Source organism: Rattus norvegicus, chromosome 1, assembly GCF_036323735.1.
Source record: "Rattus norvegicus strain BN/NHsdMcwi chromosome 1, GRCr8, whole genome shotgun sequence".
NCBI classification, from domain to species: domain Eukaryota; kingdom Metazoa; phylum Chordata; class Mammalia; order Rodentia; family Muridae; genus Rattus; species Rattus norvegicus.
Window position 1 is genome coordinate 144,485,764 of NC_086019.1, and position 51,329 is coordinate 144,537,092.

Below are 51,329 nucleotides of genomic sequence, written 5' to 3' on the forward strand. Positions count from 1 at the left end.
CTGCTTTCGGGCGTGTAGTTTTTCCTCTCTACAGGTCTTCAGCTGTTCCTGTGGGCCTGTGTCTTGAGTTCACCAGGCAGGTTTCTTGCAGGGGAAAAATTGGTCCTACCTGTGGTTCCAAGGCTCAAGTTTGCTCGTGGGGTACTGCCTAAGTCCTCTCCGCGGCGGCAGCAACCGGGAAGATCTGCGCCGCTCTTTCCGGGAGCCTCCGTGCACCAGGGTTCCAGATGGCGTTTGGTGTTTTCCTCTGGCGCCTGGATGTGCACAGAGTGCAGTCTCTTCTGGTTTCCCAGGCGTGTCCGCCTCTCTGAAGGTTCAGCTCTCCCTCCCACGGGATTTGGGTGCAGAGAACTGTTTATCCGGTCTGTTTCCTTCAGGTTCCGGCAGTGTCTCAGGCGCAGGGGTCCTGCCGCTCCCGGGCCCTCCCCTACGGGAACCCAGAGGCCTTATACAGTTGCCTCTTGGGCCAGGGATGTGGGCAGGGGTGGGCAGTGTTGGTGGTCTCCTCCGCTCTGCAGCCTCAGGAGTGCCCACCTGATCAGGCGGTGGGGTCTCTCTCCCACGGGGTTTGGGAGCAGAGAGCTGCTGCGGTCCGGGATCCGCCGGTGTGGGACTTCCGATAAACACAGGAAGTGCCCGGCCTTAGAGGAATTTTGCCTCTGTGTGTCCTGAGTTCACCAGGCAGGTTTCTTGCAAGGGAAAAGTTGGTCCTACCTGCAGTTCCAAGGCTCAAGTTTGCTCGTGGGGTACTGCCTAAGTCCTTTCCGCTGTGGCAGCAACCGGGAAGATCTGCGCCGCTCTTTCCGGGAGCCTCCGTGCACCAGGGTTCCAGATGGCGTTTGGTGTTTTCCTCTGGCGCCTGGATGTGCACAGAGTGCAGTCTCTTCTGGTTTCCCAGGCGTGTCCGCCTCTCTGAAGGTTCAGCTCTCCCTCCCTCGGGATTTGGGTGCAGAGAACTGTTTATCCGGTCTGTTTCCTTCAGGTTCCGGCAGTGTCTCAGGCGCAGGGGTCCTGCCGCTCCCGGGCCCTCCCCTACGGGAACCCAGAGGCCTTATACAGTTGCCTCTTGGGCCAGGGATGTGGGCAGGGGTGGGCAGTGTTGGTGGTCTCCTCCGCTCTGCAGCCTCAGGAGTGCCCACCTGATCAGGCGGTGGGGTCTCTCTCCCACGGGGTTTGGGAGCAGAGAGCTGCTGCGGTCCGGGATCCGCCGGTGTGGGACTTCCCATGTCTTAATTTGGTTGTTGCCGTTTGGCTTTTTTTTTTCAAGACAGGGTTTCTCTGTGTAACCTTGGCAGTCCTAGAACTCGCTCTGCAGACCAGCTGGCCTAGAACTCAGAGATCTGCCTGCTTCTGCCTCCCGAGTGCTGGGATTTAAAGGTGTCTGCTCCTGGCTCATTTTTTTTTAACATAAAAAGTTTTTTTTTTTTTAAAGCACATTAATCGAGTCTGCAGCACATCAGTCAACTTCTCTCGTAGGAAGCAAGGTGAGGGGCTAAGTAAGATCGTTTCTGTGAGTATAACTAACAAATCCTTCCACAAGTACAACGCTCTCAGCTAATAAGGTAATAGACACCAACATTAACAGCCGCCTCACCTCCTCTCACGCTTGCCAGTGATGGAAGGAAACTGGCGCATTCCAAAGGAAGATGTAGCCTTGGCCCCAAAATCCATGATACCCAGGCGCCCCATCCGGGAACCCGAAGACTGGCTCTCGAGAAGGTTGATCTTGGTTTTCAGAATATCTTGAAAGCAGACTAAAGAGGAAACACCTTAGTTACCTCACTGTGTGGAGAGTATCAAGATAGAGCCAAGCCAGATGAAAAGTAAGACCCGATCAAGAAGCGGCCATTCCAAAGTTCCAGCCAATTAGAGATTGACAAACAGTGACCTCTAGACTGAGTCAAATTCTCCCTGGCTGACGGCCTGAACTCTGCAGGGCGTGGGACCAGGTATCCCTCCTCTAACCAACCCCACACTGTGACTGAGGTCGGTGAGTGGCAGACCAGTTCCTTCCCTTTGGACTGTGGCCATGAGTATGTCAAGTAAGAAGAAGGGCTCTTTGGCTATGTGCAGTGGTGAATTGGTTAATCCGATTTGGCTCCAGGTGGGTTGTGTGTACCTTGCACTGGCCACACACACACACACACACACACACGCACACGCACACGCACACACACACACCACACACACATACACACACCACACACACATACACACACACCACACACATATACACACACACACACACACGCACGCACATGCACACACCACACACACACACACACACTCCAGCTAATTTTGATATGCCTTGACTAGCTCAATGGCTGTGCACTTCTAAACCTCCGTAGCTAGCACACACTCCCCTCTGGTATTCCTGAGTTAACATCTTTTGAAATCTTTATTTCATCTCTGTTAACCCAGACCCAATCGGGGGAGTGGCTCCTAGGGCCACTTTCCCTGGTTCTTACATGGTGCTGGGCCTTTAAGTCTGCTCTCCTTCCCATCATGGCAATTCTGCCTGTTCTTCTGTCCTTGTCCCTTGCCTGCACAAGCAAAAAGTCCCGCCTCCATCTCCCTGCCCAGCCATTGGCTGTAAGGCGATTCTTGATTACTAATTGAAGCCAGCCTGGGGCAGGGACCCTCAGCATCTGGAAGTGGGGCTTGTGGGAGCTGAATTATTACAAAGCATTAGAACCAATTCCCAACAGCTAAGTCTTTTCCTGAAATGGGAGGTGACTCCTAAACTAAGGTGCTACCTCCAAGGAGCAGCACGGGGCTGGGGCTGGGGTTTGGTGCACCAGCAGCTTCTTTGAGGCCGTTTTGATCTCTGGGAGATCACATGTGTAGTCATATGATTTTCTCCAGTGTTCCATGATCCAGCACCCTGCTTTCTCATGCTTATGCCTCCCTCAGAGGCTTGCCAGGGTAAGTGGGACCTCAGAGAACCATTGCCTCAGGAAACAGACAGCAGTGGAGGGGCTAGTGAGGCTTTAAGGCAGAGAGGCAGAAGCAGGACACACACCCAACCTCTGCACCCAACCTCCGGCTCTCTGTCCTTCCCTGCTGTCTGCATCCCAATCCCTCAGTTTACCAAGTCTCTGTGCCTCAGAGGAATCTGACTTCCTCAGAGGGATTTGACTTCCCTCAGTCTCTGTGCCTCTGTGCCTCAGAGGGATTTGACTTCCTGGGCGAGATCCCTGGTGGCCACCCCAACACGGAAGGGAACAGCCTGGGAAGGGCACAGGGCAACTTGGGCAATAAGCAGGATGCCAAGACAGTCCAGGATGGACCTAGGACAGCAAAGGCAACTGAAAGCCTGACAGGGCTGGGCTCCCTGCCAAGCACTTGGTTTAATCCTCAGTTTGTTCCCACTCGCAGCAGTTCACAGATTAGGGAATAACTCAATTTAAGAGTCCAGGGCGAATCTAGATCTTTGGGCTCCCAGCTCAAGGTTCATCCTGTGACATGTGTAACACTAAATCCTTGTTTAGAAGGCCAGAGCCCCTGAAGCTGCAGCAGAAGGTAGACTGTAAAACAGCCTGCTCACTCAGTGTACCTCTGCCTGCTCCTGGCCACCGAGAGGAAAAAAGGGCAGTGTGTGTGTGGTATGCACGAGAGGAGCCTCTGAGGACAGAGGCATCAAAGCAGATAAGATCCTTTCCCTTCATTGAGGCCGAGGGGGGGCTTCTTCAGTATCTGATTGGGCCCCATCCCAGTCTTGCTCAAGGTAAACATTTATTCTATGATCAAGGGGACCCAGTGGCCTGTCAGTGGGTACTGTATCTCTAGATACAGTGTATGCATGTGTATGTGTGTGTGTACTGAAAACCCTGAAATTGTATGATTTCCTATAGGAAAACGAATAATAGAAATGGTATATAGCTAAGGGGAGACGGGAAAGATTACTGTGCTCTGTACATTTCTATAACACCTTCATGTTTCATTCTGCACGACGGAAGGCCTGGTGTGGAGACGCACACTTGTCGTCACAGTACTTGAGGCGCAGAGGCCGGAGGATTGACTGGATAGCCATCTTCAGCTTTGCAGCAGGTTCAAAGCCAGGCTGGGTTAGATGAGATGCTGTTCTCCCAACCCCAATAGAAAAAGATGCTTTCTAGGGAGCAGGGTTACCACTGTGCCTGGTCTCTTCTTCCCCCTTTCCCAAAACAGCCAGCGTAAGCCTCTCTGTGAAGAGTAACTTTTGTATCATACAAGATCACTAAGTATTAAATCGTGTGCATCATACTTATTAAATCCTGTCAGCTAAGTTTAAGTTTGAGGACTGAGGATGAAAGGGTTGTCCCTCAACTTTGCAGTGTAACTCGGGTGTCACTTTAGGAAGAAAGGAGAGAAGGAAACGGTGTGATTTTAGCTTGTTTTTGAGACTGTGTGATGCTTAGCCCTGAGCCACCCCCATGTTTGTGACAGAGACAGCATTTTCTGTATCTTCTAGTTCTGGAAAATGAGTTGCTGATGCTGTGAGAAAAGGACACTGAGCTGCAACATGAAGATGAGTTTCCAGGATGCTGACAGAAAGAGGAGGAGGGTAAGAATAACCAAGGTGGCTTCCTAGAGGAGGCTGCCTGGAGCAAGGCCAGGAAGAGGTTGGTTTGGGAAAGGGTGGCAGACAGAGGGCAGGACCACAGAGGACCTGGTTTGAGTGAGTCAGGTTACCCCATCACATTTTTTCTGGAACAGGGCTGGGGTCCCCGCCCTCACGATGGCCCAGAGCTCTGGGGAAGCCCAACCTACTTCAGTTTTGGACTCTGCCCAGGAATTTCCACAGAAGTGAACAGGCCAAAGCCCAAGCAGGTTGGACCCAGCCCTCCCTACAGTAACCTGCGCTTCAGTCAGTCCGTCCTGACGCTGCCTTCTCACTGCAGATAAGTGAGTAGTACAGGACCCTCTCCCCTCTCTATGCAGCCCTGTGTCTGTGAGTGCCCAGGGAGCAGGCATTTACCAGGTCTGGTGGCTGCGTGTTCCACACGTCCTCATGAGGGTATGTGTCTGGGAAGGTCTGCTTAGCCAGCTGCTCTTTGGATAGAGTAGGAAATGCCTAAGGTGTGGGCAAAAGAGGCACCACAGTGAGGAAACGGGAGTCTGGGCTCTGTTTTACAGGTGAGCTGACATCTAAACGCAGCTTCACTGAGAAAGACGAATTTTGGGTTTTGAATGGAACAGCCCAGGGTAGCACTGACTTCAGATATGTTTGGACCCAGGGACTGGAGCCAAGTTTTCAAGATGGATGACATGAATGCTCCCCCTACCCCCGCAATAATTTTCACCTGTTGTAGGAAGTAAAGAATACTGGGACCTCTTTTCTGAGCAGTGCCCACACGGGGCACCTATACAATTCCCTCTTTCCCTTCCTGGTGACTGATGACTAAGGGACAGCTTACTGTTGGACCTTACAAAGACTTGCCTATTCCAAGATCAGAAGTGAGGGTAGAAAGGGTCTCTCCCTCTCCCTCCTCTTTCCTCTCCTCCCTCCCCCTCCCCCTCTCCCTCTCCCTCTCTTTCTCTTTCTCTCTGGTTCCTCTTCTCTCACCTGGCCCTCTCTTCTGCTTTGGACATCCATGACTCCTTTGTCTTTCAGCTGAAGAGCCAAGCACATGGCAGACAACACACAGAGGCAAAGAGAGTCCATTTCCCTCACGCCTATGGCCCACGGCCTGGAGAACATGGGGGCAGAATTCCTGGAAAGCATGGTCTGTCTCCTTCCCCTAGAGCACCTCAGTTGACTGGCAACTGGGGTGGGGGGCAGGGCTCAGCTTGACTGGCAGCTCATGGTGGGAGGGCCCCTCAGTTTTACTGGCATCTCATGGAGGTGGGGGTGGGGTGGGAGGGGGCTCAGCTTGACTGGCATCTCAGAGGGGAGGGGAGGTCTGTGTGTTTGCCTCACTCTGTCTCCTCAGCTCTGCTTGCATAGCGCCTCCCCAGCACAAAGCAGCCTCCCTTATTTCACCCCTTAAACGTGTCCTCAGTCCCCATTGTGTGCTGTACCCACTGTGTGCTGTCAGCAAAGGTCCCAGGAGGGAAGAACATCTATCTGGTCTACAAGATGAGAGGAGAAGCAGATGGTGGGGTGGGGTGTCTGAGGAAGACTCAGCTTTCAAAGAACTTGTCTTGGCTCCTCAAAGGCCCAGCTGAGAACTGTAAAGCATAGCATACTTCTCCTTCTCTCCCTTCCCCAGCAAGGCTCCCTCTCTTTCACTAAATGCACCCCCAGCTTCCCCAGATAACTACTTGGATAGAGAGGGAAGAGGTGCCCTGAGTCATGAGGTGGGGAAGGCCTGCCTAGGACCTTCCTTAGGGGTTTCCTTCTGGTCTCCAGGAAGCCACAGTGGAATTCTGGGGCAGGATGTGTCTGTACATGGTACATACTCAATGCATGCATTGAAGACTCTAATTAAGTATGCAGAAGTCCAGTCTTTACCTCAGTCTTCTCATGAGGTGTCCGTATGTGCGTGGGGCTGCCAGGGTCTTTCCTCTCTCCATGCTCCTCAGGCATAGCGGTCTCTTGGTGGGAAGGCTGGCCCTGACTGCTCCCTGTTGGCTTTAGGAGGAAGGCCGACTCCCTCACAGTCACTCAAGCCTGCCGGAGGGTGAAGGTGGCCTGAACAAAGCAGAGCGGAAGGCCTTCTCCCGATGGTAGGTGATCTCTGTGAGGGTAGAGGAAGAGAAGATGGAAGTCGGACTCAGGGAAGACAAGGGGCCAGTGAGCTTAGCAGGCCTTGGGGCAAGCCAGGCCAGGTGATTGAAACCAGCCAGGATGTAATCCCATTGCATACACAGGGCTTCTCAGGCCCCAATTGGCTAGGCCTCCCCACCTCCCTCGTGTGCCTACTGCCCCATTCAGTTGTTGAGCCACTTTGGGAATTCTGAGGTCCAGTTTGTGACACTCCTGGACCCAGCCAGACTTCCCACTTTTTTTTTCCCCCCGGAGCTAGGGACTGAACCCAGGGCCTTGCGCTTGCTAGGCAAGAGCTCTACCACTGAGCTAAATCCCCAACCCCCAGACTTCCCACTTTACACAGAGGTGAAGGGACCAGCCCACAGGGTCTGGTGTGAGCCTTGAGGGTCCTGGCTAGCCAAATTCTGCTCTGTCCCCTCCAAGGACAGGGTGTGGTGGTGGTGGTGGGACCTCTAACTGCTTGAGGGGACTTGAGAAGATGTATCCCCCCACCCCCCAAGGGGAGCCCCTGTAGCAGTAACAGAGGATTGAACTTCGTGAGCAGTGTGCAGCTATCAGTTGCTTGGCCAACGGAACTTCGAGATTTGGGTAGCAAACAAGTGACAAATAAGGGACAGACAAGTGACCCTGGACACCGGAGGCAGTGGGAACGGTCAACTGCATACTTTTACATGTCCTTTCAGGCACTGAGGACTCAGATAATAAATGTTCCTATCCAAGGGGAACAATACCGAGTTGAGACCCTCTTGGTCTTGCTCAGTGGTCAGGTCAAAGCAAGGAGGAGGTTGGTCAGTCCGGAATCTGTCTTTCTGAATGGCCATAACCTCTACCTATGATTCAGTTCCTTCCCTCACCCAAGATCAGAGGTGGCGCTGTTCAGGGGCCTCAAGCTTCAACATCTTCAACATGTAAGAACCACGGCCTGTGTCTTCACACTGCAGTTCTTTTCAGCCGTGTAAGGTAGCAAGAGCAGCCCTGACTTATTCCATTACCACACTGAGAATATAGCTGAGTAGCTTCCACCTGCAGGTTTTGGGGCTCCCCATTGGGGTGGAAGTTGGGGTAGATACTTATGAACCCTGGCGGTCCTCTCCTCAGGAGGAGTCTGCAGCCGACTGTGCAAGCGAGAAGCTTCTGCAGGGAGCACCGGCAGCTGTTTGGATGGATCTGCAAAGGCCTGCTCTCTACTGGTAAGCATGGCTCATCTTGGCTCATTCCCCATTCGGGAGGCAGTCACTGCCCCTCTAGTACCCGTATCATGAAGCAGGCTCATTCGCTCACCCAGTCAACCAAGTAAGTCTGTTCAGCACCAACTCAGCCAGCTCAAGATAGGAGCTCAGGTTTGTCAAGCCAAACTCGATCCCATTCCCAAGTCTTTCCCCCGGAGTAAGGGAAATATGCTCACACGAAACAAGCCTCCTGGGAGGGAAGATGGTAACTTTCAGAGTTCATGGTGTTGGGCCACCTGGATAGGGGGGAGGGCAATGAGGGTTGAGACCATTCCATACCCCAGCCCTCAAAGCACAAAGGTCAGGGAGCAAAGGTGAAGACAAGTAGGGTGTGGGCTTTGATAGTCTAGTGTAGCTGGGGCTAGGTTCCTGAAGGGTGCCCAGCCTGAGTCTCCTGAGTCTGGAGGACTCTGAAAGGCCTGGTAATCAGGAGTGAGGGAGGCAGTTGATAAATTCAGGAACTTGGATTTGACTCAGAAGTCCAGAGATATGCATGGAAGGATTTAAACTGAGAAGCGTCTATATTGGCATCACACTGCGAGATCAAACATGGCTGCAGGAGAGACAGAGAAGACAGTGAGGCCCCAGTGTGTGTGAGGATCAAGTAAAGGACGCACTGGCTGCTCTGAGAATGGAGGGAGCGATCAGTGCTTGCTGACCCTGGGAAGTGACCGAGTGCACAGGATGGAAGAGGTCTCAGGTTAAGGCTGGTCCAGCTTCCTGCTTGGATGATGGAGAAACAATGGTGCTTTCTACAGAGCACAGACGAAGGAGATGGTCTCCACCAGGAGGGAGAGATGGGAACCATTTGCTAAGCCATGAGCAGATGAAGTTGTTTCCAAAGGATATCTGCAGAATGAATTGAGAAACGAGTCAGGGACAGAAAGTCTTGGACCAGCTACATGTAAAGAACTTGCAAGGCCAATGACTTCAGGAAGGGAAGGGTAGGGACGGGAAGGGAAGGGAAAGGAAGGGAAGGGAAGGAAAGGGAAGGGAAGGGAAGGGAAGGGGAAGGGAAGGGAAGGGAAGGGAAGGGAAGGGAAGGGAAGGGAAGGGATAAGGACTGAGCAGTGTCCATTGATTTAGGGGCAGGAATGTCCCTTATCTAATGCTCAGAAAGCAGAGACAGGCTGATCTCTGAGTTCTAAGCCAGCTAGAGCTACTTAGTGGGGCCCTGAACTTAAAAAAGAAAAAGAAAAGGAAAAGGAAATGGACAGCCAGGCCTACAAAGAGAAACCCTGTCTCAAAAAAAAAAACAAAATCCCGAAGAAGAGGAAGGGGGTGGGAGAGGAAGAGAAGGAGGAAGAGAAAGAATGGTTGTTTGTTTTTAAGAGTCTTACTTTGTAGCTTAGGCTGGCCTAAAGTTCACTGTATAGCACAGGTTAGCCTCAAACTCATGGCAGTCCACCTGCCTTAGCCTCCTAAGTGCTGAGATTTAGGCATGAGCTGCCAATCCCTGTTGAGAGATTTTTATTCATTTGTTTTTTTATGAGAACAAGAAGGGACTCCTAGGGGTCAGTGTGTGACAGAGGCTGAAGATGCCAGGTGCTCTTTTTTAAAAAAAATAAAATAAAATAATATATATATGATTTATTTATTTATTTATAAGTACATTGTAGCTGTCTTCAGACACACCAGAAGAGGGCATCAGATCCCCTTACAGATGGTTGTGAGTCACCATGTGGTTGCTGGGATTTGAACTCAGGACCTCTGGATCAGTCAGTGTTCTTAACCACTGAGCCATCTCTCCAGCCTGCCAGGTGCTCTCAATGGGAGACAGTGAACATGTCTTTGAACTGAGGGTACTTTTCAGAAAGAAGATGAAGAAATGGCCCACTGGTGCCTGGAAGAGCAGAAGGAAAGACTAGCCTCATCTAGATAGTGAATTGGAGGCCAGCCTGGGTTACATTAGACCTTGTACCCAAAACCAGCTTGGTCAGGGAGATGATGATTCAGTGACTAAAATTGTTTGTCACATAAACTGATGACTTGAGTTCTGTCTGCAACCCCCAGGTAGGTGTGGAAGGAAGGCACAGGCTCCTAAAAGTTGTCCTCTGGGCTTTGCACCTGCATGCCACCCTCACGATAAATTACAATTTTCTTTTTAAAGGACTGGGGTTGTAGCTCAGCTGGTAGAGTTCTCGCCTAGTGTGCACAGAGCTCTGTGCTCACTCCCAGCACTGCACAAAACTGGGAATCATGGCATGTCCTGTATCCCAGCCCTCGGGAGATGGAGGAGGCTAGATCAGAATTCAAGGTCGTCATCAGCTACATGGTGAATTTTTTGCGCTTATGGTGTGAGATTTTGGGTTTGTTGATGTTGTTCAGTTGGTTTTATGGTTATAATTCAAGGTTTTCTTGGCTGTGGGAGGGAGAGAAGAAGGGAGGGAGAAAGGGAGGGAAGGAAGAGAGAAGGAGGGAAGGAGACCTTACTGCTGGAAGGGGTAAAGAAAGTCCTGCTCTGCGGGAGCTCCTAGTGAGAGAAAGGGAACTTTATTTCTTCAACTTGACACAAGCTTCAATTTCGTCATCCCTTGAGTGACGGGAACCTGATTTCTGTCACTATGGACTATCCCTTCAGAACCCTTTCTCCAGCAGGTCGTAACCACTGTCCCTCAGTATCTACTGACCTGTCTACTTCTGCAACTGTCCTAGCTTCTCTCTGGGCAGCTGACTCTGATGTCCCTTTTCTCCACTGGCCCTGGGCCCCCACGTCTCCCCACACCCCTATGTGGGAACGGGGTCTCTTCCAGAGCTTCTGTGCTTGCTGTGGGTGTGCAGAGCTCAGGAGTTTTCCAACCTACAGGCCGCACACAACGTTCCTCTCTGAAGGCCTGTGCCCTGTTGGAACTCCTCTCAGGAAGGAAGGCCTGGGTTCCTCAGCTTGCCCTGCCACAAAAGCCCTGGGTTAGACCTGTTCGTGAGGGTCAAGCTTCAATTTTCCCCAGCTCCAGGAAGATTGTTGTTCTAAGTAATATGCTAATGAGTGGCAGGTGAGGTGAGATCATATTTCTATGAACTGCTTCCCCATTGTTCTTTGGTTGGCTAAGCCCTTTCCACTCTCTGAGGCCCTGGATTCTGAAACTCAAAAGCCAGGGAGAAGCATCTTCCCTCGCTGCTGCCATGCTCCTTTTGTGAGGCAAAAGCTCATACTGGCTCAGGGAACTCTAGGAAGAAAAACTGTCATTGTCGAGGGTGGGAGATGGCTCCATCAGTGAAGGGCTTAACACACAAGCACAGGTCTCCAATACCCATGTAAGAATTCTGTCATGAGTCTGATTGTCATTTTGGGTAGGAGCTGTATTAACAGTGTTGTGGGGTATCCATCAGCGAAGACTACTCCGACCCAGGTTCAAGCCAATACAAAAGTTTTGCTAGCTAGCTGGGGTCTACGCTGAGCATTTCGGGATCCCGGTATAGACCTGGGCTTTTCTCGGGGTGAGTGGTTCAGCACAAAAATTTTGTTCTGAACTGACATACTTCAGTTAACAAGAACAGTTAGCCAACAGCAGAGCTACAGAAGCTAAAAGGCAAGGCTAGTCCACTTAGAGGCTTCCCCAGAACTGCAGACTTTGATGGGTTAGGCCTGTTTTCATTTTGGCAAGTGCTGCTGTCTGCGCGGAGTTTTCAGCCTGGATGGTGCTCCATCATGGAGTCATGTTAAAGCCTAGGGGCCTGCTCAGGTCTGGAGCCCACTTACAGTAGAGTTCTCAACTCCATGGGCAGGCAGCATGGGAGGGACTGTATGAGTTCCCATCCAGGAGAGAGAGTCAAGTTCCCCTTCTTAGATGTTTCAGAGAGAGAGGAGGACAGTCATGTGCCATATAGTTAATGAGTAGTTCACAGCATGTGCTTGTAGTCAGGTTGCCTGGGCAGCAGTCCTCCTCAGTGACTGTGGGGTCACAGCAGTGGGTCTTATCAAGTTCCCTGAGTCCAGTAACCTGAGCTTGCTGAACTCCTAGAGGTGAGGATTACAGACCCACAGACATAGTAGGGCGCCTGCCATCTCTTTTATAGCAGCAGCGAGAGTAGAGAGAAAAAGAGTCTGTCGTAGTGTGGCCTGACCCAAACCTAGTAATGCTGTGCACACGCATGTGCCCACAGATACATAAACATACAACACACACACATATACATACACATACACACATACACACATACACACACACATACACACACATACACACACGCATACACGCACACACACATACACACACATACACACACACGCACACACACACACACACACACACACACACACACACACACATATACACACACTGGGGCATCATTGACTGACAGATAGGATAGAGGACAACCTGGAGTCATACAGAGTCATTGACTTACCCAGCCCCGTCCTCTGTAGATTTAGCATGGCTCTGCCAGGTGCTCAGTGAATGCTGTTAAATTATTTCGTTTCTCAGTCTCTGCCACCGCTTTATAATGTGCAGAGGTCTTTTTTACCCTTTTGTCAGGAACTCAGGCAGGCTGGGCAAGCCTCAAGCACTGAGCGGCATCCTCAGCCCCCTTATGCCCTTCTGACCCAGTAGGGACAGGTGCTCACTTCTAGGTTAGGAAAGCAAGGCTGCGAGGAACTGAGTTTCCTACCCTTAACACTCTGGGTGGATGAGGGGAGCCAGGGGACTGGGCTGCAGGGTTTAAGAACAATATGTTCTCCTGCCAAGCCTGCTGACCACTCCTCCTGCAGCATGTCTTGGCTTCTTGATGGTCGCCTGCCTCCTGGACCTCCAGAGGGCCCTAGCACTGTTGATCATCACCTGTGTGGTTCTCGTCTTTCTGGCCTATGATCTGCTAAAGAGGCTTCTGGGGTCCAAGCTGAGGAGGTGTGTGAAGTTTCAAGGCCATTCTTGCCTGAGCCTCTGGCTGAAAAGGTGAGTACACCCTTAGCCTCAGAATGGGCTCTGCCCTGCTTGTCCTCTGGGGCCCTGGGCAGAGGTGCTGGGTGGTTTCAAAAGCACTGGTCAGCTCTGTTTCATCGTTTTTTTTTTTTTGTTTTTTGTTTTTGTTTTGTTTTGTTTGTTTGTTTGTTTGTTTTTGTTTTGTTTTGTTTTGTTAGTTTCTTTGTTTTGATTGTTGCAATGGGTAACTGAGGGCTAAAGCCAGACTTGTGAGAGTTTCCTATATTCAGAGAGTCTGGCCACCAAGCACACAGGCCTTTCCTAGATGTCTTATTAGGCAGACCCCCTGGGGCCAGCTTAAATCCCAGCTACAGAGACCACGGATACCTAGGGACACCCCTGGAGCCCAGCTCAACAGGCTAGGTTGGGCCGAGTGCCAACACTTTAAATTAGCCCCCAGGGCATTCTGATGTAATTAGCCATGGTTCTGATGGTTCTGAAAAATAGTTTTGTGTTTGATCCCTAGAGGCCATGGTGGAAGGCAAAAACAGACTCCCAGAAGTTTTTCTTTGACCTCCACACACATGTGTATACACACACACACACACACACACACACACACACACACACACACACACCACAACCAGTAATAAAAATTTTTTTAGTAAACCATTCTTTTAATAGTCCTAGAGTATAAGAAATGGCTTGGTGGTTAACAAAACTACCACTCTTGCAGAGGACTCTTGTTTAGTTCCAAGCACCCACAATGGATGGGTTACAGCTGCCTATAATTCCAGAAAATTCTCAGGCCTCAGTGGGCACCTGCACTTACATACCCACTCTCCCACATACATACATAACTAAAAATATAATAAATCTTAAAAAAAAATGGCTCTGGAAACCATAAACCACAGAGATACCATAGAGAGGAAAGGAAGGCTAGAGTGTCAGACCCCTGCCATTCTTTTCTGTTGCTATAACTGAGCACCACAGACAGAACAACTTATAAAGAACAGAGTTTTGCTTTGGCCCGTGATTCTGGAGTCTGAGAAGTCCAAGAGCTCTGGTTGGCATCTGGCCTTACACTTCAGCTCATGGTAGCAGAAGGGCAAGCAAGGACCCATGGAAGGAATAAAATAGAAGAGGCCACTTGATTTATACTACCTGCCTGCTATCCACAGCAGCTAATCCAGACTCACGTGGAGCGAGCATTCCATTCCCTAGGGTCCCCTATGATTAACCTGTTTCTTCAAGGGAGAAACAAGAGATAATCTAATTATCTTTTAAAGGCCTCTCCTTAAAGTCCTCTTAAAGTGACAGTTAAATTTCACCATGAAAAATCTGACATGGTGGTGAGCACCTATAATCCCAGTGCTTTGGAGATAGAAACAGGAGCTTGAAGCCAGCTCGGGCAACATGAGACTCTATCTCAAAACAACAACGTGGGAAAAAAACCACACCTAAGCCATAGCATACCCACCCTTGACCCAACTCCCTGATTGTCACACACACAACATGGCTTCCCATACAAATTGTTCAGAGTCTCTACCTGGCCAGACATCAACAGGAGAGTTCAGAGTCCAAAGTCTCACCTGATGGCCAGGGCAAACTCCTCTTAGCTATGAGTCTATACACGAAAACAAGTGCTCACTTCTAAAACAAAGCAGATGGGTAGGACACAGTCCAAAAGGGTGAGAGAGATAAGAAGATGGACCCAAGCAGGTGCGAAGTTCAAGAACACAAGACTATTAATTTAAAAAATACTATTATTATTATTAGTGTGTGTGTGTGTGTGTGTGTGTGTGTGTGTGTGTGTGTGTACCTGGTAGATGGAGTGGGTGTGAATGTCAGAAGACAACTTTTGGGAGTCTGTTCCCTCTTTTCACCATAGGGGGTTGAATTCAGATCGTCAGATTTACCTGCTGAGCCATCTTGCCAGCTCAAGACCTTGAATCTTCAGACTCCAGAATCATTTTTCACTCCAGGTGCTATGTCTTGGGCACCCTAGACAACTCAGCCTTGTGGCTTTGCTGGGCTCAGTCTACAGACATGTTCCCATGGGTTGGAATTGTACACTGATGCCTGTGGCTTTCCTAGGCCAATGTTGCCCAATCCCCATAGATCTACTGTTATGGGGTCTCCAGGGTAGTCTTAGTTCTGCTATATACTTCTACACCCACATTCCCAAGGCTGTTCCCAACATCCTTTGCAGTCTCTTGGAGGAAGCCAGCCCCACAGTTCTTGCATCCTGTGTCTCTGCAGAAGCAGCCCCAGGGAGATAGCAGGGATTCAGCCAAGGGTTATTACCTGTGCCTTCTACAGCGGTGGCATATTGAACTAGAAATGAGGCTAAGAGAGAAATTCCAGAGAGCTGAGGATTTCTCTGGCACACACAGCTGAGCTCTGGTTGGGTAAATACCTCTGAGAAAACTATACCAAAGAACCACCCAAAAGAATGGGAGGGAATTGGGCTTGGTGCATCCAACACTCAGAGTAAAGAACCTATAACCCACAGGGCATTGGGTAGAATCCCTGGACTACTAAGTATGTGTGTGTGTGTGTGTATGTGTGTGTGTGTGTGTGTGTGTCTGTATGCATGTGTGTGTCTATGTGCATGTGTGTATGTGTATGTGTGTGTGTGTGTGTGTGTGTGTGTATGTGAGAGAGAGACAGACAGAGACAGAGACAGAGATGTTAAGGTTTATGACTTTGCATCTCTCTTCTTTCTCTCCTATAGAGGTCTAGCCCTTGCTGCTGGTGTGGGCCTGATCTTGTGGCTATCTCTGGACACCGCCCAGCGGCCTGAACAGCTGGTGTCCTTTGCAGGGATCTGTGTGTTCCTTGTCCTTCTCTTTGCTGGCTCAAAGCATCACCGTGCGGTGAGTGTTCAGCTGGCTACCCAGGCTGGAAGCCAGTGGATGCTCCCTGTGGGCTGGGGCGGGAGTAAGATGTATGCTCCTGCTGGGAGATGTATGTTCAGCTGGAGAAGAGCAACACGCACTGGGCTAAGTTCCCTGTGCAGCTGTTGAGGGACATTTCGAGACTGGAGACCTAAGTGGGAAGTTATCTGTTAAGAAGAAGCCTTTGAATTCTCCAGAGGACAGGGGCTTTCTCGGGAGGACTGCTGATATATCTCCAAACTCACAGGCTGCTGGAGTTATTTATGTCCTTGGTGATATGTTCCTTAGCTTAGGTCCCTGGGCTCAGGAACCACCTTACCCCAGAAAAGAGAACCGGAGATTCTGGTTCCATTAGGGGAGCCAAGGGTATCCTGAAATCATTAGCTTAAAATAGTGGTTCTTAAGGTCCGCTTCCCTAACCAGGGCTCACAATATCTCCTTGGAACATACTGGAAACACTAACTCTTGGGCATGACTCCTCACATATGGAGTTAGAAATTCTGGACCGAGGCTGGCCCAGCAAGCTTCCAGGTAACTGATATATACAATGTCCTGCCCACCAGGGAAGGCCCTGCTGTATTGGATGGATGGGCTCCTCTCATTGTCTCCATGGCAACCATAGAGCAACCATGCCCCAGGATCAGGACCCTGGTGTGCTTCTGAGCATGGTTGCATGGGTGTCTACACTCGAGATGCTGTCCTGTGAGGGAGAGGAGGTCAAGGATTCATTCTGTGCTGCTTGAGAAATGCAGCCTTAGGGCCTGGGCTCTTCTGTCACACAGGTCATCAAGAAACCTGAAATCTGGGTTGCTGAGACTCAGAGAGGACAGACAGACAGTAAGGGTCCAGACAGACAGATATTGTATACTGAGCTAGAGAGGAGCTGGACTGGGCAACCTCTGCTTATATCCTAAGGCCATGGTCTGAGAACCGAATGCCATGTCATGCTGGAGACCAGGCAGGCTGCATGCCAGCCCGCAGAATACTGTACTGTTCACTGCTTCACCTGCCAAGAGCCTGGCCTAGTCTGAATTCCGTGTAACTGTCGGCAGCAGGCCTAGTGCTAGGCTAGACCGAGACTGCTACAGGCAGGACAAAGCTCATTGTGTCCTTCCTGCGCCCCACTCCCCCATTCCATACCTTGCAGTGGACCTGTGGATCCCCCCAAGCTGCTAAACTCACTAGGACCTTTCTGTTGGCTGGCAGGTGTCATGGCGAGCTGTGTCCTGGGGCCTTGGGCTGCAGTTTGTGCTTGGGCTCTTCGTCATCAGAACAGAACCAGGGTTCATTGCATTCCAGTGGCTAGGGGATCAGATCCAGGTGTGTATGTTGGGCCCTGCTTCTGGGGAATTGGGGAGAGGCCACTTGATTCAGGGAAGGTAGACGTGGAGGTCACAGAGATGGTTTGGGGCCAGAGAGACTAGGGCCCCATATCTGGGGTGAGAATAGGGGCCTGGCCAGGGGCTTGCTGGGGCCACAAGCCCATGGAACACTCCCACCTCCACCCCTACTCCCATCACTCTTGTCCTTTCAGAGGCTGGGTCTGGTGATGGAGTGGGTTCCTAGATGGTGAGGTTCTTAGGTATGCAGATGCCAGGTCATGTGACCTGCTGTGCTTTCCAGTGGCTTGGGATGTAAATGAGTTTAAATTGCTAACAACAGAAACCTCCAAAAATTATCCACTTGGCATGTGAATTTAGAAACATTTATTGAAGTCATACTTGAGTCTGTTTCTTCCTTCTCTTTTTCAGCTGCTTATTTTTCAGACAGGCTCTTTGTGGGGTTGTGAGGTCCCCTGTCCACTCCGCCACAGGGCTCAGCCCCTTGGGGAGCCAGGACTAGGGAAATTTGACCATGCTTACTCTGGGTAGGTGTTGAGCTGTAGGGAAGTCACGGGATATGGCTCCAGGGATGGGGAAGTGCAGTCTGAGGTCCTGAGGACACAGCTGGAACTGGCTCCAGGGTGCCCTGGGCCTGCAAGGAGGCTGGGGCCATCTGGTTCTCAGGCTCTTGGGCATCCAGGTACCACTGGGAACCATGGAAGGGCTGAGAATGGAGTGGGGCCCCTTGGGCTGGATCTAGCCCAAAGGGGAAAAGAGTGGGGCTCCAGCTGGTCCTGCGGGGATAGTCCTTGGCTTGACCGTGGCAGGCTGACCTTGGTTTGGCTTGGCTGCTGTGGCTGGGAGCTCAGGGAGGCCTTCTACAGGAGATTAGGGCGGCTCTGTAGGCAAAGGCCTTCTTCATGGCTCCCCATGGCAGATCCTGAAGAAAAGAGGCAGTCCATGGTTTTAAGGCATTTATTGTCATGGCAGAAAGTGGATGTGTAAAACCATACTCCACTTCTCAGGGTGGGCCTGAGATTAAATACCTTTTGCAGGGAGGAGTGTCTGGGAAGGGGTGTTCATTGGCTAAGCCCCCAGGCCTTTAGGCACCTTATTATAATGGAGATCTGTCTTGAGCCTACATGACCTGTGGTCACTTCCTCTAACCTGTGGAGGGGCCTAGGGCATTGCCCTTATGTGACTGATGACCACAAATCTATGGAGGGCTGCAGTTAGTGACAGGCCTGGTTCCCCGGGAGTCATGCGGAACACCTACTGTCCCTTCAGGGTCACCAGGCTGTCTAGTCTTAGCTCAAACAGGAACCAGGCTGCCTTTCACGGTCCCAAGGCTCTCATTATGTATCCATTGCTGGTCTGGATCTCATTATGTAGACCAGGTTGGCCTCAAATTCACAAAGATCTGCCTGCCTCTGCCTTCCAAGCACTGGGATTAAAAGCACGTGCTGTCGTGCCTGGCTTACGTCATCTTGTTTTTATCATTCTGTGTCATTCCACTCAAAAACTCTGGGAGTCGGCCTGGCTTAGATTGGGTGCACATGTGCATGCTCATATATGTTTTCATGGCGTGTATGTATCTCATGTATACATGTACATAAAGGTCAGAAGATAATCTTAGGCATTCTTCATCAAGCATCGTCCACTTTCTTTTCATCGTCTCTCACTGGCCTAGAGCTTGCCGAGTTGGATGGCTGACCAGAGATCCTGGGGGATCCACCTGTGTCACCTCCCCAGCACTGGGGTTATAAGCACCTGCCACCACACCAGGCTTTTTTTTTTTTTTTAAAGCTATAGATTTTGCCTTGAACACCTGGCAATCCCCCTGTCTCAGTCTCCCAACTGAGATTACAGGCATGAGCTGCTACTCCTAGCTCTTTAAGTTATACGTCTGGTTTTTGTTTGCTTGTTTTGTTGTTGTTGTTTTGTTTTGTTTTTTGATAGTATCTGGTGTAGTTCAGGTTAGCACAAACTCACTATGATAAAGATACCATTTTGACTTTTTGTCTCGTTAACTTCATGCACACAGGTTGGAGGGTGCACACAGGGACCATGTTTCTGAGGTACCTCTTGAGACAGGAAGACCTGCAGCCTTGGCATCCTTCTCCCGCCGGTGCTGGGCTGAAGCTCTTACTCACCCCAGCCTGGGTTTCTGGCCATGGCTCCCATCCTCTTCCCTAGCCCCTGTATCTGTGTTCCCTCCAGGTCTTCCTGAGTTACACCGAGGCAGGCTCCAGCTTCGTCTTCGGAGAGGCTCTGGTGAAGGATGTCTTTGCCTTTCAGGTCAGTTGCTCCAGCAAGGCTTGGCACTTGCTGCTCAGGTCCCAGCTGTGGGAGCCGGCTGAGCGGGGAGGAGGTGAGCTCAGGTGTGAGGGCGCCTGTGGGCACTGACTCCTCCCTAGGATGCTAATGAAGTCACAGCTTGGGGCCAGGAAAGACCCAGCAGCCTGTTTGTTGGATGGTGTTTGGTAAAATGTGGGGAAATTCGCTGTTTCTGAATTATTTTTCTTATGGATGAGTCACCATGTGACACAGCTGCTAGAAGACTGAGAGCAAGAAGTGACGGGAGTAAGGGGTGCTGAGAGACAGCCCCTGAGGAGGCCTTAGCTCCTAACTGCAGCAGAGACACTGGATCCATAAATACCGTTTCCTATCAGGCTCCCTCTTTACACAGTCAACCTCCACAGACTCTAACTCTGGTGCGTCTTTCCTCTTTCCTCTCCTCTTTCTTCTCCCTCTCTCCCTCTGCTTGCTCAACACTACATCAACAGTCATGTAAATATAGGAGACATTAAGGGTAAAGCCGCCGTTCTGTTTGAAAGACTCCGTAGAGCCCAGCCAGAGTTTAAAACAGAGCCGTTTATCTGGAGATGCTGCTGATGTGTCCCACCGCCCCCTGCCTCTTTGGCTGTTCTGGATGGAGCTATGATTATTTTTCTTCTCCCTCCGGTAACCTGGTCAAGCCTCTGAAATACCGTGGTAGGTAAGGACTTTAGTACTTTAGTTCCCCCTTTAGTGTAGCCAGCTTTGCGGCCTGTTTAGAGACCCGGAAGCGCACTCCAGACCTAACTGCATTTCTGAAAGCCAGGCAGAGAGAGTGGCAGCCTGACTTCAGTGTTTTGCCTCTGGTGCCAAAGTAACAAGGAGATGAATCATGGTTCCGGTCTAGACCACTAAAGCCTGGGGGTGCTGCACAGGCAATGTTGGTAGGTTCTGGAGTTTCTTTAATTCTTTTTTTTTTTTTCTTTTTTTTCCCGGAGCTGGGGCCTTACACTTCCTAGGTAAGCGCTCTACCACTGAGCTAAATCCCCAGCCCTGAGTTTCTTTAATTCTTACTCTGGTCACTGTCCCCAGAGCCTTTCAACTCAGCTGGGGATAATGGACCCAGGGGGCTTCCAGCTTCTGTCATAGACTTCTGGGCTCCCTTAGAGTCAAGTGAAGTCCAGCCCATGCTTCTGGCATGAACTCTGACCTCTTACCAGTTTTTCTTAGAGCTCAGTGCCAATTGTGGCAGCGACCCCTTGAAGATCTGGCCTGTCCAAAGTTTTCGTTTTTTAGTTTCTGTGCCCCTACATTAGAGCCCTTTTCTTAGGCAGCAAGAGGCTCTGGGTCTCAGATCATTTGTTTTCCTTCTGGCTTATAAGAGGTTATATTCTTTGGGACAGTTGAGAATGGCAGAAACTCACTTGCACCTAGTGCAGGGAGGAGGGGACTTCTTGGCTCATACACTAGAGGTCAGGTGGAGCCGGCAAAGGCCAGAAACAGGCCCCAGACCAGCTGCAGCCTCATATCCCCTTGCTTAGCCTTCAGGGTCAGCTTTCTCCCTCACACCATGTTTACCCCATCAACACCAGATGTTCATGCTTACAGTGTCGGCTAGCATGGGACAACTCTCTTTTGTAGTCAGACAAGTCCTGGCAGAGTTCTGATTGGGCTGCATTAGATAATATGACCATGCTCGAGCCAGTCACCCTGCATCCAACAACGGGAGCAACCGAGCTCTTGTCTGATGTGAAAGTTGGGGCCATGGGGATGAATTATTGATTGAATGGAAGCAACCCTTAGAAATATATCCATTAGCAGGACAGCAGTGGTGATGCAAATCTCTGATCCCAGAGATCGATAGGGAAGCAGAAGCAGGGAGATCTCAGAGTGTAAGCCAATGGCAGCCTTAGCAAGGCACATAAACACACACTCACACACACACATACACACACACACACACACATACCATACACATCAAACACTGCACACACACTATATACACATGCACTGCACACACCACACACACACACTCACACACTCATACATACACTCACCCACACATCATATACATCACACACTGCACACACCACACACACACACCACACACTACATACACACTACATATACACATACCGCACACACATTTACACACACTCACACATACATACACACACCACACTCACACACACATCACACATTACACACACACACCACATACACATTGCATATGCACACTATACACACACCATATACACACACACACACATACCACATACACACACAGTACACACACACCACATACACACACTGCATATACACACTACACACTACACACACACACACACACACACACACACACGCACACGCACACGCGCGCGCACCTCTCTTTCAATACTGAGACTTGCCTCAAAGTAGGGTGGCTCTGTTGGGTACTGAGTTGAACTTAAGGCTCTTCCGGTGTCTCTCAGACTCTAGCACTAGTCTCTGGCCAGTGTCCATGCTAGGAAGTTTTCCCTGAGCTCCCGCAGATTTTTAGAACCTAGGCTGTCTCCTGCTGGGACCCAGTCCAAATGATCTTTTCTCCAGGAAGTAGAATCACCCTGGGACGTTTTTAGTCCTCTGCTTCTCCTTGGCCCAGAGCTCTGCACAGTCCATGTGGTGTCCGCCTCCTCCTGGCTGTAACTGGTTGCTTAGTCACTCTCCCACCCATCCCCACCCCTGCTTTGGCTCCATCTCACTTCTAGTAACTTTCCACCCGACCCCCCTGTACCCCCATCCTCCTACCCCTAGCTCCTGCTTTCTTGCTGGGGCTGGCTAACCCTAGATCACACTCCCTCCGCCTCTCACAGCGAATGACTCCAGCCTCTGGCACAGGCCCCACCTACTCAGCTAAGCAGTGCTCAACTGCTCCCCGTGAGGAGCCCCAAAGGTGAAAAAAAACCTTTTATCTCCAGAGAGTTTGGGGATACCTGCCTCAGGCAGACCTTAATCCCCTCAGGTAAACAGTTCTCTTTTCAGAGGTGGGGTGAGAAAGAGCAGAGACTGAGAGGGAAGGCCGGGAGGAAGGACTGGGGTGGCTGAGGAGAGAGAGCCAGTTTGGATAGGTCTGACTTCCAGGCAGGATGAAGTAGTTCCAGGGTGCAGTGGAGACTCTGGGGCCCTCAGAGTCTGGGATGCTGTGATTAAAAACTATAGGCATGCTGGCTCACATACATCAGGAACCCACTCCTTAATGTTCTAGAAGCTGGGAGGGAAACCAGAGTGCCCCATGGTCATCTTCTGATGAGGACAGAGGGAGCTCTCCGGGCCTCTTGTATAAGGGGAACTGACCCCATTCATGAGGGCTTCACCTCCTTAGTCTGCCATCGGGCTTTGGTTTTATCGTGTGAATCTGGAAGATTCAGCCCATAGCAGGGACACCCATGTGCTGCCCTGAATGCAGAGACTCAAGCTTTCTCCAGGGCACCTGCCTCAGCCATACAGAACGTTGGCAACCCTCCTGGCATCTGAGGAGCCTCTGCTCATTCTCAGCTATGTGGCTTTGGATGGGTGGCCCACACCTCAGAGCCTCAGTGTACCCATTAGTTAAGGGGAGATAGTTACAGCCACCTCAGTTGCCTTGAGGATCAATGAGCCACCACATATCAATGAGTATCTGGCACACAGTAGGACTTCCTTCCAGGCACCTAATAGGAGTTAACAGTCCTTCCTCAGTAACATGGTCCTGAGTTCCACATGCTGCTTGTCTACCATCCAAGGCACTGGAGGTCCTAAGGTAGTTCCTGGGCTTCGAGATCAGACAGGGACGTTATTACACACCCCACCTTAGAAAACTGGAGCCTGCCTGCCTCCCCCCTCCCCCTCTTCCTCTCTCTTCTTCTTATTTTCCTTTGTGCTTTTCTTCTCTTCTGTAGGGTTCTGTGACTCTGGGCCTCACGTGCTAGGCAAATGCTTTAGCACTGAGTCATCAAGAGACCCCCTCCCTTCTCTTCTGTTTCCCTTTCCCCTGTCACCACTCACTACTTCACACCAAATGCAGCTTCCCTCTCACCAACAGCCTCCACCTATAGTTAGAACAGTCTTCTGATGCCCACTCTGGCACCCTGGCCATGTCTTCCTAGCCTCAACCTGGGGCGGTAGCCAGCCCGTGCCCCAGAGTCCCTCATATAGTCAACCGCACCAGCTGACGGGACTCACATCTGGCTTCTGGGAGAGCAGAATGATGTCACCACCTGTGGCTGGGAGTAGTTCCAGCTACAAACATTAGCAAGGAGTTATAAGGCAGGAATGGAGTTTCTGGATCCCGTACCTGTGTTTCCTGTCATGAATGTCCCCAGCAGCAGGCAAGCCACAGCAATAGGTGTGAAGTGGAACAAGTCTAGAGAAGGCCTGTGTGTTGGTTGGGAAGGGGAACCCAGCCACACCCTTCTCTTTCTCATCCCCGCAGGTGGGCCATGGGAGCAGATTTTGTTCTGAGAGATTGTGCGAGACTCCCTTTTCAAAACACAAATAACCAGCTCCTGCCCTTTGGCTCTCCCTGCCAGCTCGGCCTCCCGGAAGTGCTGCCTGTCTGTGCCATCTCTGGGTCTCTCTTTTTTTTTTTTTTTCCTTTTTCTTTTTTTTCCGGAGCTGGGGCCCGAACCCAGGGCCTTGTGCTTCCTAGGCAAGCGCTCTACCACTGAGCTAAATCCCCAACCCCCATCTCTGGGTCTCTTGCTCCCTCTCAATGTTACTTGGCTTCTGGTCGGCAGCCACGACCCTCCTCTGACACTGATCTTATCTAGCTAGGTTTCTTTCTGAGGGTCATAGTCTGTCTCAAGACTTTTCTTGCCAAAATGCTGAGGCTCCCGCATGGATAGATGACTTGCTGTGCCTGACTGGTCTCTGTCCCTCTCCTTTTGGCTGTTCTGACTGGTGAGCTGAGTCTCCTAGACCTTATTCTCCTGTCTCTGTGAGTAGTGTTTGCTCCATTCCTTCAGCTGGACCTCATCATCTTTTTTTTCTTTTAATTAGTTTATTTACTGGGTATATGTTGGGAGGTACGATGTGTGTGACACAGTGTATATGTCGAAGTGAGAGGACAACTTGTGAGAGCTGCTTCTGTCCTACTCTGTGGGTCTCTCAAGGGTCGATCTCGGGTCATCAGGCTTGGTAGCAAGCCTTTACCTGCTGAGCTATCTCAAAGGCCTCAACTGCATTTCTTGGTTTGTTGTTGTTTTTTTTTTTTTTTTTTCCGGAGCTGGGGACCGAACCCAGGGCCTTGTGCTTGCTAGGCAAGCGCTCTACCACTGAGCTAGATCCCCAACCCCTTCAACTGCATTTCTTACGGACCAAGTTCCAAATCCAGTCACCATCCAGAGTTCCCTCTGAGCCCTGGACCCTCTTATCCAGTGGGGCATTCCACTTGGAGATTCCGTGGTCCTCCCATACCCACCAAGTTCAAAACTAAATACATGATTCCAAGGCTCGCCCCTGCTTTGCTCCCTCCTTGAGAAATGTTACGGGAACGGGGGACACAGACTGTGTGTGTAGTGGGTGTGTGCAGAACATGCATAAAGATCTGGGGCGGATCCTCAGCACACACAAAATAAAAAGAAAGAAAAAGTAGGGGAACTGACGGGAAAGTCGGAAATTAAGAAAAGGAAAGAAGGAAGGAAGGAAGGAAGGAAGGAAGGAAGGAAGGAAGGAAGGAAGGAAGAGAGAAAACCAGATTCCCCACAGCTCTGGCACACAGGGTATAAGTGTTTGGGAGTAATGCCTTCTGTTCCGTTTTACAAAGATGAATTCAGTGTCTGTGTGTCTGTGTAAGTGTGAGAGTGCAGGCACAACATGATAGCACCAGTGTTAAAGTCAGAAAACAATGAGTTCATTCCCTCTTCTACCTTGTGGGTCCCAGGGATGAAACTCAGGTGGCCAGGTTGGTGGCAAGCACTCCTATAGGCTGAGCCATCAAGCTAGCTCCCTTTCCTGATGTTTTAATATCCCAGCTTTCCCCGATTTTTGGGTTGTTTGTTTGGTTGGTTTTTTTCCAGACAGGGTTTCTCAGACCTGGCTGGCCTCAAACTCACAGAGATCTGCCTACCTCTGCCTCCTAAGTGCTGGGATTAAAGGTGTGCACCACCACCACCTGGCCCAACTTTCACACTTAAAAAAAAAAGGTTTATTTATTTATTTGTTTATTTATTTTTGTTTAATGTGAGCCCACTGTAGCTGACTTCAGACAACCAGAAGAGGGCATTGAATCCCATTACAGATGGTTGTGAGCCACCATGTGGTTGCTGGGAATTGAACTCAGGACCTCTGGAAGAGCAGTTGGTGCTCTTAACCACTGAGCTGTCCTTCCAGCCCATCCTTCCTACTTTTTTTTTTTTCTTTTCTTTTTTTTGGAGCTGGGGATTGAACCCAGGGCCTTGCACTTGCTAGGCAAGCGCTCTACCGCTGAGCTAAATCCCCAGCCCCACCTTCCCACTTTTTAATGAAAGAGAATTCCCATAGTCTTAGCAATCCTTCCAGACTTTTGAACTATTCCAAAAGAACTACACAGGCAGGATAAACACTCCAATGGGAAGAAGAACCTAAGAGGCACAAATCCCCCACACCCTGGCCCTCAGTCACTCACTTCAGATGCCTGCTGTCACTGGTCACTCGCAAGCCCTTCGAATGATGGCCACACAAACTTCCCGCCTTTCCCTCACATAATAACACAGACCATGCCCTTGACCGGGCTCTCCCTTCTCACCTGACAGCCTGTTTCTCATGTCCCCACAGGGAGCACCTTCCTCCTTTTCTATTTCCTATTTTTATTTTCAGCACGAGCAGGGAGGAGCGAGAAGGGCTCAGGAAAGCACCATACACTCAAGACGTGGGTGCAAGCTTCTCAAGAGACTCCAAGAGCTGTCTTGTTTTCCTTTCCTGACATTTAGCTCACCATGGGTGGCCATGCTGTGGGCTACTCAACCAGCCCTCAGTCAAAAGACATGCAAGTTCTGCTACCACAAATGAGCTGCAGTTGGGGCAGGAGAGATGGCTCAGCAGCGAAGAGCAGACACTGCACTTGCAGAGGACCCCAGTTTGGTTCCCAGGACCTGTGTCAGGTGGTTCATCTCGACCACCAGTAATTCCAGCTCCAGAGCATGCGATGCCCTCTTTTGGCTTCTGCCAGCACCTGTACTTGTGCGCTCGCACCATGATCTTCCATATACATAGAATTAAAACAAGAAAGCCCTGGGGCGGGCTGTGGATGCGGAAGAGAAGAAATTGATATGAAGGTCCTAGCATGATTGAAAAGGAAACAGGGTGATAAGATAAGCTGCTAATTGCAGGGCTGGGATATGTCTGCTCCAAGCCTGAGGGCCCTGAACAGAAGCAGAAAGCCACATGAAGGAGGGTCCCCTCATTCGGGCCCATGGAGCCCAACCAGGCCAGAGTCATAGAGCAGAACTGAGCATATGTGGAAGTAGGAGAGTCCGGGAGTGTGTTGGACCTGAGCCGGCTCCTTTAGCCTTCATGAAAACCTAAGGATTTCTCCTCGTGGTGGAGGTGAAAGGCAGGCCCTCTCACAGCTCAGCACGAACTTGTGTTGGGGATCACCTAGGATTCTTACACAGACCTCAGAGCTTCTCCCTGCACCAGGCAGATCTCCGAGAGAAGGCTTTGGAGGAGTGGGCTGTCTCCTGGCCCTGCCGCACCTCTAACCCAAGACCCTGTTTCCCGGCAGGTTTTGCCCATCATCATCTTCTTCAGCTGCGTCATGTCTGTTCTGTACTATCTGGGCCTCATGCAGTGGGTGATCCTGAAGGTGAGTCCTCAGGCCTGGCTGTGTTTCCTTCAAGTCACCAGCTCCCAGGTACAGCTTTCCAGTGTCCATGCTTTCCCAGAGTCCCATGACTCAAAGTCTACCTCCCTACCCTAGAATTTCTTGCTTTCTGGATCCTTGCCTTCCCAGAATCCTCTGCTCCCAGGGCGCATACCCTCCTAGAGTCTCTTGCTCCTGAAGTCCACGCCTTCCCAGAATGCTCTCTTCTCACACTTAACATTCTCTCCAAATCTATTGCTAATCAAACATCCCTTCAGAAGTTCTCTTGTCCTAACACTATGGGAAAAAGGCATAAAATCTAATGCTGCTTCTATGGGAGGGAGAGTTGGGGGTTCCTTCTATGGGAGGAACACAAGATTTAGGGGGAAAATTATACAAAAATGATCCAGAGAGATTATAACACCAGGCCAGATAGGCCAGACTTAGCTGGTATAAATATGCTCACTTTATAAGGACTATTCGTTTGGTCTTTTTGTTTGTTTGTTCACTTGTTGGTTTGTTTATTGTGTGTGCACATGCACGTGTGTGCATGCATGTATGCCAGGATGCACATGTGGAGGTTAGAAGATATCTTGCAGGAGCTGGTTTTCTCCCTCTGCCATGCGATACCTGGGGACTAAACTCAGGTTGTCAGGCTTGGCACTGAACACCTTTACTGCTGAGTCATCTGTCAGCCCAACAGTGCTTAGGTTTATAAAATCTGCATCTGACTAGGATGTAGGAGTTGGCATCAGACAGCATTTAAAAGCATCAGACCTGGCAAAAGATTCTGAGGTTTTAGCCAACAGCGCTCAGAGTAAGTCAGCACCTTTGGACAGCAGCAAGAATAAAAAGTGACCTTCAGTTATGTTAACTTGCAGAATCCAAAAGAGGTGACTGCCCCTGGATTTGGAGCATGTGTTCAACCACGGGCTTGGATAAATGGTGCTATAAGCAGGAAGGAATGAATCTGCATCCTCCACAGCCAGGCTGGAGGGATAGAGAAGGATGGACCAGAGGAAGGTAGGAGGGAAGGCCAATTCCCAATGCTTGTGAAGGAAGGCTAGCCGAGGAAGGCTGAGAGGAGGCAGCAGCACAGAAACATTCCAGAGAAGAACTCTCTAGTACAGTATGTCCCAAAGCCTTTTCCACTGAACTCTAGACCCTGGCGTGCTACCAAATGTTACTTGGAAAAGAAGTCTCTAGTTAAGTAACTGAGGAAAACTAGGCTAGACATTATGGTGAATTAATTTTTTCATTAATTTACATATTTATTCATTTTATCAAAGCCCCCTCCCTCCTCTCCTCCAAGACCCACCCTTCCAAGTCCCTCCCCCAACTATACTCTACCTTTTACCTCAGAGGAGAAGTCCCTCTTGGGTACCACTCCACCCTGAGTTATCCAGTCCCAGCAGGACTAGGCACATCCTCTCCCACTGAGGCCCAAACAGACAGTACACTTAGGGGAAAGGGATCCAAAGGTGGGCAACAGAGTCAGAGACAGCCCCTGTTCCAGTTGTTAGGGCACCCACATGAGGACCCAGCTGCACATCTGCTACAAATGTGTAGGAGTCCAGATCCAGCCCCTGCATGCTCTTTGATTGGTCGTTCACTCTCTGTGATCCTCCATGAGCCCAGGTTACTGACTCTGTAGGTCTTGTGGTATTCTTTGCCTCTCTGGCTCCCTCAATCCAATCCCCCACTCTTCCACAAGACTCCCTGAGCTCTGCCTAATAATTGGCTGTGAGTGTCTGCATCTGTTTCCATCAGTTGCCAGATGAAGCCTCTCAGAAGACAGTTGTGCAGACTCTTGTCTGCAAGCATAACAGGGGTTGGTTCTCTCCCATGGGCTGGGTCTTGAGTTGTGCAGTCATTGGTTGGCCATTCCCTCAGTTTCTGCTTCATCTTTGTCCCTGCACATCATCTAGTAGGAGAACAAATTTTGGGTTGAAGGTTTTGTGGGTGGATTGGTGTCCCCCTCTCCACTGGATGTCCTACCTAGTTACAGGAGGTGGCCACTCAGCCTCTCTATCTCCAGCAGCTAAGAGTCTCAGCTGGCGTCACCCCCATAGACTCCCAGGACCTCCCCCTCCTACCAGGCCTCTGGCTCGTCCCAGAGATGCCCCCATCAAGCTCCCTTCTCTCTTCCAGCCCCCTGGTAGCCATTCTGCGAGGTGTAAGGTAGAATCTCACTTTAATTTGCATTTCCCTGATAGCTAAGGATGTTGAACATTTCATTAAATGCCTCTCAGCCATTAGAGATGCCTATGTTGAGAATTCTCTAGCACTGGGCCTCGTTTTAAGGTGGGTTATTTGGTTTGTCGGTGTCTAGTTTCTTGAGTTCTTATATATTTTAGATACCAGTCCTCTGTCTGAAATAGGGTTGGTTAAGATCTTTCCCCACTCTGTAGGCTGCATTATGGTGAATGACTTTTTTTTTTTTTCTTTTTCTTTTTTGGAGACAGGGTCTTATTTTGTAGTCCTGGTTGTCCTGGAACTCACTGTGTAGACCAGGCCGACTTTGAACTCACAGACTCTGCTTGCTTTTGCCTCCTGAATGCTGGAATTAAAAATGTGTGGGGCTGGGGATTTAGCTCAGTGGTAGAGTGCTTACCTAGGAAGTGCAAGGCCCTGGGTTCGGTCCCCAGCTCTGAAAAAAAGAACCAAAAAAAAAAAAAAAAATGTGTGCCACTGTGCCCAGCTAACAGGGTTGTTGTTGTTGACTCAGCAGCAGTTAAGAATATGTCCCACCCTTGCAGAAGACCTAGTTAGGTTCCCATTATTTACCTTAGCAGCTTGTAACTCCCTGAAACTCCAGCTCCAGGGGATCTGTTCCCTTTTTCTCTAAGGCCCAGGCTCCTGCACACACATACACATAAAACAAACAATTCCATACAATTATGCATATATGCATGCATGCCACAGACTGTGTAGTAGTCAGAGGACAGCTTGCAGGAGTCAGTTCTCTTCCCACTGTGTGGGTCCTGGGGATCAAACTAAGTCATCAGGCTTGGCAACAAATGTCCTACCTAGTTTGCTGACCCTCCACCTCATGTTCTGAGATAGGCTCTCTCTCTGAACCTGGAGCTCACTGGTTCGGGTAGGTTGGCTAGCTAGCAAGCCCCAGGGAGCCTTCCTGTCTCTATCTCTCCAGCTCTGGGATTACATGTGGATGCTTTAACATCGCTCCTGGGACTCTACCTGAGTGGCTGAGCTGTAGTACAACCAATTTACACTTATCCCTGACTAGCTTACAAATAAACGAGACTCTGACTATGGTTCTTTTATTTGGCTTTGACGATCACGGGGGGTTACCCCCAATCTACTCTTCTAACTGCTGGCCTGGCTACCACCCTACCAGTGTACCCCAGATACTTGGTAATGTGTTCATGGTCCATCTCCCCTCATGGAGGCTTTCTTCTCTCCTCGAATTCTTCCTCCTTCTCCTCCTCAGTTCTCCTCCACCCCCAACCAGGTAACTCAAACCTACCTACCTCTAATTCCTCCAGTAATTGGCTGTAGCAATTTTATTTAACCAATAGTTTTAAATCAAGGAACAAGGTTTGCACAACAAAAGCTTTTAAAGGTAAGAATTCTCTTGCGGAATTTAGCAATACATAGCAACAGACCAAACCTCAATGCTGAGCCACCTCCCCAGTCCCCCTGATCACCTCAATACTGCTCCAATGGTAATTACATTTCAACATGAGTTTTGAAGAGGCCATTCAACCCACTGCAGAGCCCCGGGGCTGGAAGACTTCTAAGGTACCTTCACCCCCAACTCTTTCTGACTCTTGCTAATGTCCACTCATGAGTACTCTGGTTTTTTCCAGATTGCCTGGTTGATGCAGGTCACCATGGGCACCTCAGCCACCGAGACACTGAGTGTGGCGGGAAACATCTTTGTGAGCCAGGTAGGTACTGCAGCCACCCAAAAGACTGGAAGCAGGCGGGAGTCCGATTTCATTCAAGAGAGAAGCCATTTAACCTGTCCCCAGGCTCACAGAAGGAAAGCTACTGCCCAGGGGTGCTTCCTGTCCTGTCTCTGTCACCCAAACCCAGATGTGGTCTCTCTGGCACCTCCATCACTTCTAACGAGGCTTAAACGCTTACAGGCCAAGTGGGAAACTGAGGCTAGGGAGCTGTGAATGGTTTGCCAAGGTCCTGCAGGGATAAGTAAAGACACATTTAGTTGGTTGTCTTTCTTTCTTTCTTTCTTTCTTTCTTTCTTTCTTTCTTTCTTTCTTTCTTTCCCTCTCTCTCTCTCGCTCTCTCTCTCTCTCTCTCTCTCGCTCTCTTTCTTTCATTTATTTCTTCGTTTTTTCCTTGATTAGGCTTGATAACCCCTGGGCTCATTAGAAGATCCTGCTTTCTTCCTCTCCCTAGCTTCTGTTTGCTTCCATTGGAAAATGAGGTTTCTTTCTGTCTCAGGTTATAAGCACCGAGCGGGAGGTGCCTGGGTGTGATGAGTGCCAACACACAGGGTGGGGTAGGGCGGTGATACGCGGGTCCTGTCACAGAGGTGGGAGGACAATGAGGTCCAGAGAGGCTCAGCGGAATGGGAACCCACCCTCTGTCTCCTCTGAGATTCTTCGTCAAGAACTGTGACCATCACTCCCACAGCAAGGGCCGTGAGAACAGTGCCCAGCTGTTGCAGCTCACTGTTTGCCTTCTGACTTGTTTGTAGACTGAAGCTCCTCTGCTGATCCGGCCCTATCTGGCAGACATGACACTCTCTGAAGTTCACGTTGTCATGACTGGAGGCTATGCTACCATTGCTGGCAGCCTCCTGGGCGCCTACATCTCCTTTGGGGTAGGTAGAACCTTTCTTTGATTGGCTATGCCAGAGCCCTGAAATTGCCTTTCTGGAAGCCCCACATGCTCCTTCCTAGTCACAGCAGCCATGGTGTCCCCTCTCTGTCTCAAAGCCCAGCTCTACCTGAGCAAGGTGGGCTTGCTGGGCTAAATTACTTGGTTAGACTTTAAAAGGCCGCTGGGACAATTCCCAGAATTCCTTTTATTAAGCTCTTATCATGTATTAGGCGCTATGCTGGGTACTTTAATATCCCCATTTTATAGATCAGCAAATTGAGGCTCAGAGAATAAATTAATGGTTAAAGCCAGGATCTAAGGATCTGAACCCAGATCTGACTCCAAAATGCATGCCACTTTTCCATAGACCCACATGTAGGCTTTCCCTGGGGATCTGCCCTCCTAAATGATATGTATCATAATCCTCTCATGAGTCGATCCAGTATTGCAAATTGGACCCTTAATTCACCTGCCTCAAAAGTCAAAGAAAAAGCTAAAGACGAAATTTGAAGCCCCAAACTTTGTTGGTAAAACTGTTTCTCAATAGTGACATATTAGATACACTACTTGCACATCTTACGGTCTTTAAACATCTTAATTTGCTCTGGGCCTCGTGATCAGTTTTAAGAATTGTCCCTGTGTTTTTTCTAGACACATGAGATTTGCAGACACCTCTAGTCATTAACTAGGACTTAAAAGGCAAGGGATGTATTACTACACTAAAAGAAATAAAAGAAAAGAAAAGCCAAAGGAGGTGGTAGTGCAAACCTTTGATTCCAGCTATTATGAGGCAGAGGCATGGAGATCTCTGAGTTTGAGGCCAGCCTGATCTACAGAGTGAGTTCCAGGACAGCCAGAGATATACAGAGAAATCCTATCTCAAAAATTAATTAATTAAATATACACTTGTCACCACCTGTGGTCTCAGTATTCTAGAAGCTGAAGCAGGAGGATCAAATGTTCAAGGCCAACCATAGCCACATAGTGAAACCCCATTTAAAACAAAAATTAAAAAACAAAAACAAAAACCCATGTATGCATAGCGGGGCTCTGCCCAGTAAGCACACCAATAAACGTATCTTAAGTTGAAAACACCAGTCCATCACAGCACCAAGCTTCCCCTGGCCCTGTGGGCAGACCTGGGCCTGGGGTGTGACTGCTGCTGCCATCAGCATTGCAAAAACATCCCACTGCATTTCACCAGCCTGGGAAAGATCCCAATTCAAAATGCCAAGTGCAGTTTCTGCAGAATGCTTATCCCTTTATTACCACCTTGATGCAGAAATTATTCGTTTGAGGCATTAAGTCAGAGACCATCTATGCCGGGAGACCTCTACCTGTTGTTGTACAGCATCTGGCTATACTCAGCTCCTTTCTTCTCTTCAGTCTTGAGTCCAGGTCTGGGCCCGAACGTTCTCCCAGGGTTGTAGAGGGAAAGCCCCTGGCTGCAGCCCCAGCAAGGTCTGGGAAAGCTCCTAACAGTCGGACCATACTTCCCTTCTCGCTCTACTCCTGTTCCTGGCTGCGGAGAAGCTCTTTTCTGCCCCCTGCCGGCTCTTAACCATCACTGCCTGGCCACCCGTCCAGTTCCCTCTGCTCCCTTCCCATGCCGCTCCCACATTCTTCTCCTTTGTTTTGAACAGTTGGCTTTTAAACTCAGGACCCCATACATGCTGGCCAAGTCATTGAGCCACACTCCCAGTTCATAGATTCTTTATTTTCAAAACGTTTTTACTATTACTGTCCGTGTATGAACACAGGGGCATGCATGTGTGGGTAGGAGGGAGTCGGTTTTCTCCTTCCACCATGAGTTCTGGGGATTGAACCAAGGCTCGTTATGATAAGTGCTTTTACCTACAGAGCCATCTTGCTGGTCCCTCCATCCACAGTGGCTCAGCTTCTGACCCTTTGCCACACCCTTCCTACTGCAGGTATTTGGATAGGAGTAGGACCTGTCCAACGCAGTGGCCATGGGCCACTGACTATTCGAAACATGGACAGTTTAAAACATGGTGTCTAGTTTTCTTCCTTCAGGGCTAAAGAGCGAACCCAGGGCCTCACTCCCAAATGCCAGGCAAGTGCTGTACCACTGAGCTGAGGTTCCATTTTTTAAAGAAATGTCTAAGTTACATAGACTGCCCTTGTACTGGTGACCTCCTGCTTCAGCCTCCTAAATACTTAGGGTTACACACAGACTTGAACCCCCAGGCCTGGCTTTCTTTGCACTTTTTTTTTTAAAAGATTTATTCATTTATTATATATAAGCACACTGTAGCTGTCCTCAGACACACCAGAAGAGGGCATCGGATCTCTTTACAGATGGTTGTGAGCCACCGTGTGGTTGCTGGGAATTGAACTGGGGACCTCTGGAAGAGCAGTCGGGTGCTTTTAACCGCTGAGCCATCTCTCCAGTCCTTCTTTGCACTTCTAATTGTGGCTGCTGACCATAGTGAATGTGTTGGTGCTTTTCTGGGTGGTGTTGCATGCCTAATAGGCCCATCTCCTGGGAGGTAGAGGAAAAGGGTCACAAATCTGAGGTTACCATCAACTGCATAGCAACTTTGAGGCCAGCCTGGGCTACACAAGACTGTATCTAAAGAATGTAGCAGGAATGAAATTATACATACAGTCTCTGTCGTGTTTGTATTGGACAGTGCTAGCCTAGGTCTTCTCTTTTGTCACACAGCCCTCAAGTGTCATTTGACTGAATCATTTCATTGTGACCTCCACATACATTTCCAACTATGCTGTTGTCTCAAAGGCTCTAGGATAGACACCAACTTTCACTGCAAATAAAAACCAAGTGGTCTCTTGGTGTAGGGGTCTCTGAACCAAGGCTGGTCACGGTAACATTCAAGAGTTGGTCACTCATGTTTCTTATTGAATTGTCCCCAAGGGTCTGCAAGATCCTGAGTGGGCAAAGTGACTCTGTTGCTTAGTTTTCACATCTGTAAAATGGGCAGATGTACTGGTTACATGGCCTCAGTAGATAGACTGAAGATGGTCAGGAAACATTTAGCATGGTGCTCAGAAGTAACCACATTAAGATCAGAAGGTGGGCAATGGTGAGCATCTTTAATCTCAGCGCTCAGGAGACAGAGGCAGGTGGATCTCTGAATCTGAGGCTGACCTGGTCTACAGAGTGAGTTCAAGGACAGCCAAAGCCAACTCTGTCTTGAAGAACCAAACAAACAAACAAACAAACAAACAAACAAAGAAAGAAAACACAAAACAACAACAACAAACCAGACCAGAAATCTCTCCTTATTTTCTTTCTCACTAAACACCTTTCTTGTCCTATCTCCAGAGGGTAGAGGAGTCCTAGGTAGCTGGGATGGAAAGCATTCTTGACTGTGCTCCTTGATGCAGAGCTGGGGAGGTACAGAAGGCTGGTGTGGGATGAACCAGTGCTGGCCTCACTGCCTGCATATAGGACTCCACCTCTCCATCAAGAGCAGGAATGACTGCTATGGGATTTGAGGCTGTGGCTGTAATGGCTCTGGAATATGTGTTTCCCGTCTAAAATCCAAGCTTACAAAAAGGTTGCACTATGGGGTTGGGGATTTAGCTCAGTGGTAGAGCACTTGCCTAGCATGCGCAAGGCCCTGAGTTCGGTCCCCAGCTCCGAAAAAAAAAAAAAAAAAGAAAAAAAAAACAAAAAGGTTGCACTCTTCAAGTTGAAGGAAGAGGTTGGGGTCTAGACTGGTAGACAGAGAGCCCCAGATTCCAGGTTGGCAGTGTCCACACTGGGGCTTAGCAGCCATCGAGGAGACAACCGAAGCCATGAAAGTTCCGAGAGGGCGCCCATCCAGGCTGCCCCTCATCCAGGAGGGGTCAGGCTTGGGGCTTGCCATCTAGAGCTGGTGACAGGAGGAGGAGCTGGGCCTCTTGCTGGTTCGTTTTCACAGTTGCAAGTGAGCTTCCTTTGCTAGAACAAAGCACCCTAGAGAAAGAGTTGGAAAATGGAGATGTTTTTATTTATTATCATGCCTTTAGAGGTTTCCACCCACTTTGCCCCGTCACGTGGGCTTGTGTTGAGTGGATCATCGTGGCAGAGAGGGTGTGGCAGAATAGGGCTGTCCACCTCAGGGCAGTCAGGGACACAGAGAAACAAAGAGGAAGAATCTGGGTGCAAGATGTACCCTTGAAGGCAGGTCCCCGTGACCACTTCTCCCAGCCAGGGTGGATGGATTAACTCACTGGTGAACTGAGCTCCCGGAGGCAGCGGAAGACCAAGCCTTCATCAGGGACTCTTCATTTTCACACCCTGAGTGGTTTCTGCCTCTGAGTAAGGAGAAGTCAGTGGGGTTTAGAAAAAGGAGGAGGATTTCAGGGCCTGAAGATCTCCGGGCCTTCTTCAGCTTCCACACTTCCTGTCTGATCCCCGGGAGCGTCTGCTGAGCCCACATACACTCACCTCCTGTCCTCTGCTTGCTCCCTCTTGAGACAGGGGTCTCACTGTGTAGCTCTGAATAGCTTGGAATTTACTATACAGATTAGGTTGGTCTTGAACTCACAGAGATTTGCCTGCCTCTGTGAGACTGAAGGCATATGCCACCATGTCCAGAAAAGGGCATCTGTTTTAAGCTTCCTGGTGTGGGAACTGAACTCAGGATTCTTGACTGTGGAGGCATCTCTCAATCCCCCTCCCCTGCCTGCCCTTGTAAAAACAGTGCTAGGCTAGTCTCAAACTCACTATATAACCAAGGATGGCCTTGAATTTCTGATTCTTCCACCCAGAAATGCTACATTTACAGGACCTTACCATCCCTCCCAGCTTGTGTAGTAACTGGGGATGGAACCCAGTGATCCCTCCGTGCTAGGCAAACACTCTGCCTGGGCCACATCCCAGCTCCCCTTTCTTTCTACTTAAAATTTAAAAACTGCGATTGGCTTACTACACAATTTCAGGAGAAAAGATCTATGTTGTTTTTCAGTTTAAGAAAGTAGTATGGAGTTGTGGACCTATTGAAAGATATCAAAAAGCACTAAGAAAGTAAATCAGTTCAAACCCAGCTCACCGGGGACAGCCAGTGTGCTGACAATTAGGGAACTCCTTCCTGAACCTCTTCTAGGCAATTGGGTGTTTGTTTTTCTCATCGTCACAGTCCTGCTGTCCACACAACTTTGTGGGCACTTTCCCATGTTACCGCCCGACTCCAAGAAGCATCACTTTCTAGAGACCATTCAGGATGGAGCAGTGGCTCAGTGGGTGAGATCGCTGGCTGCGCTTACGGAGAACCCACATTCTGTTCCCAGCACCCACATGGCAACTCACCATCATCTGTAACTCCCGTCTCAGGAGACCTGAGGCTCTCTCTTGCCTCCACAGGCACCAGGCTCACACAGTGCACATGCATACATGTAGGCTCACATGATGCACGTGCTTACATGTAGGCTCACATGATGCATATGCATACATGTAGGTTCACACAATGCACATGTTTACGTGTACAGGCAAAATGCCCATTCACAAAATAAACAGATCTTTGAAAGAAAAGGCTATTTGCCCATTGTCAGTTAGATGGTTGGTTCTGATTTCAGTTTGGTAAGTAGCACAGTGGAGGGATAGCTGTTCATCCGTCTTTGGAACAGTGAGGTTGTATGTTTTGAAAGTGTCCCACCACCTCAGGGTTGGTGGTAGTTTATGATCTTGCTGGAGTTCCTATCCAGTGTGATTTACAGAGACAGACCCAGTGCCTCCAGGCTATTGAAGGAGGCTGATTCCCTAATACAGGAGTGAGTGAGGCAGGCTGCCTTGAAGTGGTGAGTTCCCTGTCCCAGTAGGTATTCAAAAATAGAACATAGGAGTTACACTCCTTTACCGCACAGAAGCTATGTGGAGACAGGGACTGGTTACCTGCTTCATCTACCCCAATTCTCAGTGGTTGTTAATCCAGCAACATGGCTGCTCTGACAAGGGATCATATCCAAAGACCTTCTAGGTCTGTGTGATCTGGCTGGAATGACACACCTTTAATCCTTCTGACTGGAATACAGATACCCCTTAGTGCACCCCTTTAATCCCAAACAATAAAAGTAAAGTTAGCTTGTCAAAGGAAGCAGCCATGTTTGAAAGTGACATCTTATTGAGGGGCAAAGTGATGAATCAGAGAAAGGTTTGACAGAGTGTGGCAGAGAGAAGATCTGCCCAACTGTCTTGAGAACAGCAGAGGAAGAGGCTACTTAAGAGCAGTGCAGGGAGAGAGCTGGGAGGTAGTTTTACTGGACAGTTTTACAGACATAGGTTGCAGGTGAAGACAGGATGAACCAGAGAATGAGAAGGAGCCAGAAGATTAGAACAGATTGTCAGAGTCAGTTTGAGGCCAAGCAGAGCAATTCAGTCAGAAGCTGAGAGAAGCTGCATTAAAACAGTCAGCTTGGAAGATTACATTGTATGGAGGCTAGAAGCTCCCAGGCCTTAGCCTAAGGCTAGTTAGAACCCTCTAGGCTGGGCCCAAGCTGTGTATTCGAATCTCACCCCATCTTCTGAGGAACTAAAAACAACATTTAAAAGTTCTGGGGTATTGTCTGAATCTGTCACAAACTCCGCAGTCAGAGGGGGATTAGTGGTCAAAGAGAGACAGCCTGGGTGAGGAGGAGAATCTGTGAAATTGGAGCCAAAGGCCATATGGGATTTTAATTCTTCTTCCTTTATTTTGAGCAAGCCATAGTTATTCCTCTGGACTGCACTTTTCATTGTCACTAGATGAAGAAGTGTCACTTGCTTGGCCTACCCTGGAGAAGTACTGTTTTTTAAGGAAACAGTCACTGCTCTTTGTTGTTATGTTTTATGTGCATCTTATATAATTTTATATATGTGTATATATGTATGTATATATGTATGTGTGTATATATGTGTGTATGTGTGTATATAAGTATGTATGTATATATGTGTATATGTATGTATATATGTGTGTTTGTGTGTGCATGCATGTGTATGTATATATGTTTATGTGTGTGTATGTGTGTATATGAGTGTATATGTATATATGTATATAGGTGTGTATATGTGTGTGTATATGTGTACGTTTGTGGAAGAGAACAACTCACACGAGTCAGTTCTCCCCTTCTACCATGTCAGTTCCGGGGACTGAACTCAGATTGTCAGGCTTAGCAGCAAGCCCCTTTACCAGCTCAGCCATCTCATGGGCCCTTGCAGAGGTACTGGGAGATCGTCTGAACATAGAAGGGATTATTAATGACCATGCTAGCTGTAATACAGTGAAGTCATACTTAAAACGTATCATATACATAAATACATGTCCCTCTGCCACCATGTTTCTTCTACCTGTCCCCCATAACCTCCCTGTTATTTATTTATTTGTTTATATTTTGAGACAGGTCCCAGGCTGACTGTGACCTCGCTATGTAACTGAGGAGGACCTTGACTTCCTGGTCCTCTGTTCCCACTTCCTGTGTATGGGGATTACAAGCTTGCATCTCCGTGCCTGGTCGTGTGGTTCTGGAGATCAAACCCAGGGCTTTACGCATGCTAAGCAAGCTCTACATCCATACCAGCCCCAGCCCACCATCTCTGCTCTTACAGATCGACGCTGCTTCCTTAATCGCAGCCTCTGTCATGGCCGCCCCTTGTGCGTTGGCTCTCTCCAAGCTGGTCTACCCAGAGGTGGAGGAGTCCAAGTTCCGGAGTGAGAATGGCGTGAAGCTGACCTATGGGTGAGTGTGGCAGGGGGATTTCTGGGGGGAGATGACATGTGTGTGCTTTCTGGGGATCATTAGAGGTATCAAAGAACAGCACTGTCCTTGACTTGTTTCTGCCTTCCATGGATCCTGGGCCTGTTCTCCTCCATCGCTGCCTTCGTGTGGCTTCACATGCAAACACTTTTTTAAAAAAGATGTATTTATTAATGTATTTTATGTACATGAGTGCTCTGTCTCCACGCATGTCAGAACGGGGGAATCAGATCCCATTACAGATAGTGAGACACTTTGTGGTTGCTGGGAATTGAACTCAGGACCTCTGGAAGAGAACTCAAGTACTCTTAACTGCTGAGTCCAAACACACTCTTTTTGTAAAGGACTGATTTATTTATTTAATGTGTATGAGTGTTTGCCTGTGTGTATGTATCCACACCATGTGCTTGAGAAGGCCGGAAGAGAAAGTCAGAGTTCTCTGGATGGTTATAGTCTCCATGCAGGTGCTGGGAATTGAACTTGGGACCTCTGGAAGTGCATCCAGTTACTCTTTTTGTTTGTTTGTTTTTTGTTTTTCAAGACAGGGTTTCTCTGTGTACCCCTGGCTGTCCTGAAACTTGCTATGTAGATCAGGCTGGCCTCGAACTCACAGAGATCCACCTTTCTCTGCCTCCTGAGTACTGAAATTAAAGACACCGCCTGGCTTAGGTACTTTTAATCTGTGAGCCATCTCTCCAGCTTGAACGCACTTGCCGAGGTGGTTGATGTAGGAAAATAGAGAGCTCAGTGCCAGCCTGGCTACATAGCAGGGTCAAGGTCAACTTGGGCTGCATAGGGCGACTCGTATCAACAGAACAAAACAAAGAAAAACAGCAGCAGCAGCAGCAGCAGCAGCAGCAGCAGCAGCAGCAGCAGCAGCAGCAGCAGCAGCAGCAGCAGCAAAGCACGGATTCCACTTTTCATAATCCGTTTCTGACCAGCAAGAGAAAAGGGACTGGGGCTGGTCCAGGTTCAGGGTGGCTCAGCTCTTGGTGTGGCCTGTCTGTTGCTCCCGGCCCCACCGTCTCTGCATTTCTGACCACCAGATGGCAGTCTCACACTGGCAAGTGGAATGCCAGGTTCCTAATATGCCTTTGTCACAGTCTCTCTCTCTCTCTCTCTCTCTCTCTCTCTCTCTCTCTCTCTCTCTCTCTCTCTCTCTCTCTCTCTCTCTCTCCCCTTCCCCTCTCTATTTCTCCCTCTCTCTAGATTTATCTATTTTATGTATATAAGTACACTGTAGCTGTCTTCAGACACACCAGAAGAGGGCATCAGATCTCATTACAGATGGTTGTGAGCCACCATGTGGTTGTTGGGATTTGAATTCAGGACCTCTCGAAGAGCAATCAGTGCCCTTAACCACTGAGCCATCTCCCCAGCCCACTACTACTAACAAACCTTTAAATATGTTGAGAAGAAGATGGGTGTGGTGTCATGTGTCAGCACCTGGAGATAGAGGCAGGAAGGTTAGGAACTGGAGGCCATCACACCTCCTGAGGCTCTGGGGCTGCTCTGCCCTGTGGAAATAGATTGTAAACCACCTCCATCATCCCCCACCTCTTCTTTCCCCTGCCCACTGCCTTTCTTTCTCTTTCTTTCTTTGTTTCTTTTTGTTTCTTTTTTGATATGAAGCGTTGAGTATCTCATCTGGTATCAAACTGTAAACCGGCTGTATATCTGAGAATGACTTTGAACTTGTGATCCTCCTGCCTCCATTACCTGAATGCTGGGATTATAGGTGTATAGTATGACCCCTAATTTATGGCATTCTGGGGAATCAAACCTAGAACTTTGCATATGCTAGGCAAGTGCTCTACGGATTGAATTATATCCCTAACCCTTATTTTATATTTTCTTGTAAACCTCATGTATATATGTGTATATAGTTTTATCTTAAGCCGTTTATCTCTTTGTTTCAGAAAGAAAAAAAGCCTCTTTGGTTTTGAAGCCTTTTGTCCAAGGTTCCCCTTTGAGCCTATAAGGTGGGGACATTTACTGCTCATAGGGACATGCTAGTAACGGCACCCATTGATCCCACCCATAGAGACGCTCAGAACCTCTTGGAAGCAGCCAGTGCTGGGGCTGCCATCTCAGTGAAGGTCGTTGCCAACATTGCTGCCAATCTGATTGCCTTCCTGGCTGTACTAGCCTTCGTCAATGCTGCCCTCTCCTGGCTAGGGGACATGGTGGACATCCAGGGACTCAGCTTCCAGGTGTGACTGTGGTGGAGGGGGATAGTCCCAGGACAGGGAATGATAGATGGACACCCAGGAGAGCCCTACCCAATTCTCCCACCCTTTTACCCTCAGCTCATCTGCTCCTACGTCCTGCGGCCTGTGGCCTTCTTGATGGGTGTGGCCTGGGAGGACTGTCCGGTAGTGGCTGAGTTGCTGGGCATCAAGTTCTTTCTGAATGAGTTTGTGGCCTATCAAGAGCTTTCCCAGTACAAGCAACGACGCCTGGCAGGGGCTGAGGAGTGGCTTGGTGACAAGAAACAGTGGATCTCTGTGAGTGTCCTGATCCGTTCCTTGCAGCACGGGGATGGCACAGCGCTCCCCAGGGCCCCTGACAACTGTTTTGTGTTTCCCTGGGCCTGCCTGAGACACACTGAGGTGGCACTTAGCCATCCATATCCTGCTCTCCTGGGAGTCCAGACAGGCTTGGCTGCCCTCTCTCTAGCTTCAGAGCTGCACTATGGGCTCCAGAAAGAGCTTTGTCTAAAACCAGTGGACCACTGCTAGCTTTGGCCTCGGGTGAGCTACTGTGCCTCTCCTCTAGTTTGGAAAACAGGGGTTATTAACATATATTCTAAAACCACTACCATGAGCAAAACTACATAAGCTATGTAATTATGAAATTAGCCTCTCTGAAAGAATACAGAGCCATAACCTAATGCTGGGAATTAAAAAAAAAAAAAGTCTATAAGAATCTCGGTATCCTAAGACAACCTTTTTTTCATTTTCTTCTTTTTCGTGTGTTGTTTTGGGGATATGGATTCATGTAGCCCAGGCTGGCCAAAGGCATATGGAAGGATGGCCTTGAACTCCTGCTGCTTCTGCCTTCTAAGTGCTGGGATTACCGGTGTGAGCCTTGCTGACTAGCTTCTTTTGTTCTTTCTAAGACAGAGTTTACACAGTTGCTCTCCACACTACATTGTACCAGCTTCCCAGCATCATTAGCTGTGTGGGCTTTTAATTTCAGTGCTTGAGATTATATGAGACCCTCATGCACGCTAAACACTGAGCTACACACCATTGGAAATCTACTTGTCTTTATGTTTGGTTGTTTATTTTGGTTTTAGTTTTGGTTTATAGAGACAGGGTTTTTCTGTGTGGCCTTGGCTGACCTGGAACTCCCTCTGTAGACCAGGCTAACCTTTGTCTCCTGAATGCTGGACTTAAAGGTCTGTTTGCCACCATGCCTGGCTCCAAAATTCATGTATTTTTAAAATAAATGATAATAGTTATTTCAGTGTGCGCATGTGTGCGCATGTGTGCGCATGTGTGTGTGTGTGTGTGTGTGTGTGTGTGTGTGTGTGTGTGTGAGATGTCACACGTATGGAAGCCAGAGGATGATTTGTAGTTGATTGCACTTAGAATGTCATGCGTGGTGACAGCATTTTACTTGCTGAGCCATCTCACAGGCCCAAATTTGAGTTTCGTACCATATTTACCAGACTGGTGCTGTTGGATCATTCAGCCGTGTGTGTGTGTGTGTGTGTGTGTGTGTGTGTGTGTGTGTGTGTGTGATGATGTTGAATATCTCAGTGTAGAACTTTCCCTGCTTCCTGGGTCATTTCTTTAGGACCTTCCTGAGATGTGTTTCCTTATACCACATGGGCCTTGTGACTGCCTCAGAGGCGAGCACTATTATTCCCACATCCCAGATATAGAAATTGAAACCTAAAGAGGCTGTTGACTTGCTGAAGCTGGTTACAGTGGGAAAAGCTGCGAAGTCGGGCAGGTTGGACTCCCAGCCTGACTGTGCAGTGCTAGGTCCCACTCCAGCCCGACTGTCAAACGGAGGTGAGGGCTTACAGGCAGTGACCAGGAAGAAGCAAGAGACTGCAGAGATAGGAGAAAGGGTGGCCTTTGTCACACTGAACCAGCCTGACCCTGAAAAGCCGGTAATTGGGCAGGGGACATAGCTTAGCTAATAGAGCACTGGTCTAGCATACATGAAGCCCTGGGCTCCATTTCCAGCGCTGCACAAATTGGGCACGGTGCTGTAGGTTACTGCCTGTAACTTCAGAGGTGGAAGCAGGAAGATCATGAGTTCGAGACTATCCTTGATATGATGAGCTTGAGGACAGCTTAGGATGAATTGAGGTTCTGTCTCCACAACACAGGACAGAAGGTGGGTCTTAAGGACGCAGGCTGAGAGAGAGAGGTGACTTAAAGTGGGAGTGTGCAGCTGGCAAAGCCGTACCTTGAGGGGCTCCAAAGGCCAAGGTGGTAAAGGGATCGAGTGATGTAAGGCCGGGGAAGCTTCATGTCCTGGGGCGAGACCTCCTTGTAATCTGCATTTTCAGGTCAGAGCAGAAATCCTGACTACATACGCCCTCTGTGGATTTGCCAACTTCAGCTCCATTGGCATCATGTTGGGAGGCCTGAGTGAGTCCCTCAGCCGGCCGGGCGGCACCCAGGAAAGTGGGAGGGGTGGTGGGGAGGGGTGGTGGGGACGATGAGCAGAGTAAAGGGTGGGAGGTCACAGGTAAGTGAGGACAGATAGCCTCACCCCAGCCCCCTACTGCCCCCCCTTCTTCTCCCCAAATGTGAGTCTCCTGGCTTACCTCTGCTCCTCACTGTGCCCTCACAGCCAGCCAGGGAGAGGAAGGCTCCTCATGAATGTGGCACAGCACAAATGGCACAGCTGTCTTTCCTAGTGCGGTCGGCCCAGTTTAGAGAGAAGCGAAGTGATGGCTGGGAGGGGGTTCAACCTGTACCACATAAACTGGACACAGTAGCCTGAAATCTCAACATTTGGTTGGTAGCAGCAGGAAGATCAGGAAGAGAGAGAGAGAGAGAGAGAGAGAGAGAGAGAGAGAGAGAGAATATCAGCTTCTATCCCTCCTCCTGTTACAGTGGGTGTGGTGAAGGGGACATCACTGGATGCTGTGAACTGGGCCAGAGAGCAATGAAGAGTCTCATCTGCCCTCCTGAGAGTCAGAGCTTCAGGAGATGGACAGAGGGGTGGGTGGCTTCTTGGCCCTAAGCTCTCTTGCTTCCCCTGCAGCCTCCCTAGTCCCCCAGCGGAGGAGCGACTTCTCCCAGATTGTACTCCGGGCACTGATCACAGGGGCTTTCGTGTCCCTGCTAAACGCCTGTGTGGCAGGTGAGTGATGGTCCAGCAGCCTCGGAATGGTGACCGCTTGTTTTCTAGCCCCTCTCAGGCAGGGCTGGCCCCTGGGCCAAGCCTCCAAGCTACTTCCTTCCACAGGGATCCTCTATGTACCCAGGGGGGTCGAGATGGACTGCGTGTCCCTTCTGAACCAAACTGTCAGCAGCAGCAGCTTTGAGGTTTACCTGTGCTGCCGCCAAGTCTTCCAGAGGTGAGCGCCTACTTGGGCTGTAGGTGAGAGTCGTAGAGCAGAAACCCCAAGTACCCTCACGCTCTTGGCACTTGGGGCCAGGGTACCAGGGTAGGAATGTTATGGCTGTGGCAGCCATGACCAAGGGAGGAAGAAATGAAGGCTTAAGGACAAAGGCTGAGGAGGATAGGTGGACTAGAGATGTGGAGTGACTTTCCCGGGGCTGCACAGACTATTAACAGGTACCAAAGTGGCCTGGACATCCTACTGTGCCTTTTGCTTTCTTTTCAGCACTAGCTCGGAGTTCAGCCAAGTGGCACTGGACAACTGCTGTCGATTTTACAACCACACAGTCTGCACATAGCTGGGACGGAGCATCTTCCTAGCCTCAGGGCTCATCCAGCCCAGAGAGGCCGTGGGACTCGTCACTACCTCCATCCCACAATTGGGAAGGGTGCAACGGTCATCGCTGCTCCCATGTCTGCCTCTCCAAGTACGAGTTCCCAGAGTCTGGTCTGCTCTCCTGCCCTTTGGGAGCCAACATTCTGGTCCTCTTGAGTCCTCTTTCCTTGGGAACCTCATGTGCACCAGCCAAAAGCCTCCTCCCTGCTCCCTCCCAAGCACCCAGCTTGTTGGGTATCCCCCCAAAAGCTGTCTCTAGAGACACCTTCCTTTGCCCAGTCCCAAAGAGTGCTTTCCAAACTGGTGTCCTGCAGGACATCATCTCATAAGGTGTGACGTCAAGAGCGGCCCAGGATCCACTAGGTTTGGAACACAGCACTCAATAAAGCTAGACAGAGGTTTGTTTGGTTTTCAGATGGGTCCCATGTAGGTCATTCTGGCCTTGAGCTCATTCTGTAGCTGAGGCGACCCTGTTCCTCACTCCTCCTGCCGAGCCCTGAGCACTGGGAGTCCAGGCCTGCACCACCACACCCGGACCATAAGGACTTCTCATTTGGGCTGTCGAGAGACCTCAGTGAGTAAAGGTTGCTAAACTTGATGAACTGACTCTGATGCCTTGGGCCCCCAAGGTAAAGAGGAGAGCAGTCTCTGCACGTTGCCCTCTGACCTCTACATGCGTGCCTGGTACATGCTCTGCCCCTCCCAACTGAAAAATAAATAAAACGTAACGTAAAGTCTTTACTATTTGTGAGTATGGTGTGTATTTGAGTGCCACCATAGAGGTGCGGAGATCAGAGAACAACTTTTGAGTCAGTTCTCTTCTACTTTATGTGAGTTCTGGGGAAGTTCTTTACCTGCTGAGCCATCTGCTTGCCCAAAAGCGTTCTTTGTTGTTATTTGCTTGTTTGTTTGTGACAAGGTCTTACTATGTAGACCAGGCTAATCTCGAACTCACAAAGTTCCTCCTGCCTCTGTCTCCTGAGTGCAGGGATTAAGGGCGTGCACCATTGTAGCTTTTTGTAAAAATGTTGCTTTTTGTTTGTAATTCTTCGTCTTTATATTCTTATATCTACTTTGTGGGTTTTCCCTGGTTTGTCTTTTATCTGTCTCCTAACAATATCTTCTCTGACTCAGCTCAGACTCTCCTGGCTCAGCTGTCACCAGTGGTCGTCTCTTCAGAGTCAGCCAAATCGCTTTCATCCGTCTCTTTTCACTGTTCAAAATCTCCTCTCCTCTCCTCCCTTCCCCTCTCCTCTCCTCTCCTCTCCTCTCCTCTCCTCTCCTCTCCTCTCCTCTCCTCTCCTCTCCTCTCCTCTCCTCTCCTCTCCTCCTCTCCCCTCTTCTCTTCCCCGACCCAATCTTCTTTCTTCTACTGGGACCCCACTCCTCTGTCCCCTGGACCCCACTTCTGCCTGCTCCCCAATCCTACTGCTCTCTTCTTCGCCTACTCCTAACAATCTCCTCCCCAGCCTCTGATGGCTTTTACATCCTCTCCTTTTCCCAGAAGTCCAAGAGCCAACTGTCACTGAAGAGCACAGGGTCATTTAAAAGGCCAGGCACATAAAATATTTTATACTACATACCATCTCCCAGCTCTAAGAACTTTTCTCAGCAGAAACATCTCTTTGAAGGTTTCATGGAATGTACCTGGGCAAATATCTGAGTCACACTGCTTTATTTTCCCCGATCGTGATGTAAGCCAGTGTTTGTGCACACTGGGATCAGGCATGACTCTGGTGCTTTAACGGTTTTCTTTTCTTTTCTTTTTTTTTTTGGAGCTGGGGACCGAACCCAGGGCCTTGTGCTTGCTAGGCAAGCGCTCTACCACTGAGCTAAATCCCCAACGCCACTTTAACGGTTTTCATTCAGTCCTTACAACACTCCTGTGAGGTGGACACTGCTGTTATCCATAGTTGAAAAATCAGAGGCCCAGAGAGGTTAAGTAACCTGTCCAAAGAAACAGAACAGATTTAAGACAGAAAATGCAGATTTAAGTCCAGGGCATCAAATTCTGCAATCGGTGGTGTGTAACTTACCCACTAGGCTACTAGTGTTGGAGGAACTCTGTTGTGTGAGCAGACTGTTGTTCCTCCTTCCTGCCTCTTCTCCAGACTAGGGTTTGATACTCGTTTCCAGCCTGTGCTGGTTAGTTTTTGTCAACTTGACATAAACCAGAGTCATATGGCAAGAGGGAACCTCAACAGAGGAATTGCATCCACTGGCCCTTGGGCAAGACTGTGGAGCGTTCTTTTGATTGTTTATTGATATGGAGGGGCCCAGCCCACTATGGGCCGTTCCATCCCTAGGCAGGTCCTGGGTTGTGAAGGAAAGCAGACTGAGCAAGGTGTGGAGAACAAGTGGTGCTTGCTTCAGTGCCTACCTCAGCCTCCCTGGGGGTAAAGGCCTATGATTGATATATGTAAACTAAATAAACTCTTCCCAAGCTGGTTTTGGTCACATTTATCACAACAACAACAACAACAACAATAACAACAACAACAAAACTAAAGAAATTGGTATCAGAGAGTGGGATTTTGTGTGTTTTGGAAAGAACTGTGGAACTTTTTGGAACTTTGACTGGAAAAGCTTAGAACTTAATGGGCTATTCTGTGGGAACTTGGAAGACAAGAATGTTGAGAGAAATGCAGGTGACAGAGACCTGGCTTGTGAAGCTTCCAAGTCCCTCAAAGACTATCAGGGCTATTTATGCGATATTTTGAACTAAGAGTTAATAGAAGTGAAACCTTTAGTTACTGGGACAGTCAATGCTGGTAAGATGGTATGAAAATTCAGCTGTGACTAAAATGAAACCAGCACTAACGAGGCTGTGACACTGTGGCCTACTGGAATGTCAGACTGTACATCAAGCTGGCAGCAGAAAGTGGCAATGTGAAAGAGTCTTAGACATCACACTGAAGGCACGAAGGGGTCATGGAGAGCAACAAGGAGTGCATGAGGCTAGGGACTATGTGGAACTCAAAGGCACCATTGGCGAAGGTGCTGCCTCAGTTACAGTGGCAGTCCTAGGACTGAAAGGTTCATGGAGAACAGCTGAGGCACAGTGCCATACACAAGAGTCCCTGAAAAGGCCAGGAGAGGATATTGGTGAAGATGCAGCCTCAGCTGCAGTGGAGACCCCAGCATATGGGAGATGCCAGGACTGTGGGGTGGGCACCAAGGACAGCCATAGGGGTGGAGTGAACTGGCCTAAGCCTTTGAGATGAACGGTGCATGTTGGAAATGGCAGAGCTGGGACAATGGTACTGTCCAAGCCCTTTGGACCCCAGAAGATCATGAGTGAGTCCCAAATGTCAGACATTGAGCTTTGTACACTGTTAGATTTGGGGTTTACTTTGATCTGATTGCAACCATGCCCTGTTTCTTCCCTTTTGGAATACGAACATATGTGATTTATTTTGGATTTTATCAGAGTCCACAGATGAGAGACTCTGAATATTTAAATTTATTTATCACCTATGTGTGTAAGATTTGTGTTTTGGGCACATATATACTCTGTGTGTGTGTGTGTGTGTGTGTGTGTGTGTGTGTGTGTGTGTGAGTCAGTCAGCAGACAACCTTGTACTGCCCATTTTCTCCTTTCACCTTTGCATGGGCTCAAGGGATTGAACTCAGGCCATCAGACTTGTGAGCCACGCTCTGTACTCCCTGAGCCATTTTACTGGCTCTGACTTAGGATATTTAAAAATTAATTTATTTTTATCTTGTGTGCAAGCATTTGCCTGTATTTATATGTACTATAAATATGTCCAATGCCCTCAGAGCTCAGAAGAAGGTGTTGGATCCTTGGGAACTGGCGTTAGATACAGCTGTCAATGCTGGAAACTTGGGTCCTATGCAAGAGCACAGAGTACTTTAACCTGTGACCCATCTCTCCAGCCCCAACTTGAAGTATTTTAAAGAGATATTGAACTTTTAAATGACAGAATTTTTAAAGACTGTGGGGCTTTCAAGAGTTGAACCATATTTATATTTCGATCTTAATATTAACATGAGATCTTGGAGACAGAAAAGCCTTAAAGATTATGTTTTTTTTTTCTTTTTTCTTTTTTTCGGAGCTGGGGACCGAACCCAGGGCCTTGCGCTTGCTAGGCAAGTGCTCTACCGCTGAGCTAAATCCCCAACCCCAAAGATTATGTTTTAATAGTGATGTGTTTATGCGTCGAGTTGACAAGGGGTCATTTGTGCTCATAAGTGTTTGTCAACTAATTAGAGTCACCTGGAAAGAAAGACCAGACCCTTAACTGAAGAACTGTCACTATCAGATTGGCCCGTGGGAATGTCTTCAGAAAATGTTCTTGATTGTTCATTAATATGGAAGGGCCCAGCCCACCAACCCTAGGCAGGTGATCCTGGGTTGTTTAAAACACAAGCTGAGCAAGACAATGAGCAGCATTCCTCCATGGCCTCTGCTTTAGTTCCTGCCTTGAGTTCTGCCTTGAGTCCATCAATGATGGATTATGATCAGAGCTTGTAAACCAAACAAACCATTTCTTCCCCAAGTTGGTTTTGGCCAGCCTCTTATCAGGGCAGCAAAAGCAAGGGAGGACACTTGTCCTCACTTCTGGAGTTTGTCTCTAACGTACCCAACCCAGACCCTCCTGCTCAGACTGCTGCCCCTCAATGCTCATTTACCCCAGCAAATGGCTTCAGGGGCCTTCCTGCACCCATTTCTTCACCCCTACCTGCCACCTCCTCCTTCCCTCCCAGCTAGGACTGGACTTGCCTGAAGCAGAGGGAGCTTGGAGTCCTGTTGTGGTAGAACCAGTACCACATGCACCGGGCCCTGTTTGGCTCTGCTATGGATTTTTGTTCCAAGGGCACCATCCTAGCCCTGTGGGCGCCATAGCTGACCTGAGTCCCAGTCCTCTGGGCCCTTAGCTCTGCAGCATGAAGGCTTGGCTTGACTCCTGTACCCAGTGACTATGGTCCTGGCCATTTCTCCCGCAGCTCTCTCCGTTTAAACTCCAAAACCCCTTCTCACTGCCCTGGAGCAGGACACGCTGCTGAATTTGTATGCACAGCTGTCTTTCTAAGATTGTTATGGTAAAAAATAAAAAAAAAAAAACGGCTCGACCAGTTCCCGCGTACTCGGGCAGACGCTCTCTTGCTAGTTCCAGCTACGTGGGGCCATAGGAACTAGCGCTAATTTATCTCAGCAGCTCCACACTGCCCCCAAGTACTCTCTGACCCAGGCGGTCCGAGGGCCGTCCCAGCATGGCACCTTGCCACTCTGGTCTCTAGTGTTAGTTCTGGCACCTGGGACTAACCATAATTTATCTCTAATTAGTATCTCTCCTGGCGGCTCTCTGCTATCCGGGCGGTCTGCGAAGCATTCCAGTGTGGTACTTTGCCACACTGCTTTGCTTTCACTCACAGTTCCCTTGGCCGGTTGTTACCACGCAAGGCATACACATCCCAATTCCGTGGCAGGCTTAGTGCATCCCGCCACCGCACCTTCTCTTGAGCTCAAATCACCACAAGAAAGAACACACAACACAATAACCTCTGATCCAATTAATAAGATATAATTTGCTCATTTAGATAGCACAAAATCCTGTACACAGCCATCTCTTAGAAATAGTCATAGCAACCTGTATCTATGCGCAGAGAAGAATCTTAACATCTGCCGCCATGTTCTTCCAACTTCTCCTTGCTCTGGCTCCTTCTCTTCCTTCTAAAATTTTTCTCCTGCCCATCCTTCCTTCTCATCCAATGAAAGGCCTCGTCCTATCCTGTACCTGCCTTCCTGCATAAAGACACCAACCTACACAAGATCAAACCCCGATC

At 49.2% G+C, this 51,329-nt stretch overlaps 1 protein-coding gene across 5 annotated transcripts; it reads left to right on the top strand.

The window, feature by feature from the left end:
- Positions 1-4,689: 4,689 nt before the first annotated feature.
- Slc28a1 (solute carrier family 28 member 1) lies at positions 4,690-46,262 on the top strand. 5 transcript variants are annotated; one of them, XM_039111025.2, is made up of 18 exons: positions 4,690-4,887; positions 5,597-5,708; positions 6,563-6,651; positions 7,793-7,884; positions 12,632-12,815; positions 15,520-15,661; positions 16,889-17,002; positions 19,225-19,302; positions 27,002-27,082; positions 30,913-30,993; positions 31,767-31,892; positions 39,441-39,571; positions 41,634-41,802; positions 41,899-42,096; positions 44,121-44,202; positions 44,825-44,923; positions 45,029-45,140; positions 45,411-46,262. In XM_039111025.2, exons 2-18 carry the CDS (start codon positions 5,613-5,615, stop codon positions 45,481-45,483), a joined length of 1,947 nt encoding a protein of 648 aa, XP_038966953.1. In that variant the 5' UTR covers positions 4,690-4,887; positions 5,597-5,612; the 3' UTR covers positions 45,484-46,262.
- The last annotated feature ends 5,067 nt before the right edge of the window (positions 46,263-51,329 follow it).

Bases quoted from the DNA above. Each gene is read 5' to 3' on its own strand.
- Slc28a1 (XM_039111025.2), top strand. From the start codon at position 5,613: ATGGCAGACAACACACAGAGGCAAAGAGAGTCCATTTCCCTCACGCCT. The intron at 5,709-6,562 runs GTCTGTCTCCTT...TGTTGGCTTTAG, and splicing joins CAGAATTCCTGGAAAGCATG to GAGGAAGGCCGACTCCCTCA. The intron at 30,994-31,766 runs GTAGGTACTGCA...ACTTGTTTGTAG, and splicing joins GAAACATCTTTGTGAGCCAG to ACTGAAGCTCCTCTGCTGAT.